This window comes from Elephas maximus, chromosome 15, assembly GCF_024166365.1.
Source record: "Elephas maximus indicus isolate mEleMax1 chromosome 15, mEleMax1 primary haplotype, whole genome shotgun sequence".
NCBI lineage: Eukaryota > Metazoa > Chordata > Mammalia > Proboscidea > Elephantidae > Elephas > Elephas maximus.
Window position 1 is genome coordinate 25,491,751 of NC_064833.1, and position 72,089 is coordinate 25,563,839.

The 72,089-nt window shown below is 39.9% G+C and overlaps 1 protein-coding gene across 2 annotated transcripts; it reads right to left on the reverse strand.

Moving 5' to 3' along the window:
- Positions 1-2,061: 2,061 nt before the first annotated feature.
- On the reverse strand, positions 2,062-55,652 carry AARD (alanine and arginine rich domain containing protein). 2 transcript variants are annotated; one of them, XM_049853857.1, is made up of 2 exons: positions 55,036-55,652; positions 2,062-8,603 (listed from the first exon to the last, which is right to left on the reverse strand). In XM_049853857.1, the coding sequence occupies exons 1-2, from the start codon at positions 55,243-55,245 to the stop codon at positions 8,406-8,408; spliced, it is 408 nt and encodes a 135-aa protein (XP_049709814.1). In that variant the 5' UTR covers positions 55,246-55,652; the 3' UTR covers positions 2,062-8,405. The 2 variants fall into 2 exon arrangements, with proteins under 2 accessions (XP_049709814.1, XP_049709815.1); XM_049853858.1 differs by lacking the exon at positions 2,062-8,603 and adding an exon at positions 49,034-49,981.
- Between the last annotated feature and the right edge of the window lie 16,437 nt (positions 55,653-72,089).

The following is a 72,089-nucleotide window of genomic DNA, read 5'->3' on the forward strand; positions in this document are numbered from 1 at the left end:
CAGAAACAATACATGTTTCTGGGAAGGAAGACTGAAGAGCTCAAAGACAGTCTTAACTTATCCCTGTAAAACCTTCAGTATTGTTCACATTGTTTGTACCAGGTACCCACACTGGTTTTTCAGAGAAATTTTCTAAAATTACTGTTTAGAAAAAAATAGAATGGCTTAAGGACATTTGGATACCATCATAGGCGTGTACTGGGCTGCAAACACTGCAGCCATTGCTCCAACCATTCCTTCCTAGCATTCTGCCTCAGGATGGCAGTCTAGTTCTTCCATTATTTCATTGGCCAGCCAAAATTTAATTGGGGTTTCCTCTGAGCATTCTCTAGCTTCACGTGCAACATCTGAGTCCACAGTGAATTCAATTATTAAGGAGCTACTTCCACAGAAAGACGGCTTTGGTTTTATTATATTTAATCCACCTGAGCTTTTTCTTTTCTAACCTTTTCCATCTCTTTTAAACTCTCACCAGCACAATCCTGCTTCCCCCACCACAGAACGCACATGCTAAATTGGGGTTTTTCCTTTCCCCACTTGATGGCTGGAGAGTTTCCAGGATCTTCCTACGGCTAAGGACTATCATTTAGACACCTTGGAAGTATTTTTGTTTTCTCATTGTTATAAGCGGTGTTCTTATTTTCTTCCCTTCTAACCCACATTCCTCTAGTTCCACATATTCTTCTGCACTCACTATGGGTTCCCCCCCTCAATAGAATATTTTCTTCCAACAAAATTTTGTGGAATATCCATCTGGTCAAAGTGGACCACCTGCTTAGCTTCTCTTGCCACTGCCTACCTGCCCCCTTGCTCTCCACTCCACCCCACCCCCCACCTGTGGACAGATTTTAAAACATCACCAAAAGATGCCTAGGGTTCCACAGTTGCTGTTTGTTGTTGGGTGCCATCAAGTCAATTCCGATTTATAGCGACCCTATGTGACAGAGTAGAACTGCCCTATAAGGTTTTCTAGACATAATCTTTATGGGAGCAGGTCACTAGGTCTTTCTCCCTTGGAGCAGCTGGGTGGGTTCAAACCACCAACCTTTTGGGTATCAGCCAAGTGCTTAGCCATTGCGCTGCCAGGGCTCCTTAGGGCTCCACGGTAAGCGTTTGAAAACCATTGCTCTGGAGCAAGGAAAGCCAGCAGTAAGGGAAGCGTAAACTCATGCCACTATTTTCAGAAAGAAGGAGCATTATTGGGGTGAAATGGGGGGACATGCAGCTCCAGGATTCAGGTCTGTTAGCCTGAGCTATAAAAAAAAAAAAAAATTTTTTTTTTTTTTTTAAAGAACACTAAATCCGCAAGCACAGTAGTCCCTAAAGGGCAGCTAAACAGATTTTTATCTGCCCAAAACCCTATTTAAAAATAAAGGTGCGATTTAAAAAAAAACAAAAGATTTTATTTTTTATGACTCTAAGAAACTAAAATTTATCAGAAAACCTAAAAAACATACTACAAAAGCCTATGTTCCTGACGTGAAAACAAAACGTTATTTTTTTTATTTATTTATTTTTAATTGGTATACCAGAAAGCTCTCATTATTCTCTACCTGCTCTCCCTCTCTGGTCCCAGGCATGGTTAAGACAGCAGTGAGATTCTGTACCCTCAGTGGGTGGCTTTCTTTTGAGACAGAGAGATTTAGCAGAAGTACGTCGGAGCCGGCCAGGCTTGAAGCCCAGCTTTGCCACGCAGGTGTGTCAACCCGAGCGTGCAGTCTCTTCCTTGTAAAATGAGGCTGTTTGTAAGCAGCGTGGTGGTGTAGTCGTCAAACACATGGAGTCTGAAGCTGCACTGTCTGGGTTCAAATCCCAGCTACTGCACCTTTTAGCTGTGTGATGCTGGGCAAGTCTTGACCTCTCTGTGCCTCAGTTTTTCCAGCTGCAAAATGAGATAAGCAATAGTACCTACCTCATAGGGTTGTTATGAAGATTTAATGAATTGTTTTTGTAAAGCACTTTAGTTCTGTGTATTTTTTAAATTATTTTAAATAAATTAACACATATTAGCATTATTTAGTAAAAAGTAAATTAAACCAGAAACATTGCAAAGAAGGGGAAATGGTGGGTGCTTCATGGCACATGACTGGGTGTGGGGAATGTTGGGGACTGATAGTTTTCAGCATAAGCCCTTCTCTCTTCCATGATGTGATTTATCATTATTATCATTACTCATGTGTGTACTTTACAAAATATTACCTTGATTTTTTTTAAGTACTTTAAAAAAAAAAAAATCCACAGGCCTGAATTTGGTATCTTGGTCAAGTTTCTTAACCCCACTGAATCTGGTCCCTCTCTCCCCAAATGGGGATAATAACCTTATTCATGGTTTGTTCCCTTTCTATCTCTCTTCTTATTTCTAGAAGGAAACACTGTTTCTGAAGTATATAGGGCAACTAGCTGTGTGACCTTGCAGAGTCATGCAATCTTTGTTTGGCTTGTTTTCATCAGGACTGCACTAGAAGACTTCAAAAGTCCTTCCCAGCAATGAGGCCAGAGCATGATCTTATGTTACGTTTAATTTTAATACCTATCCTCAGAGCCACCCTCCCTTCCTCTCCTGTGACACCCTTCTGGGCACACGGCCCAGGGCTGCAGGGTTTCCTCCACCACTAACTAGAGTAAGACACCCACCTAAAGAATGTTCTACATGTGCAAAGCTGCCAGAAGTTCCCAGCAGAGTGGCACAGCTTGTTAAAGAACTTTCGAACTTCAGAAACTTTGCTGAAACAGCTCTATGGCAGACATATGCCCAAACACTGCTAGGTGTTTTATAAATGGAAGGAAAGCATAGGTCAAGTAGGCTAACCGGCATTTAGAAGCAGAAAATTACAACAATTATAATTTCACAATCTTCATAAAACATTTCTTCATACCAAACCTTTCATTCATTTGGCAAAAATATATATTAAGGGTCTGCTCTGTGCCTCGCATTGTGTACTGATCATGTAACGTTGACGATACGACATGATTGTTGTCATCAGAAAACTCATGATCTAGCTAGGAAATCAGATGATAAATTATCACACTAGGACGTGGCAAGTGCTGCTAACGGGGTGTATACAAAGTGTTATGGGGGTACAGTAGGTGAAGGCATTCATCGTGCCTAAGAAGCTGGAAAAAAGCTCAACAAGGAAAGAGATTTTCAGCTAGATTGTAATTTCAGCTAATTGAGTAATTTCAGTTAATTCAGTAAATTCAGCTAGATACCTACTCATAGAAGTCTGTTAATCAGAGATGGGCTGAGGTATAGGGTGCTGTGATCAAAGGCTTGGGGGTACAAGATTGCAGGACATATTTAGGGAACCCTGAAATAATCAAGTATATGAAGTGCTGTTTTTAATAGCCTTATATGCATGAGAAAGCTGGACCATGAATAAGGAAGAATGAGAAGAATTGATGCCTTGGAATTATGGTGTTGGAGAAGAATATTGAATAGACTGTGGACTTCCCCGAAGAACAAACAATTCTGTCTTGGAAGAAGTACAGCCAGAACGCTCGTTAGAAGGGAGGATGGTGAGACAGTGTCTCACTTCCTCTGGACATGTTGCCAGGAAAGACCATTCCCTAGAGAAGGACATCGTGCTTGGTAAAGTAGAGGGTCAGCAAGAAAGAGGAAGACCCTCAACCAGATGGACTGACACAGCGGCTCCAACAATGGGCTCAAACATACCAATGATTGTGAGGATGGCACAGGACTGAAAAACATTCCGTTCTATTATACATCAGGTCACTATGAGTCGGAACCAACTGGACATCACATAACAATGATCTAAAAATAGTCGGTTGTGTGGAGGCGAGTGTGAAAGGTTGAAACTCGAAAGAAAATAATGTTTTCTAAAAATTTTCCAGAAACGAAGTGACCCCTGCCAGCATGTGGCCATCTCCTTGGAGGGCCGCCCACTCCCCAACAGTTGGGAGTCCTCTCTGTTATCTGTAGCCCACCCTGTCTTGGCCCTGGTATCAAGCACATGCAGGAATGTGTGACTTACATTTGGGGGCATTGAGTAGGAGATTTCAAGACCTCAAAAGAGCATTTTCTCTGAATTCCTAAATGCGTTTGTCAAAATCCCAGAAAGTGTTATGATATAGGGTAGTAAGCATGTAAGCTTTGGAACTGAACAGCCCTGGGTGATGACTTTTTCTCCTAAACAACAGTTGTTTTACCTGAAAAATGGGCCTAATTATAATGCCTACCTCACAGGGTTGTAAGAGAATTAAATGACCAAAATGGGCATGCATTTCTTAATATGGCACTAAGCAAATGGTAAGTATTTATAAACTTGACCTAACGTTATTCTTGACAAGCAGCTTTAAGGTTCTGATTTGGTGCCTCAAAAATCATGTACCTCAGCTTTCTCTTGTGAAATATTTGGGTCAAGAGATCAGTTATAACCTTGAAATGCTGTCACCAAGATCCTGAGAAAATTATTTCGTTGTTGTTGTTAAACTTGGGGGATAAATCTATTATATCTGGTTCTTTGTAGAGCTCAAAATATATTTCTTCTCTTGAGAATTTTCCAGGAAGTGATCTCAGCTGAGAAAGCACACATCACTGTAATAAAATATCCTTGGAAACTCTATGGGCCAGTTCTACTCTGTCCTATAGGGCCGCTATGAGTTGGAATCGACTCGACGGCACTGGGTTCTGGTACTTCCTGGGCATATACATGAAGGAAAGGTCGAGAGCCACTAGGAAAGAGAGAGCATGCTTTGAAGTAATAGTAGCCTCTTACTGGCCAACAGAATTTCGGGTACATTACATTAGTGTTTGCTATTCAAATCCTTGCAACTTCTCAAAGATTTACATTCCAGACCATTTAAATAACTCAGCTAAAGCTAAACCTGCCTTGACCGAGCTCTATCCTTCTTAGGTGATTTTGAATTTAAAAAAATGGAGATTATCCTGAGGCAGCTTAAAGATTTTTCTTCAAAATCTGTTACATTTAATAACCGTGGCCAGGCAGAAGTGTCTTCCTTAGAGTATGTCAAACAAGAAGACGGACCAAAGAGATCAAGTTCAGGCATTGAGCATACCTTGGCTTCACTCAAAAAAGAACTGGTAAGAACATTGGAAATATTATTAAATTTACACAAAGAGAAAGGTAGGAGGCAAAATAAATGAATTATGGGGACCATGATTGGAAAGTAGGAAACATATCTGATCAATAATTAACAATAATTTGGGGAAAGCAGTAAATACTGTATACATTTTTTATCTTTTACTATGAAAGTTTCTTACAAAACAAGAGATGCCCACCATAATGGCAACTTACAGCTCTGGTTCACAGAAAACCTGACAATGTACATAGCCAGTAGGCATTTACTGGTGTATAACTGTATTTCCTCTGATAAACCAATGAACAACTCAGGATCACTGCTTCATTCGCTCCACTGCTACTTCAAGGCTCTCCTTAGGACAGTAAACTGCAGGGAATTGTCTGTGACCTGAAAATGTATAAGATCTTCCCTTATTAAATGCTATGTTTTTATTAAACTTAAAAATAAATTACGTTTTTCAGTTTGAGAACACAGACACACATTGCAACCAGTTGGAACACTCAGGCTTTAAACCTTTCCACTGTATTTGGAAAATCATCTCTTTTGTCTTGTCTAATAATTGGTTTCCAAGTGACTGCTCCAAGAGTGAATTTTTCTTCAATGTCTAATGCCCTGTCACTGGTCTTGGTCATTTTGAATCTGCTCACAGTGTTAGATGACTCCAAACAAACAAGAAAATTTTGTAGAGAAGAAAAACTGTGTCTTAAAATCGGTTTTCCATTCAATTCCAATTGTTCGCTTGTTTATAATTTCTTTTCCATTACATTGGTTGTTTGTCTTTATGTGAGAGACACTGGGCTTCATTAGCCATGAGAATGAACAAAGGAAATGCAGAACTATTGATCCACTAGCAAAGCACCTGGGTGATATATGGGGGTGTTACGATTATGGGTTGATGCATTTAAAAGCTTACATTTTACTTTTCAAAGCAAATCAAAATTATTTAAACCAAGTAGTTTCTGTGATTGCCTTTTTTTTTTTTTTCCTGGGACAAGATTTGCTCTGATATTTTCACCTTGCAGGTTTAGCCCTGAAACTAAATTTCTGATCATATTATAATTCTCTTTAATAAAAATTTAAATGAAGAGTCTATGTACTCGAAGCACTAAACTCCCACAAGGGGAAGGTGAATCAATTACCTGAATAAAGTGTTAACTTTTCTATGACAATTGCAAGGGCTTGAGTATCAAGAGTAGGCAATATGGCCACCATGTAGCCAATAGAAAGGTTCACAATAATCAAGATAATTATATCCTTGGAATGGCACTACCTGTGAATGAATGGAGGAAGCCATGAGTAATCCTGCAAGGACAATGCAAAATACCTTAGAAAATGGATATATTCAGCACAAAGGACAAAGGACTCCAGCCCCATTTAGAAAATGTTGGAGATAACAGCTTTGCCCTTACTTGGCCTTGTTACATAGTGTCCCTTTAAATGAATGCATTTTTTCCACCACTGCTGATTTCAGTAAGGTTATATGAGATAAAATAAAGCAACACTGACATTATTTGCTCACTAGGAAGTACTATGTCACTCAGGCAAATGAAAACTTGTCCTGATTATCTTTCTGATAAATTGGGAACATCTCAAACTGTCCTTAACAACATCCTTTACTATTACTTTAGAAAATGGTGTCAGTAATTTGATACTTTTTTACATTAATTGTTTGTTGTGTATTATTTATAAATGCATATTTGTATTTTTCATATATGCATATATATGCACATTTATCATACGCATATCATAGGCAATCATTCCACCCGCTAAGGTAAGCTAAGAAAAACTTGTTCAGAGACTCAGAGATATTAGATTTTCATAGGTTGGATTTTGGAAGGGTTATTTATTCTCTTTCAACAAGAAGGTAATCTCTCCTTAAAGTAACCAGTTGCCATCAAGTTGATTTCAACTTGTGATAACCCCATATGTTTCAGAATAAAACTACGCTCCACAGGGTTTTCAGTGGTTGTTATCTTTTGAATGTAGATCATCAGGCCTTTCTTCCGAGGCACATCTGGATGGATTCAAACCACCAACTGAAATTCAATTAGTAGCCAAATACCGAATCATTTATGCCACCCAGGGACTCTTCTTAAAATAGTCTTCCAGCCCTAGACGTGCAATGGTTAAGTGCTCAGCTGCTGACCAAAAGCTTGGCAGTTTGAGCTCACCCAGCAGCTCCGTGGAAGAAAGACCTGGCAATCTGCTTCCATAAAGATTACAGCCTAGGAAGCCCTATGGGGCAGTTCTAATCTGTCGCATGGGGTTGTTATGGGTCTAAATTGGCTTGACAGCACTTAACAACAACAATTTAGTACTAGATATAAGAATAAGAAGCTGAATGTGCTGGGAAGATGCAGAGAAACATAAATGTCAGACAATCGAGGAAAGCATTGAAGTTGGTTTTAGTTTCTCATTCCACAGTTCCTAGACACTATCCAGCAACCCTTCAGGGTTTACAGACAGTCCCCAGTTCTTGGGGACAACAGTGCAGTGTTTGCACTTCTCTTTTTTTTTTTTTTTTTTTTAACTATTTCAGGAAATTTTTGTAGTAGTATTTCAGGGCAATGGTCAGAGTTGATCATTACATAAAAGATAAGAATTTTCTGATTTTTTTTTTTTTGTATAATTTTTTAAATTACCCAACTTAACACAAGGTCACTATGAGCCAGAATCAACTTGACAGCAATGGGTTTGGTTTTTTTTTTTTTTATGAACAGCCTAATGTTTATCAGTGATTTTGATATTAAAAAAGACAAAATCCTTGCTCTCAGAGAAATCACAATCTCATCTAAAATCAATTTTCTTCCTTTTCCTCTGACACCAACAAATCAAATGGCAGCCAACTAACAGTAGCATCCTTCTATACTCAACTTATTTCCAAGAGACCTGAATACTTCACTGTCGTCGTTAGGTGCTATCGAGTCTGTTCCGACTCATAGCAACCCTATGTACGACAGAAGGAAACACTGCCCGGTCCTATCCCATCCTCACAATTACTGTTATGCTTAAGCCCACTGTTGTAGCCACTGTGTCAATCCATCTTATTGACAGTCTTCCTCTTTTTCACTGACCCTCTCTGCTTTACCAAGCGTGATGTCCTTCTAGTTCATACATTCCAAGTTCCAATTATTAATGGATGTTTGCAGCTGTTTCTTCTTCTTTTGAGTCATGCCACATCACCAAATGAAGGTCCCGAAAGCTTGGCTCCATCCACACCATTAAGGTCGACTCTATTTTGAGGAGGCAGCTCTTCTCCAGTCATCTTTTGAGTGCCTTCCAACCTGAGGGGCTCATCTTCCAGCACTGTATCAAACAATGTTCCGCTGCTATTCATAAGGTTTTCACTGGCTAAATCTTTTCAGGAGTAGACTGCTGAGCCCTTCTTCCAAGTCTGTCTTAGTCTGGAAGCTCAGCTGAAACCTGTCCTCCACGGGCGACCCTGCTGGTATTTGAATACCAGTGGCATAGCTTCCAGCATCACAGCAACACACAAGCCCCACAGTACGACAAACTGGCAGACACTTGGCAGAGCTGAATATCTAGGGAAAAAGAAAACAAACAAAAAAAAATGGCCAGAGATACTGTTTTACATTCTTTACAAATATCTATCTAAGCTCAGGATAATCCCATGAAGTATTTTCTAGATGAAGAAGCTTAGGCTCAGAAAGCTTGAATGCCATACCCAAGGTCACACTGTAAATCATGGAGCTGGGACTTGACAGCAGAGCTGTGAAGCTCCGAAAACTGTACTATTTACCATTACTTACACCTTCTCCAAAGACAGTTGCGAGGGAGCAAGGAGGTTGAACATTAGAAAGGAAGGAGAAACTTATTCAGAAATGAGAATCGTATTACCTTATTTTTAAACTAGAAAAGATCATAGCAATCACGGTGAGAATGGACATTAACTTCTGTCTAGGGGCCCTGCCTTGGTTTCAGTGTTCTCTTCTTGATCAACGCATAAAAGATCTGAGTTCTCTTCTGGTTTTTCATATCATTATTTCAATTCCTCATCTTAATTTTAGTTTTATGCCTACCAATAGCCTAGCATTTATCAGTGATTTTGATACCTATCATTAATTTCTTCACTCAACTCCAATTATTGGGTACTGTGTAAGAGCCTAGCACTGTGTGAGTCATCAATTCAGTGCGGCGAACAAGAGTCTGTTCAGAAGAGGAAACAATTAACAAGCAAGCAAAAAATCAACAAAATAATTGCATTATCTGGGTTTCCTTGAGAGTTTGACATTTCAATTGAGACCTGAAAATGGAATGGGAACAGTTGTAGGAACAATTTTCTAGACAGAACAGCAAATGCAAAGCCCCTGAGGCAGGAAAGAGGTCAACTTTTTAGGAGAAACTGGAGAACAAGCCAATGTAGGCTTATGAGCAACAGAGGGTGATGGTAGAAGGTGTTGGAGAGGTGGGCAGGGGCTGAGAAAGCAGGGCCGTTAGGACAAGATGGGTGGTTGTTTCTCTCCCTGTATTCCACTTTTTTATATTGTGTCAACAGCCAAGCACAAGCCCTTTTTGCTTGTACGACGCTCCTAATCAGGAAATACACTTTGCTTGCATTCTTCGTACCTCCCACAAGACCAGGCCCTTGGTAACCTCTATGAGCTACTCAGCGATGTTGTTGTAGTGTGCTGTCAAGTCAATTCCAACTCATAGTAACCCAAGTGACAGAATAGAACTTTCCCATAAAAAAAAAATATATAATCTTTATGGGAGCAGATTGGAAGTCCTTCTCTCCTGTAGACCCCTGGTGGGTTTAAAACACTGAACTTTTGGTTAGCAACTGAATGCTTAATCACTGCACCACCAAGCTCCTTACTCAGTGAAAATGTTTCACATTTTTATGGGGACTTTCAATTTACAAGGGGTTTTCAAGCATCCTTTTTCTTCCCCACAATCAGAACTAGTGCAGGGCCCATGGAGTCAATTACACCTGGGCACACGTTAAAGTTCTACCACTTTACTAGCTGTGTGACCTCTGACACGTTACCTAACCTCTCTAGATCCCACTTTTAGAAGGAAACACCTATCTCTCTGCATTCCTTCTGAGAGGATTCAGCAAGTTAAGTATCTAAATTGCATAGCACAGGCCCTGGCATGCAGTAAGTACTCCACACATGCATGTGTTTTGACTGTTTTTTATCCCCATTTTACAAATAGGGAAGGAGTCTCTGGGTGGTGCGAGTGATTAATACACTTGGCTGCTAACTGAAAGTTTGGAAGCTCGAGTGAGCACACCCAAAGGTACCTCGGAAGAAAAGCCCGACAATCTACCTCCAAAAAATCAGCCACTGAAAGCCTATGGGGCACAGTTCTACTCTGACACACATGAGGTGCCATGAGTCAGGGTCACCATGAGTCAGATTGACTAACGGCAACTGGGAAAGCAAAATTCAAGAGTTAAAGTGACTTGTCTAAGGCCTCACCATTTGGAGGGGCTAGAACCTAAACTCTGGAGACTTCCTCTAAATGCTTTTTTTCTTTCTCCTGCAGTGTGTTACTGCAAAGTGAAAGGAGGTTAATAAACCTCTTTCCATCCTACAGGAGAGGGTATCGTGTACGGCGAGAAGAAGGTCAGTTCCTGGGAGCGTGGGATTAGTTTGAGCGTTGATCTAAAAAATCGTGCACAAGAATTTCTTAAGGGCACACTTGCTTTCCATTAAACATTTGTCTTTGCAGTTTCTGCTGAGCAAAAGAAGGAAAAAACCCTGCCCTACGCTTTCTTAAAAGGGAAGAAAAACAAATAGAAGCTTGGTGAAATTGTGTGGGCGCTCTTGACTTCTCTTTATCCATCACCCTAAAATGTGCCCATATGGAAGAAAAATACTGTTATTACATCCAATGCTTAGTACTACATTCCAGAAATGCTGACAGGTCACTAATTCCAATAAAATATATGGAACTTAATTATAAATGAAGCACAGGGAAGTCAGCCAGGAGATTGCAATCAACGAAATTCACGGAATGAACACTTTTAATTTTTGCTGCAAAGGAGACAGGCAGTTCTTTCTCCTTGTCCCCCTCCTAGGTCCCCCTTCTTCCTTGCCTTCATAACCAAAAGGGCAACTCCACGCTAAGAACGAATACACTGTAACCCTGAGAAGTAAATGCAATATTCTTCTTGGTTTATACTCAGAGGAAACCTTGAATGCCCGAGACTATAGAAGGCCTGGTACTATCTCTCTGACCTTAAGCCTGAGGCTGTTCACTGACATGTTTATCTCGCAAGAAGAACATCGACCAGGTGTTCATACAGGAGCATCTTTTCCTGAATTGTGATTAAGGACAGGAAGCCATTAGTTATGAGGCCACCAGAAGTTTAGGTACTGACTGTTATTAAACCCTTCTGAGGAAGCCTAGGGAAGAAATTCCAAGGGCTGTGGTTCTTGTGTAAAGACAACAAAGTTTACTGCTCTGAAGAAAAAGGTTCCATGAGCCCTGGATACAAGAAAAGTACGGCCATAGAGGGTGTGAATGGAACTGGGAAGTAGGTGCTTGAGGTTCTGCTACTTGTTCTCTTCGGCTGTCTGGAATAGGCAGGTCTTTGTCCCTAACTCCACCTTGATTGATTGATTCTTTCATTCATTCACTCAAAATATATTTTATTACAAACGTATGTGTGCAAGGGACATAATCCTTCCCAACCTGTATCCCAAAGAATATTAATCATTCAAAAATTCATTGATAAAACCGTTTTTGTCATATTTAAAGTAAATTTAGAAATGATAACTACTTTAGTCCCATTCAGAAGACTCACAGTGCATAACATTTCTGAGAAGGCCTATATTAAAAAAAAACAAACACTTATTTCATTTAACCCAGCATTTCTCAAACTTGTTTTTATGTAACATCGAATCAATTCTGACTCATAGCAACCCCATGTGACAGAGTACAACTGCCCTATAGGGTTTCCTAGACTATAATCTTTACAGGAGAGATGGCCAGGTCTTTTCACCCACAGAGCAGCTGGGTGGGTTCAAACCACCAACCTTTAGGTTAGGAGCCGAGGGCTTAACCATTGCACCACCATGACTCCTTTCCTCAAACTTACTGCCTTATGATCCTTCTCCTTGCCCCCATTTCAGCCAAATTTATTAACAACTCAATAAGCTAGTGTTTCACGAAGCACACTTTAGTAAAGGCCACAACTCTTCAACTAATGAACCCCAAGCTTTTCTCTGAAATACTCTAATTTCCTGCATGCCAAGGTACACTTTTAGATTTCTAACAAGGTGCTCTCCTACAAAGCTAAATACTAAATAGAATACCTCACTTCTTTGGATTTCAGTAGAAAAATAAAAATCTTAGGTTTCTCTGACTAAGTTTAAGAATAATGACAGACAGGGATTTATATGGGGAAAAAAGGACCACAGAGACTAAGGAGTCTTGCCCCTACCTTTATTTGTGTCCTTACTTATTCTCTGCCTCCTTGAACTAGAATGTCAGTTCCACAAGAGTAGGGACCTTTCCTGTCCTCTTCACTGTAGTTCTAAGTCAGTTTGACGCTGGCTTTTACCTTGCTTCCATTGGGTCTAAAACTATGCCAGGCACAAAGTAGGTGCTTAATGAATATTTCGATTGAAAGAAAGAATCAAAACCATGGAAAATACAGAAGTAAGGTGCTGTTGACAAGACTGAGATAAAAATGAAGTGAATGGGTGAGGAAATCTTGTATTACAGTATTATTTGGCAGCTTCAGAAACTGAAGCAAAGAACTTGCCATTAGTTAACTATTAAGACACAAGACAAACCCAACTCAACCCACTGGCCTTGTGACTATGTTCCTTTAATAACAATAATATTAAAAATAGTAAGACTTGAACCAGTTGAGTCTTGACGACTCCCTGAGACTATTTCCCTGAGATACTTTTTAAACCTTGAACCAAAACTGGCCCCTGAGGTCACCTTCTTCTAAATAACAGATTGGCTCACAAAATAAAGAATATCACCTGTGAGTACCGTGCTCCTTTTAAAAAATCATCTTTATGAGACCAAAAGGTCAACAACTGCTTTAAAACAAAGATAAGAAAGTGAAGGGGCAGGGAAACTAGATTAATCGAAATGAAAAAACCAGTACAGAAATAATGAGAATGTTCACACATTGTGAAGAATGTGTAGAAATTGTTAAATGAGAACCTAAACTGCTGGGTAGCCTTTCACCAAAGATACAATAAAATATTATTAAAACACAATAGCAAAAAAGTGGAAACAACCTAAGTACCCATTAACAGATGAATGGATAAACAAATTATGGTACATACACACGATGGAATTGTATGCAATTATAAAGGACAATGACAAATCCAAGAAACATCTCTCAACGTGGATCGATCTGGAGGGCATTATGTTAAATGAAATAAGTCAATCACAAAAGGGCAAATATTGTGTGAGACCACTATTATAAAAACCCAAGAAAAGGTTTACACACAGAAAAAAAAAAAAAAAAGCAATCTCTGATGGTTACGAGAGAGGGGAGGGCTGGAGGGGAAATCACTAACTCCAAAATAGACAAGTGTCAACTTCGGTGAAGGAAAATACAACACACAATATAGGGGAAGTCAGTACAATTCGACCAACTCAAAGTCATAGAAGCTTCCTAGACATATTCAAAACTCTGAGGGACGGAGTTACTGGGACTGAAGGCTGGAGGCCACATTCTTGGGGAACATCAAGGTCAATTGGCATAACAGTTCATAAAGAAAACGTTCTACATTCTGCTTTGGTAAGTAGCATCCGGGGTCTTAAAAGTTTGCGAGCAGCCATCTAAGATACATCTATTGGTCCCATCCCATCCAGAGCAAAGGAAAATGAAGAAAACCAAAGACACAAGAAACACATTAGTTCAAAGGATTAATGGACAACATGAACCACAGCCTCTACCAGCCTGAGCCTAGAAGATGGTGCCTGGCTCTGACAGGGATCACATCATAGGGCCCCAGACAGAGTGGGAGAAAAATGTAGAACAAAATTCAAATTCATGAAAAAAAAAAAAAAAGATCAGGCTTACTGATCTGACAGAGACTGGAGGAACCCCTGAGACTATGGCCTCCAGACACCCTGCTAACTCAGAACTGAAGCCACACCCATAGTCCACCTTTCAGCCAAAGATTAGACAAGCCTATAAAACAATATCACACGTGAGGAACGCGCTTCTTATTCAATCAAGTATACGAGACTAAATGGGCAACACCTGCCCAAAAGCAAAGACAGGAAGTCAGGAATGGACAGAAAAACTGGACGAATGGACCCAGAGAATCCAGGGTGGAAAGCGAAAGAAGAGTGCTGTAACATTGTGGGGATTGCAACCAATGTCAAAAACAATTTGTATATAAATTGTTGAATAGAAACTTATTTGTGCTGTAAAATATATATATATATGCCTTAAAAATATTATTAAAAATGATAGCAAAACTTAGTACTCTGTTAAGAAACCCTGGTGGCACAATGGTTAAGTGCTCGCTGCTAACTAAAAGGTTGGCGATTCACACCTACCTTGTGGCTTCACGAGAAAAAGACCTGTTGATCTGCTTTCGTAAAGACTACAGCCTAGAAAACCCTATGGGGCAGATCTACTGTGTCACATAGGGCCACTATGAGTCGAAAATCAACTCAAGGGCACCTGAGAACAACAAGAACTCTGTTGCGTTTACTTTGTGCCAGGCACCATTCTATTATTTACCTATATTAAGTGAATCCCTAAAACAATCCCATGACATAAAAAAAAAAAAATTTATAGATACTATTATATCACCCACATTATACAGACGAAATAACTGAGGCACAGTAAGTTAAATGACTTACCTACAGTCACACAGCTGGTAAACCCAGGCACTCTGGCTCTCCTAACCCCCTTGCTATACACTAAGCCTCACTCTTCTTCCCTGATTTTATTAGCTTTTTCCTATTGTGAACATGCTGGAAGAATATTGCACATCATAAATTAGAAGCACAGGTCTTCTGAAAGTCTATTTAAGAAAGTAGAGGGGAGTATTATTGAAACAATGGACTGTAAAACTTCAGTATAAATGACAAAAGAAGAATAACCGTTTTTTGTTTTTTTTTTTTAATATATATATACTGTCTTAAGCATCTGCCCTCATGACCAGGAGAGAATGAGGCAAATATTTTCTGCTCAACATTAAGCATGTTTGTAAATTTTAATCTCTCGCCTTGTATAATCACCAGAAACATCTGTCTGTGGGTTGTAAGCTTGCAAGGTAAATTTATGTGGAATTTGTGATATCTACAGACATTCTCCACTAAAATGATGACTGTGTATGTCGTCAGTGACAAAACAGGCAACTAAAGTGGGAACAGTGAACCTCAATTGGCAGCTGTTGGAACACAGTCCGGCAGGAGATGTGAGAGATTTAAGATCTGGAGGTACCTCCGCCTGGACGTTGGGTTGAAAGCTGCCTTGTACCTTGTTCCTCTACTCCCCCTCTCAGTTGAGGTAACCTGATTTTCCTCTTCCTGGAGAGCCTGGCCCACCTACAGTCTGATACTGTCTGATCCTCAGCACAAAAAATCTACAAAGCACCCTAACTCAAAAAGCCTTTGGTTAAACATCAAGTTCCATTCTACCTGTTAATGTCCATTCATTCAGTGACTATTCAGTTACCATGAGCTACGCACAAGACAAGATCCATTGCCTAGGTTCCAAGTCACGTGGAATACACAAAATCCTGGAGATACAGGTCTTGGGAAAAAAGAAACTTTTAGGCTAAACATCTACCATCTGTTACTTCAAGGTGAGCAAGATCCTTGGGAAAACAAAAAGTGGCATCCTTGAGGAATTTATGAGCTTGGTTTGCAGGGGTAAATTTAATGATAAGATGCCCAGAAGTTTCGGAGCATTGTCCAAGCTTCTGGGGAGTTGTTTAATATTAACAGCAATAAAACAAGAATAAACAGAGCACGATGTAAGTTTGTGTATCTGTGTAGAGGATAAAAAAAACTGTGAACTGATTGCTAAGTTTCATTTTAATGTAATTGGCCTCCCGTTTCCACTGAAATGATGATGCAAGGGTTTATGTTCTTAATCAGTACCCAGTCCAGAACATATAAAAAAGTTAGATGGAGGGGAACTTTATTAAGTTTTATAGTTGAGAGAGATGGTTGGTTCTCTTGCTTATGCAGCTGATTTGTTGTTGTTGTTGTTAGCTGTCATCAAGTCAGCCCCAACTCATGGAGACTCCATGAACAATAGGATGAGACCCTTGTGATCCACAGGGTTTTCATGGGCTGATTTTTAGAAGTAAGTCACCAGGCCTTTCTTCCTAGTCTGTTTTGGTCTGGAAACTCTGCTGAAATCTGTTCAGCATCATAGCAACACCCAAGTCTCCACTGACAGGCGTAGCTGTGTTTGAGGCACATTGGCTGGGAGTGGAACCTAACGGCAGGTGAGAATTCTACCATTGAATCGCCACTGTCCCCTATGCAGCTTATAGCTCTTCATTAACTTTCCTCACCTCTTTCTCTCCGACCCTTACCTTTAAGTCGATTCTGACTCATAGTAACCCTATAGGATAGAGTAGAACTGTCCCATAGAGTATCCAAGGCTGTAATCTTTACAGAAGCAGACTGCCACATCTTTCTCCCACAGAGCACCTGGTGAGTTCAAACCACAGGCCTTTCAGTAAGCAGCTGAGTGCTTAACCACTGCACCACCAAAGCTCCTCCTTCTCTTCTAGGAGAACACTAACAAATCAGGAACCAGTTGCCATGAAGTCAATTCCAATTCACGGCAATCCCATGTGTGTCAGCATAGAACTGTGCATCTTTGGGGCATCCAATGGCTGATTTCTCAGAAGTAGATCACCAAGCCTTTTTTTCTGAGGCTCCTCTGGGTGGACTCAAACCTCCAACCTGTCGGTTAGCAGCCAAGTATGTCAACTGTTTACACCACCTACCAAACCAAACCCATTGTCATCAAGTTGATTCCGACACACAGCGACCCCATAGGACAGAGTAAAACTTCTCTATAAGATTTCTTAGGCTGTAATCTTTACGGATGTGGCACAGTAGTTAAGAGCTCAGCTGCTAACCCAGGTCGGCGGTTCAAATCCACTAGCCACTCTTTGAAAATCCTAAGAGGCAATTCTACTGTGTCCTACAGGATCACTATGAGTCGAAATCGACTCGGTGGCAACGGGTTTGGTTTTTGGTTTCAACCTTTACAGGAGCAGGCCATGACACCTGTCTTCCACAAGAGGCTGGCTGGGTTCAAACTGCCGACCTTTCTATTAGCAGCAGAGTACTTAACCATTGCACCACCAGGGATGCCCTTTAATCTCTCCTAAGAATAAATTCCAGCTTCATCCAAAGTGGTTGTAATGTTGCTGTGTGCCATCGAGTTGATTCCAACTCAGAAACCAAAAAAACCAAACCCATTGCCATCAGGTCGACTGTAACTCATAGAGACCCTATGTGATAGAGTAGAACCACCCCATAGGGTTTCCTAGGCTGTAATCTTTACAAGAGCAGATCACCAGGTCTTTTCTCCCACAGAGTGACAGATGGGTTCAAACTGCCCACCTTTCAGTTAGCAGCCAAACACTTCACCATTGCACCACCAGGGCACCTTCATGGTTGTAATACCAAGTATTAATATTTGCAATCCAGACTCCATAGAGACTTGTTCCTCTTTAAATCTGAAAGGGACCTGAAAAAAATCATGGCTCCCCATACCCTTATTTTATAGGCCCAGCCTGACTATATGACTTGGTCCTGTTTAAACAGCTAAATCATGGCCACTAAGGTAGTGAACCAAGGTTTAGCAATTCCTAGTCATGGTACTCGTTAGCCTTCCTCCTCACTTGGCCAACCTAGTGAGAATTTCTTGATTTGTTCAAAGCAGAAAGGTTAATTCTATTTAAAGGCTTCATTGTTATACCCGTGTTACTCTCACCCACACTATGGACACTAAAAAGGACTGGACAGAAGCAAAAGGCTAATGCAGTAACATGTGCTCGCTTAAAAAAAGAAGAACCCTGCTGAGTTCAGTGTAGGTAGTTAATTTGCAACTCCAGGTCTGATCACCCCTTCAGAATCATCATTTGTTCCTGGGGGATCCACTCCCCTCACCCATGTACACCAGCTGTGCCAGAGTTCACCAGGAGATAAATGAAAACATATTGATTTTCTGTTTCATCCCTTAAAAAAAAAATAAAAATTCTAATTTTTCTTTTTTTTTTTTTTAGCTATTAAGGCCCAAGGCTTTCATTAATTTCAATGCAAACAATTTATGCTTCAATCTGCTATTACTTAAAAACGGCTGATAATGATGAGCTAACTCTCATAGGACCTACAAAGAGTTTGTTCTTTGAACATGTCTATCTAAAACCAACATCTTTAAAGACAGAAATGGAGATAGACTAGGAAAGGAAGTAAAAAAGAGGAATTAAAACCCACTTAAAAGAGATTACTCCTAGTCTCCCATTTCTGCATCTCCCCCCACCCCCCAGGAGAGCCTCAGATCCGTTTAATTTCAAAAAAGAATTTCCACTGCCTTTCCAAAGTCTAGGTCCAGCTGGAGGTATATATATATATAAAATATATATATATTTATATATAAGGTTGTAATTTTTAAACTGTACTGTGTAATATGCCTGGTGCATGGTGGGCAACAGATAGGTATTTATTTACTGAGTAAATGAATGAAAGGTATTGTTTTCCATCCTTATTTGTACATTTTCTTTAATTTATCCTAGAAGGACTCCTCAGAAAGGAGCCTAGTTTATTTCACAATGTTTTCTACTTAATGCTTCTCTCTCTGAGGTTTTTTTGTTCCCACTCTTTTGTTACTAAATAGATACACAGCTGCCATCTAGTCAACTCTGACTCACAGCGACCTTATATAAATAGAAGAAAACATTGCCCAGTCCTGCATCGTCCTCGCAATCACTGACATGTTTGAGTCCATCATTGTGGCTGTTGCACCAATCCATCTCACCGAGGGTCTCCCATGCCCTGGATGGCCCTCTGCATCACCAAATATAATGTCCTCCTCTAGCAGCTGATCCGTCCTGGTGGTGTACCCAAAGCAAGCAAGTCGGACAGTGTTCTGTTGTGATCTATAAGGTTTTCATTGGCTAATTGTCACAGGCAGATCACCAGGCCTTTCTTCCTAGTCTGTCTTAGATATATGAGAATAGGACTCAGGAAAAAGAGTTCAGCTAATAACTTGCATAAAGCACCACCTAACAACAATAATAATAAAATAGTAATAGCAATGTTCATTGAGCATTGGTTTTATGTCAGGCACTTTGCAAAAGAGTAAAACTCATTTAACCTTCAAAATCCTGTAAGATATTTAAATGACTTGTCTAAGTTCCCCCAGGTACTAAACCATGGAACCCCAGATTTTAACCCAGGTCAGTCACTCCTCTACTGGACACTGTGAGGCACCAGCCATTTAGGTCTCATAACAGCGTTCCTCTCCCGGAACTGCTCTCGACATAGGGTGGTACCTCACTCAAAGTTATGTCCCTTGCTAAGGGATACCAAAGTCCAACCACTTTGCTTCAATTTGGGAGAATATAAGAATTCCCCATGGGATCTCTGAGGCCTCTGTTGCAACCAAACTACAGTTAAACTTCTCCCGCTACCCAACTCTGTTTCTCTCACCACCTTATGTGTGTTGTTCCCAAGCGTACACCTCTGAAAAAAACTGTTGTTGCCTTGTGCCATTGAGTCAATTTTAAACCCATATGACAGAGCAGAAATACCCCAGAAGTTTTCTTGGCTGTAATCTTTATGGGAGCACATCTCCAGGTCTTTCTCCTACAGAGCTGCTGGGTGGGTTCGAATCACCCAAACATTTCAGTTGGCAGCTGAACACTTAACAGTTGTGCCACCAGGGCTTCTCCATTAATACAAGTTCATGCAAAACGCCATCTTGGAGTCTGTTTCCAGGAAACCAACCTAAGACACATTCAAAGCCAGTGCTATTGACCTTTAGCATCAACTACCTCTTCAACTCAAGTTTGTTGACTTTGCCTGCTTAACTCCAAAGAGAGATTGTGAAAATGAATCATGAAGTTTTGAAAATGAGCAATTTCCAAACAGTGGACAAAAAATGTTCCCATGACATACTCAGAAAGGTAGCATAATTTGCTGTGAATTGTGGACCCAGTCAACAATTTCTCAGGGTAAATATTTTATGTTCTCTATTACAAAGCTAGGCGAAAGACCTTCATCATATTGGTTTACTCTTTCTTGTCTTCCCAGCAAATTAAACAGTTTGATGAACAGCTTGCATTTTAGCTGCCTCTCCTTTGTAGAATTTTATAATACCTGACACCCCTGCACCTCAGAGACTGTTTAGGTATAAACTATTTTTGAGGGCTTCTGGTGGCGCAGTGGTGAAGCACTTGGCTGCTAATTGAAAGATTGGTGGTTCAAATCCACTCAGCACCTCCACAGGAGAAAAACCTGGTGATCTGCTCCTGTAAAGATTACAGCCAAGAAAACCCTATGGAGCAGTCCTACTCTGTCACATGGGATTGCTGAGTCGGAATCGACTCGACAGCACCCACACAACAGCAATACCCATGGAGTCCTATCAGCATGGAGTCTTAGGGCCCTGAGACTTTGTTAATATTCACTGAGCCTCCATGATATGCCAAGTGGTCTCAAAATTAGCAATCCCCAATCTTCTGCTGCCACAGAAATCATATAAGACAGACAGAAACAAAGGACAATAATTCAAGTTTCATCTACTCCTAGAATTTTCAGAAAATAGACAGGTGTTTTCCTTTTCTCCCAATATTTTCTGATAGGAAAGACTGGCCTCCACGTTATGATGTCTGAAATTCAGAAAGGCCCTCTTGCTGTTCCAGATATCTCCCTTTGTTGACTTGAAGTTACGTGCAATCTCACCATTAGCGATTCTTTCTCTAACGTCAGGCAGAGGTGCCCAAAGACCTAACAATCCTCTAAGCTTTTTTAGACCGTTGCAGTTCAACATGAGTATGACCGAATTTACCAGCAACTTTCTTATGGGGAATTTTGATTTCTAAGTGATGGGGTAGGGGGATGGGTTAGGAAACCACACTGGTAGAGAAGTTACTTATTCAGGATACTTTGCACACATCACCTTCTTTGATCCTGGGTTATACCACATTATTTCACCTTTACAGTTGAGGAAAGTGAGTACAGAGGAGTATGTAAATTGCCCAACATCGCACCATTAGAAAGTAGCAGAAATAAGGTCCATATATTTAAAAAATAACAACAACAACTAAACCCATTGCTGTGGGGTTGATTCTGACTCATGGTGACCCCACATTTCAGGGTAGAACTGCTCCATTGGGTTTCCAGTGACTGTAATCTTACAGAAGTTAGTAGCTGAGCACAAACCATTTGTACCACCCAGGGGCCTGCCTAAATTGATACCTCATCTTCTAAAAACTCTGGGGTTAATGAGAGAGAAAAACCATGTCATCAAGATAGAAAACTGAGCAGTAAATGGAAACTGAGGCACAAAACTCATCCTTGGCCTCAAGAAGTATCATTGGACTAGGCTGTGGGCTTGAAGGCAATATGAGGCTCAAATAGTATTATGATGTAGGGGACATATAGCATGAGATTAAGAACATGGGTTTTGGAATCAGACAGCCTTTGGTTCATGTCCCAGTTCTACTGTTTATTAGTGTGTGGCCTTGGACAAGTTACTTAATCTCTCTGTGCCTTTGTTTCCATAGGGCTAAATGGAAATCAACAGGTATCCAATAGGATTGTTGTCAGGGTGAAGTGAGATAAGATATGTAAAACAGTTTGTGTCATCTCCTTAATTCTCATATCATAGCTACGTGTTTGAAGGAAGGAATGGAAAGGGACTTAATATGAGATTTTGTTCATCTGCCAAGTGAGCACACGGCTATTCAGAAGGAAAATACATTCGTTTGGCTGAAGAAGTTCAAATATCACTTCGTTCGCCTGCCTTCAAGCAAAAATCCAGAATGTTAATCACTAAAGGGCAGTTTTCCAACTCTAAAATGTTAGTTTCCATCCTCCCAAAATAATTTACTTCAGAAAAACAAGGTGAGATAAAAAAGATTTTAATTTTTATGAAGCAAAAAAATACATAATTCCTCAAAAAAAAAAAGCCTCCAAAAGCTGCTTCATGATACATAAACAAAAATAATCTTAACACTTACTCTAAAAAATGAACGTTGTCTTTTTAGCTATCTAGTTCTCTCTGCTTAAAGCAGTATGTTAAGTAAGACAGTTACCCACTGTCTTAGTCATCTAGTGCTGCTATAACAGAAATACAACGAGTGGACAGCTTTAACCAAGAAAAATTTATCTCCTCACAGTAAAGTATTTGTTGATTGACTAGCCATATAGGCTGTAGTGGAAAAATTTAAGGACTATATTAACCACCGTGCTCTCTCAGAAGGCCTGGGACTTCCATGTACTATAGATAACACGGACCTTGAATTTTAAACTCGGAAGTGAAGAACAGCAGTAGAAAGTACTGAAGGCTATAAAATTCAACAAGATTAGGTACTTGCTAGTTCTCATTTTTCTTGATGAAGAGAAGGCCAGTCTTCATAGACACAGAACACTTTTAACTATCATTTATTGTGCGAGATCCAAGTTGGTTAATATGGGCATGGTAAAATACAACAAAATGAAATGTTGCCTGGTCCTGCATCATCTTCACCATCGTTGATATGCTGGAGCCCATTGTTGCTGCCACTGTGTATTTTGAGTTCCTTCCCACCTAGGGGGCTTATCTTCCAGCACCACATTGGCCAGTGTTCTGCTGTGATCCATCCAGTTTCTACTAACTAGTTTTCAGAAGCAGACCAACAGACCTTGCTTCCTAATCTGTCTTAGTCTGGAAGCTCCACTGAAACCTGTCCGCCATGGGTGGTCCTGCTGGTACTTGAAATATCAGGGGCAAAGCTTCTAGCAACACAGCAATATGCAAACCACGGCCATACAACAAACTGACAAAGAGCTTTAAAAGTATATAAATTGTAAACTTGAATCAACTATTTAAAAGGAGGTATTTTATCTCTCATCCCATGTGTTTATCTTTGTGCCTGGAACTAGATGATTATTGAATTGAAAAATTAAAATAATCCTAACATAATTTATTAGTCTAAATTCTTTGGCTGTATCTGCATGACACTCTAATGTTAAGATAAAAAATTAAAAGAGAATTTAAAAATCACCATATTTTGGAAAACAAAATAACCTACTGATTATTATTAAAAGCTAATATTGGGTATATGCTCTGTGCCAGGAACTATTTTAAGTGGTTGAAAAGTAAAAAGGGCTTTGGGGTCAGATGGCCTTCATCCAAATCTTGGCTTTACCACATGGTAGCTATGTGAACTTGGGTAAATTATTTAACCTATCTAAGATTATAGCCAAGAAAACCCTATGGACAGTTCTACTCTATCACATGGGGCTGCTATGTGTTCAAACCAACTTGATGGCCCCTAACAACAACAACAAGGCCTCATTTATGTCATATAATACGGCGGTGGCAATGGGCACATTGTGAGGATTATATATATAGTGTAGAGCATAAATAAGCACTCAATAAATCTTACCTAATATAGGTACATTTGTTGGTTGCTTCCCTAAAATCTGTTTTCCCCTTCATCCTTTCAATGGGCTCTTGAATTTCTCAGCTGTGTGGTTTGTGTGGGATCAACTCTGCCTTTTTCAGTGTCAGGGATGGGTTCTGACTGGTGTAAGCCAATAAATTCATTTTCCTGAATTCCTGGCCACACGTCACTTTAGGGATGGGCTGATGACTCAATTCAAACCAGTAAGTAGGGGAACACGTTTGCTGGAGCATTTTTATAAAGGAGCTTCTCCTTTCTAGGTGGCTGAGAAAGCATATAGCTTTGATGCCGCTGGTAGCCATATTGAGATTACAAGGGGTATCTTCTTTGTAAAGATGACATCAGGCAAGGCAAACTGTAGAAATGGAAAGAAACTGGATCATTGGTGAATTTGTTGCACAGTTGAATCAAGTATCAACTGAACTCTCTACTTTTCATTTACATGTGCTAATAGATATCCTTTATTGTTCATCCCTGTTTGTGTAGGGTTTTTCTCTTAATTGAAACTGAAGACATCCTGATACAAGTATTATTATTGCAAGGTGCCAAATAGTTGACTCTTTCTAAAATTAAGGTAATTATTATCATTGTGAAAAATATGCAAGTGAGTTAAGCTTAGAAATTGGGCTAAGGTCATATTTCTGAGATAATAAAATTGGACTTTAACCACATTGCTTGGGAGATGGAGAAGAAGTAAAATCAACTTATAAAGGTCAGATTCATCCAGACAACCTTCATTGCCATAGAAACAATAATAGGTTATCAGCTACTGTTTATCAGTCACCTACTGTATTTCAGGAACTGTGTTAGGTCCTTTGCTTACATTTTCTTTAATTTTTGCTTAAAATTATTTAACACGAGGAAATGGAAGCTTAGAGAGTGATTTCAGAGCCCAGCACAATAAATATTTGTTGCATGCTGACTGACTGCCCAAGCACATACAGCAGTCAGACCCCTGCCTGCTTTCCTCTAAAGTCTTTGCTCCTGTCACCAGGCCACATTTCAATGCATCAAAAATCCAATCCCGTAACTAGTAGAAGTTTGTCCACAGGTCTAGTTTACTGCATTGTTTTCTAAGGCAAGAAATTGTCAACTGAGAAAGTTTAGCCTCATTCGAATCAATTCCTAACTTGATCACATTTATCATTTCTTTAGAAACAAGACTTCTTAGCCATTGCCAACAGCAAGATAAGGTGTGTAAACTCCAGGTTGCTAAGCTCAAATAATTTCTAGCCCTCAATGGAATTCTTTCTGATACAAATTACACACCTTAAGTTGATATCCAAACCTTGCCCCCAGGACTTTAAAAAGAGCTGGAAACTTGTATTCTAGACCCAAGATAGTTATTCCAAATCAAGTTTAAGAATTTGTATCCAATCTTGAAATGACTATAAACCCTAATTCTTCTTTCAATTTATCTTTAAAAAAAAAAAAAACCTCATTTTATATAAAATAAAAATATGTGGTTTATAATTAGGTTTCAGTAAATGCTGCTATGATAGATGTTACTTTTTAATATTCATTAATTGTGAAATTACAATATTTTGAAGTATTTTACCAGGCCCATTTTTTTATCTAACTAACTTGGAGCTCATACAATAAATGATAGTTAAAATTGTTCATGTGTCTACGAAGATTGGCCTTATTTTCATCAAGAAAAAAAAAAAAGAGAGAGACAGAAACAGCAAGTACCTAATCTTGTTGAATTTATAGCCTTCGATACTTTCTACTGCTGCTCTTTTACTCTGGAGTTTAAAGTCTTCTTAGACACAGTTCCTCTGTAGCAACGACCAAATCATACCATCGTTTCCATATGCAGGTCTCACCTTCAGAACGTGAACGGTTTGAGGGCAGAGACCCTGTTTTTTTCATCTTTATATTCCCAATGTCTGCCACAGTATGTGGTTCTCAGAAGCCTCCTATTATATATCCATTGATAGAATGAATGAACAAGCAGAACAAATTCAGTAACTTCATGAGTCTTGGGTCTCACTTAATCATATTTCTGCCTCTTTCCTCATTCCAAGGAAATTCCGCTAATAAATATTTCTCATTTTTAGAATGCTGCCAGTGTTATCAAATTGTACATGTAGAAATTGATGAATAGGTGTCTGTTCTGCTGTGTATATTTTCACCAAAATTTATATATATATTCCTCATTTTCAAAACTCCATCTAGGGGTTTTATTACATACCCAAACTAAAATAAAGCTTCAAAGTCCTGTTTTTAGATCAGTTTCACTTAGCAATTAGGTTTTGGTAAATAAATTTCATTTCCCTATCCTGGACTTAATCCAACACAAAAACATCTCAGGAATAAGTTACATTTTTTTTAACTGTTTTAATTTTGTAGCAGCTAAACCCTTATAACTGTTCATCAACCGCCTTGTAAATAACCCAGGAGCTGGGACCATTCCATACATTTAGCAAAGAAAGATTTTTAACGGAGCACAGGGAAAATGTTGTAAATAATGGGTGTTGTTGTAAAAATTAATGTTCTTGCATTTTACGGTTCATCTGCAATGAATTATAGATTACATTTTAAAGCTTGCTCTGGGCTCCCATCTCAAAAAGACTCTCACCAGCACAGCAGGCTGTTGGTTCCACATTTTGTCACCCACTGACCTCTGGATGCGTCTGCTTCTTCAGGTGGACGGTGAGAGTGGGGTGGGATATCACGAAGCATGTTTCACACCCTTAGTCTCTTGCTCTGGTAGTTCTAATGAGCACACAGGTTTTCAGAAACTGCACCTCAAGTATCACTCTGGTTATCAGCTCTTTTTTTGAGACTCAGATGTTGCACATATTTTCTTTGCTAAACTGGACTCTGAAGAGTGAACTTAAGCTTAAGGGTTTCTCCACTAAAAGCAATCCAGGTTTCTATGCTTAAATTGGTTTCTATGCTTAAATTGGTTTCTATTTAGGAAACAGCACAAACAATGGATTTTGGAGTTTGGCTATGTTTCCACTTGTCTTTGCGTTTTTCTTCTGACGAAAATGTAGTGTATACCTTTCTACCTGCCTGGATACCACAAAGTAGGAGCCATAGATACATGGAAAACATCAAACTCTCAAGGTTTCAGAGCTAGCAAATAAATGGTCAGCTGCCAATATGTCTCACAAGCTTACATCACACCAAATGCCATACATGTGGTTTGTCTATGTACAAACGTGTACATTTGTGGCTGGCCTAAGACCTGCATAGGATAAGGGTAAGATTGCTATACCGGTCTAAGATCACCCTCCCTGATGGGAGGAGAAGAGATATAGAGATGAATAAACCACAAAACCAAACTCGTTGCCATCAAGTCAATTTCGACTCATAGTGGCACTATAGAACAGAGTAGAACTGCCCCATGGAGTTTCCAAGGAGCGCCTGGTGGATTTGAACTGCTGACCTTTTGGTTAGCAGCCATAGCTCTGAACCACTATACCACTAGGGTTTCCTAGAGTTGGGTAGATGTCTTAATTATCTAGTGTGGCTGTAACAGAAATGCCACAAGTGGATGGCTTTAGCAAAGAGCAATTTATTCTCTCACACTCTAGTAGACTACAAGTCCAAATTCAGGGTGTCAGCTCCAAAGGAAGGTTTTCTATCTCTGTCAGCTCTGGGGGAAGGTCCTTGTCATCAATCTTCCCTGATCGAGGAGCTTCTTGGCACAGGGACCTGGGATCCGCAAGAGGTGCTATTCTCCTGGCTCTTTTTTCTTGATGGTATGAGGTCCCCAGAAACCCTGGTGGTGTAGTGGTTAAGTGCTACGGCTGCTAACCAAAGGGTTGGCAGTTTGAATCTGCCCGGCACTCCTTGGAAACTCTATGGGGCAATTCTACTCTGTCCTATAGGGTCGCTATGAGTCAAAATTGACTCGACAGCACTGGGTGTTTTCTTCGTTTGTTTGTTTTGTTTTGTTTTGTTTTTTTGATGAGGTCCCCATGTCTCTCTGCTCACTTCTCTCTTATATCTCAAAAGAGATTGGCTTAAGACACAATCTAATCTTGTAGATTAAGTCCAGCCTCATTAACATAACTGCCACTAATCCCATCTCATTAACATCACAGGGATAGGATTTACAACACGTAGGAAAATCACATCAGATGACAAAGTGGTGAACAATCACACAATATTGGGAATCATGGCCTGGCCAAATTGATACACATATTTTGGGGGGACAAAATTCAATCCATGGCAATAGGGAAAGAGAGAGAGGGAATTGGGGAGGTAGGCAGAAAGAACATAGGAAGGTTGTTGGAACCCAAGTAAAAACAAGTTAAAAACAACAAGCATTTTTTAAGTGTCTCAGACTGAAAGGCTGAAGCACTGAATTCCCATCCCAGCTCAGTCTCGGGGACTCAGTTTCCTTATGTAAAATGAGAGATTTGGACAAGAAAATTTCTAAGATCCCTTTCAGAACTCACAGTTTATAAGTCTAAACGCAAAAATGCCTACATCCCATTTTAGAAAGTCTTATATTTTGAAGATGTGTAGTCTTGGACACAGGGGCTCGTTAAATGCCCCAGCTTTGCCTCTGATACATCCAACACCCACTCAATCACCCTCCCCTTCAAGCTCTAATCACATGGCGGGTCTTAAGTGGCACATCAGAACCACCAAAGAAGCATTCTAAAAAGATACATCTCCATAGTTTGCATCTCCAGATTCAAATCCTGTAAGTCCAGAAGGACTCAGGGCTGACATTGTTTTATAAATATAATTCTCTGTGTATTGCCAGTTGAGAATCACATTTAGTAGAAAAGAGTCTTTGAAACATTGAGGTGTGGTGTGAGTTGACTAAAGTACGATTAGAAACTTGGCCCTAAGTGACCTGTTTGGATGGTGTCTCTTACCGACCATGACTCTCTGCCTAGGCTCTGTTTTCCTGTCCTGCAAGTTGAAAATGCCATCAGGAACATAGGCATGACCTCTATTCTTCCCGTCTCTCACAGACTGGAGCTCTGCGTTGGTTGTTATCCAATGACTACAAACAGTCATTTTACATATTTTGCTCAGCTCTTAGATTTATTCAACAGGGTAAATCTAACTCCAGAAGTCTCCTCTCCTTGAGTTTTAGCTTCTAAGCTTCCTCTCTCTGTTTGATTGCTGAGCTCCTTGACCTACACAGGCGGCCCTTTCTAATTGGGAGATACCTCGTGGGGGAAACTGCATGTAGACTCTTGGGTTGACTTTTTTGTGACAAACTTAGGGCTCACTACGTACACTCTTTCTCTATTGGATCTTCACGCCTCTGCCTCAGGCCACCTTGGCTGCTTTCTAATCTGTTTTTTTGCTTTGTTTTGCTTTTTAATTCAACTTTGATAGCTGTTTTTGGTAGAAAGGTTAGTCTGATACAAGGTACTTTGTCATAGCAAAAAGCAGGAGTCCCTCCTTCGCATTTCCACTTGAACTTTCTACCAGAACCATTTTTTGGTTCTTCCCTGAAAGTTAAAATCAGCAAAAATGAACTAAAGGGAAGAGATGGCATGACTGGTTCTTCTAAGCTTTATCACCTTGTTATTTTTGAATTCCCTCCTACATAATTTATACCAAGCTCACCTATAATATAGTTCATTGATGCAAGTAATTTTGATGCATTTTAGTCAAATAAATCTCCCCAGTAAAATATTCTTAGTTAATAACTAAGACATAAAAAGCCAGCAATATTTGCCAGAATCATAAATTTTGAGTTAATTTTATAGCTGTTGAAGAGCAGGATGTTTTTCCAGGCTGCAGACCCTGCACTGCCAGTCTTCAGGGCCACAAGATACTTATTGTGAAATTAAATGGACCTCGAAAAGCATCATTAAACATGGCTCTTGTGTTCTCCTTTTTCTACACTAGCAGCAGGACTTTGCGTGATTCCTCAGGCTATAATTCAGAGAGAAAATATTTTTCTAGTCAGGGAAACTAATTTAAGCTCCAGTATTATGAATAAATAAATAAAAGGGCTGAATTTACATGTCTGTTGTCGAGTCAAATATTTTTCTTTGGTTAAAGATTAAGATTCATAACTGACACCATGCATGATTAAAGTGTGTCTGAGGTTTTTGTTTTGTTTTATAATTTTATTCTGTTGTTGCTAAGAATATACACAGTAGAACATACACTAATTCAACAGTTTCTACATGTACCATTTAGTGACATTGATTTTATTCTTCGAGTTCTATAACCATTCTCACCCTCCTTTTCTGATAGTTCCTCCCCCGTTAACATAAATTCACTGCACCCCAAGGCTCCTATCTAATCTTTCAAGTTGCTGTTGTCAATTTGGTCCCATATACCTAGTTTTTAAAACAGCATAATGCTCAAGGCAGGCATTTTTTACCAGTTAAACTAAGCTATTATTTGGTTTTAAGACTTCAGGAGATATTTTTGGTTTAAGGCTTAAAGATTATCTCAGGGCAATAGTTTCAGGGATTCATCCAACCTGCATGGCTCCAGGAAATCTGGAGTCTGTAAAAATTTTAAATTCTGTTCTTTATTTTCCCTCTTTTGATCAGGATACTGCAACAGAATCTTTGATCAAAATGTGCAGCAATGGTAGCCAGGCACTGTTCAGTTATCCTGGTCTCATGGCAAAGGAGGCAGTTGTTCATGGAGCCAATTACCAATACATTCCATGTCTTACTCCTATTCCTGACTCTCCTTCTTCCTTTTTGTTGCCCCAGGTGAGTAAAGACGAATTGTTTTGCCTTGGGTGGCTGCTTGCAAGCTTTTAGGACCCCAGGGGCTATACAGAAGTAGAACAGAAGCACTAAACATGTTATTAGGCCAATTACCTGGGATGACCCATGAAACCATGACCCTAAACCTCCAAACCAAGAAACTAAATCCCATGAGGTTTTCAATTGTACATAAGCACCCTCAGCAGCTAGTCTTTTTCCTTTCTTTTTTTTTTTTTTTTATCATTGTAGTAAATATATCTATGGTATGACTTTTGCCAATTCAACTTTTTATAGGTGCACAATTTATTGATAGTGATTATAATAACTGGCTGTGCAACCCCACTCTTAATCTTAATGAGGTGTTTCCATCAGCATTAACCCCCTCCCTCTCACCCCTGGTAAAAACTAATAAACTTCGTTCTCTATATATTTGCCTCTTCTTGTCTTTTCATCTAAGTGAAGTCATACAATATTTGTCCTTTTACGATTGACTTCTTTCATTCAGCATAATGTCTTCCAGCACCATCCATATTGTAGCAAATATCAAGACTTCATTTCTCCTACTGGCTGAGTAGTATTACATTGTATGTATATACCACATTTGGCTTATCCATTCCTCCGTTGATGGGCATTTAGGTTGTTTCTACCTTTTGGCTATTGTGGATAGTGCTACAGTGAAAACCCGTTGCATAAGTCTCTATTTGAGTTTCTACTTTTAAGTCTTTGGGGTATATACCTCTGAGTGGAATTGCTGAGTCATATGGTAGTTCTATTTTTAGCTTTTTGAGGAAATGCTACATTGTTTTCCACAATGGCTGTATCATTTTACATTCCCACCAGCAATGGGTAAGGGTTTCAATTTCCCCACATCCTTGTCAATATTTGTTATTTTCAGATTTTTTTTAACCTTAGCCATCCTAGTGGGACTGAAAGGGTATCCCATTGTGGTTTTCATTCGCACCTCTCTGATGGCTAATGACGCTGAGCATCTTTTCATGTGTTTGGTGGCCATTTGAACATCCTCTTTGGCGAAATGTCTATTTAAGTCCTTTGCTCATTTTGATTGGGTTGTCTTTTTGTTGTTAAGTTGTCAAAATTTTATGTATATTTTAGTTGTTAAAAGCTTGTCGGATATATGGTTTATGAAGATATTTCTCCGTCAGTAGCTCGTCTTTTTACTTTTTTGGTAAAGTCTTTCGATGAACAAAAGTTTTGAATTTTGTGAGGGTCCATTTATTTATTTTGTTTTTTGCTGTTTGTGCTTTTATTATATTAGATAATCCACTGTTAAAAGCTAGGCCTGACAGCATTGCTCCTGCTTTTTCTCCTAGGAAGTTTACAGTATTAGTTGCACTTTCAGGTCCTAAAATCTGTTTTGAATTTGTTTTTGTGTATGGTGTGAGGCATGGATCCTGTTCCATTTTGCTGCATGTGGAAATCCAATTTTCCCAGCACCATTTATTGAAGAGACTATTCTTTCCCCAATGAATGGACTTAGCACCCTTGTCAAAAAACAGTTGAACATAGACGTATGGGTTTATTGCTGGACTCTCATTTCTATTCCATTGGTTTATGTGTCTATTGTTATATCAGAACCAGGCTATTTTGATTACTGTAGCTGTATGTTGTTGTTCTCAGGTACCCTCGAGTCAGTTCCAACTCATAGCGACCCATGGTACAACAAAAGGAAACACTGCCAGGTCCTGTGCCATCCTCACAATCGTTGCTATGCTTGAGCCCATTGTTGCAGCCACTGTGTCAGTACATTGTATTGAGGGGCTTCCTCTTCTTTGCTGATCCTCTACTTTACCAGGCATGATATCCTTCTCCAGGGACTGGTCCATTCTGATAACATATCCAAAGTACATGACACGAAGTCTTATCATCCTCTCTTCTAAGGAGCATTCTGGCTGTACTTCTTCCAAAACAGATTTGTTCGTTCTTCTGCCAGTCGATATTCTTCACTGACACCATAATTCAAAGGCATCAATTCTTCTTTAGTCTTCCTTATTCATTGTCCAGCTTTCACGTGCATATAAGGCAAATGAAAATACCCTGGCTTGGGTCAGGCAAACCTTAGTCCTTGAAGTGACATCTTTTCTTTTTAACAATTTAAAGAGGCCTTTGCAGCAGATTTGCCCAGTGCAATATGTCTTTTGAATTCTTGACTGCTACTTCCATGGGTGTTGATTGTGGATCCAAGTTAAATGAAACCTTGACAATTCCAATCTTTTTTCTGTTTATCATGATGTTGCTTATTGGTCCAGTTGTGAGAATTTTTGTTCTCTTTATGTTGATGTGTAACCCACCCTGAAGGCTGTAGTCTTTGATCTTCATCAATAAGTGCTTCAAGCCCTGTTCACTTTCAGCAAGCAACGTTTCATCATCTGCATATCAAAGGTTGTTAACGAGCCTTACTCCAATTCCAATGTCATGTTCTTCTTCACATAGTCCAGGTTCTAGGATTATTTGCTTAACATACCGACTGAATAAGTATGGTGAGAAGATACAACCTTGACACACACCTTTCTTGACTTTAAACCATGCAGTATCCTCTTTCTCTGGCTGAATGACTGCTTCTTGGTCTATGTACAGGTTCCTCATGAGCACAGTCAAGTGTTCTGGAATTCCCATTCTTCACAATATTATCCATGATTTGTAAAGGTCCACACAGTTGAAAGCCTTTGCATAGTCAATAAAACACAAGTAAACTTCTTTCTGGTATTCTCTGCTTTCAGCCAAGATCCATCTGACATCAGCAATGATATCCCTTATTCAATGTCCTCTTCTGAATCCAGCTTGAACTTCTGGCAGTTCCCTGTTGATGTACTGCTGCAACCATTTTTGAACTATCTTCAGCAAAATTTTACTTGCTTGTGATATTAATGATATTGTTTGATAATTTCCACATTCCATTGGATCACCTTTCTTCAGAATGGGCACAAACATGAATCTCTTCCAGTCATTTGGCCTGGTAGCTGTCTTACAAATTTCTTGGCATAGATGAGTGAGTGTTTCTAGTGTTGCATTCATCTGTCGAAATGTCTCATTGGTATTCCATCAATTCCTGGAACCTTGTTTTTTACCAATATCCTCAGTGCAGCTTGGACTTCTTCCTTCAATACATCAATTCTTGATAATATGCTACCTCTTGAAACGGTTGAAGAGTGTAACTGCTGTCCTGCCTAAAAGCTAAAGAGAAAACTTTAGACTACCTTATGGTTCCCTTCAAACCTGGGATTCCAGAGGAGTAAAGAAAGCCCAGTTTAAGTAATTTCCCCCAATTTCATGAAGAGAGCCTTCCCTTGCTGCACCTGAAGTTCCCCTAAGTTCTCAGATGAACCCTTTCTGGCGTCGCCCACTCCTATTCCAATTTACGTGCTTCTATAAATCTCCATTCCTGTTTTTTTTTCATATATCTCCATTCCACCACTTGTCTGTCAGTTTGCTGTACTGTTGTGGCTTGGGTGTTGCTCTGATGCTAGAAGCTCTACCACCAGTATTTCAAATACCAGCAGGGTCACCCATGGTAGACAGATTTCAGTGGAACTTCCAGACTAAGTCCGGGTAGGAAGAAAAGCCTGGTGGTCTACTTCCAAAAATTAGCCAATGAAAACCTTAGGGATCACAACAGAGTATTGTCCCAATATAGTGCTGGAAGATAAGCCCCCTAGGTTAGAAGACATTCAGAACACACAGTCAACCCAACAATGGACTTGAGCATACCAATGATCATGAAGATGGTGCAGGACTAGGCAACATTTAATACTGTTGTACAAATGAAACTGTTTTGTTCTGTTGTACAAAATAGAGCCAACTTGGTGGCAACTAACAATAACAACATATCTCTATTTAACACCGTCATGTTAGATTATAAGTATTTGCTAACTTGTCTGCCTTTTCCACCAAACTCTGAGTTCCTCTTTTTTATTTTTGGCTTTAACAAGCAGAAATTTATTATCTCACAGTCTAGGAGGCTAGAAGTCCAAATTCAGGGCACCAGCTTTAGGGGAAGGCTTTCTCTCTCTATTGGTCCTGGGGGAAGGTTCTTGTCATCAATCTTCCCCTGGCCTAGGAGCTTCTCAGAGCAGGGACTAGGGTTCAAAGGACCAGGTCTGCTCCTGCTACTTCTTTCTTGGTGGTATGAGGTCCCTCTGAGTTCTTTGATGCCTTCAACTTTTTCTATGATCCTTGCGCCTGCCTTGGCACATGGGAGTCAGAAATTATTCTACCTCATGTATTAAAATGACAACCATATACTGGCCGCAAACTATTGACCTATTCACGTACTAAATAATTCTTCTAAATAAAGGGCATGTCAGTTTCCTTTTCATTAAACTAGGCCTTCAAATGGCAGCGTCATACCTGAAAAGCAGGTAGTCTTTAGACATGACTATAGTTATACTATTTATTACCTGGTGAATAACTGTGTTAGGATTTTTGTGACTTTTGTTGATTTTTGATTCTGTGAGCATGAATCAACTATAGGCTAAAATGAATAAACTTCAATTACTCCCAGGCTACTGATGCTCATAAAATGCCGTGACCTTAATACCATGACTAGAGCGAGCATCAATAAGAACAGCTTTGTGTTGGAATCAGGAGAACGAAAACTATAATGGTGAAAAGTCCGTGTTAATGTCTTGATATCAATGTGAAATGAGAAGGTTAAAATGGGGCAGAGGAAAGGGAGAGATTACTTAGAGAACTGAGAGAACCATATTTTGATGTGTAGGTGTCATGGTTTTTATTGGCATAACCAAGGATTAGCCTACACAGAAAATTGGCCCTTATTTTTAGTTACTGCTCTATACGGCCTAATGCTTGACTATCCTAAAGCCAAAAGACATCATTTTTGGCAGCCATCACTGGACTTAATTACCTTACAGTTAATGAGCCAAAAAAGTGAGTTAACTTTGTTTCAGCTTCTAGGCACATGTATTGCAAGTAATTTATCTTTTTTTTTTTTTAGCACACCAGAAAAAGATTCAATGATTTTTGTGTTTGTTGTTGTTGTTAGCTGCTAGAAAGCTTGAGGCTCAATATCCAACCCATTGCTTGCAAATATCCAGAACTTGGTATTCCAAGTACTGATCTTATCCTGGCATCGGTTATTCTGCCCTGTCTTTACTTCTCTTCATTCCACTTTCTCATTCCTGTCTTTTATTTTTGTAGGTTGTCATAACAAGGTATTACAACAAAGTATTGTATTAATGTATAAATAGAGAGGACTCAAACATCTTTAATGAGTAAGTGAATAAGCAAATAGCTGTACTTGGATTTTCTTTTCCGTTTTTTTTCTTTCTTTCTCTCTCTTTCTCACTTTCTCTCCCTCTTCCCTTCCATCCTGTTCTTCCATCTTTCTTCCTTTAGCCCTAAGGATATTCATTATTTAAAGACAGGCAAGCCATAAAAAAAGTGGAAACAAAACAAGTCATAACAGTATACAGGCCTTAATATCTTGCATATTCTTTAAGGCAAAAAATATTTAAAGGGAATGTCATGGATTGAATTGTGTACCCCTAAAATATATGCTGTAAATCCTTACACCTATACCTCTGGATCTAACCCTATTTGGAAATACGGCTTTCTTTGTTGTATTTAATGAGGCTATTTTTTTTTTTTTATGGCAGTGTAGAGTGTGTTTTAAGCCCATTGCTTTTGAGATGTAAAACAAATTAAGCAAGCAAGGAAGGAAGCACAGATGGTGGAAGATAGTTGTCAAGCCACGTGAAGATTACCAAGGAGTCAAGGAACAGAAGCTGAAGAGAGACAAGGATTTTTTCCCTCAGAGCAGACAGAGGAAGGCTTCTCCTGGAGGTAGTGCCCTGGATTCAGGTTTATAGCCTGCTAATCTTGAGAAGGAAACCCTGGTGGTGTAGTGGTTAAGTACTATGCCTCCTAACCAAAGGGTCAGCAGTTCGAAACCACCAGGCACTCCTTGGAAACTCTATGCTGCAGTTCTACTCTGTCCTATAGGGTCACAGTATGAGTCCGAATCGACTTGACGGCACTGGGTTTGGTTTTTTGGTTTTAATCTTGAGAAAATAAATTTCTGTTCGTTAAAGCCACCCACTTGTGGCATTTCTGTTAAAGCAGCACTAGATAGCTAAGACAGGGAGATTTTCCTAACACTAAAGATGTCGAGACCTGCATTTCCCTCAGTTCCTCATATTCATTTGCTTCAATGTTTGTATAATTCATCTAGATTCTACCTATTTGAGTTTCCTAAACAAGTAGACACAAATCGTGAACAAACACAAATACACATACATATCCCAAATATATCTAGCCAAGTGTTTAAATGAGTTTATAGAGTGTGCCTCAGTAATTATCTCCTTTCCAGAGATTATTCTGAAAATAGTCCTAGATTAATATCAATTTAAACAAACAAGATCTGTTAAACTTTCTTTCTCCTCCTATCAATAATAAAAGCACCGTTTCAAAAAAGGTGAAGATTAGGATACAACTATTGGTCTCTTCCTGTCTAGAACAAAGGAGAGTGAAGGAAACCAAAGACTCAAGGAAGCAATTAGCCCACAGGGCTAAATGTCCCACACAAACCACAGCCTCTTCTACCCTAAGACCAGAAGAACTAGAAGATGCCCAGCTACCACTACTAACTACTCTGACTAGGGACACAATAGAAGTTCCTGGTTAGAATGGGGGGAAAATGTAGAACAAAATTCAAATTCATAAAAAAAGACCAGACTTATTGGACTGATAGAGACTGGAGGAACCCCTGAGACTGTTGCCCTAAGACACCCTTTTAACCTGGAACTAAAGCTACTCCTGGAGGTCACCTTTGAGCCAAATAATATATTGGCCTGTAAAATAAACAATAATACCCGTAAGGATTATGCTCTGAAACAATCAACTATAAGACAACAAACAGGCAACATTTGCCCAAAAGCAAAGATGAGAAGACAAGGAAGGGCAGGGAAACTGGAGAGATGGAAACAGGGGAGGCAGGGTAGTAACACGGAGAGTGCTGACACTTTGTGGAGACTGCAACCAATGTCACAAAACAATTTGTGTACGAATTGTTGAATACGAAACTAATTTGCTACATAAATTTTCACCTAAAATATAATAAAATGTTCAAAAAAAAGGTGAAGATCAAATTTGCTCCTCTCTTTTTGGTCCCAGAAGGCCTGAGGGAAGCTTCTATGTTGCTGGTAATATGATATATATTATCTCCTAATTTATCATATATGTTAATATTATGATTAATGTTGTTGATTACAAGGATTTGTCCACATTGTGAAAATTCATGGAGCTATATGCTTATTATACGTGCATATTGCTTTATGTAATGTATTCTTTACTTCAAATATTTATTTAAACAAAAAGAAAGCAAAAGAAATTGTGTGTAGTAGTTAAAAAAAAAATTGCCCTGCTCTTCTAACAAGTGAGGTCACAAGCCAACAATCTCTAAAAGATGATGAGATAGGCATCTTCAGCTAGGATCAATTGATTTTCCTTCCCAAAACAACAACCACCAAAAAAGGAAAAATATATGAAACAATGGTTTTCAAGGCCCTACTTATTAGGCAACAAAGGATGGTGATCTTTGAATGATGTAAAACAAACATGGGGATCACTATAATTGACTCAGATTACTGCTTTGGAAAGTGTCCAGGCTATAGTCCAGGAGGTGAGAAAAGTATGAATCTCAGGACAGGATACCAGAAAGGTGAGGGAAGTGTACAGAAAGAGACCCCTGAAATCTTCACAGGATCACCCTTGAGTATTCACCAAAATACTTACCAATGTATACATGTAGGAGAATTGGCCAAGGCCAGAGGGAGAACCATCTGAAAGGGTAAAAGGGAACAGTCATCAGTGTTTACACAGTACTGGCAATAGTGCCTGTTCTTGCTAGCAAGGCTAGAAAACTTCACAAGTTGCAGAATATTGGGCCTTGCCTCAAAAGTGGGGAATAATTAGCCCTTGACTAAATGTTGTTCTAGCCTGCCCAACAAATCTTAAAATCAAGAACTGAAAGAATCAAATGTTATTCAAGTAATGTAACTGCATCCTAGAAAAAAAAAAAAAATGCAAGAATATTTACAGGCACACAAAAATATCCAGCACTCAACAAATAAAAGCATGATGTCTGCCAGCTAATCAAAGATTACTAGACATACAAAGAGGCAGGAAAATATGAGCCATAATGAGGAGAAAAAGTAATTAATTGAAATCAACTTAGAACTGATATAGATATTTAAAAAATTAGTTATCAAATACATACTTTGAAACAGTTATTATAAAAGTATTCTGTATGTTCAAAAAGTCAAGTAAAAACATGGAAGATAAAGAATACTTCTCCACATGACACTACAATGTGTGATATGAAAAGCGCAATGGATAGTTTTATCACAGATTAGATATTTCAGAAAAGTGATTAATGAACTCGAAACCATGGCAATAGAAGCCATTTGAAACACGGAAAAAAGAAGAAAAAATTAATAAAAAGAGCATCAATGAGTTTGATTGATGAAGTTGCAGCAGACAATGGTCCATCCCTCATCTGGCATGGCTTAAAAGCTACTTAGGAAAGCACACTGTCACTACATCAATTGAAGAAGGTAAGAAATGATATTGATAAGGGCACATTAGAGTTGTGGAGCAAAAGCCCTTGAAAACAATAAAACAAATAGACACAGTCAAATCTGGACAACTCTCCAATACAGGGCATGGAGCTTGCAGAGGAGAAGAGGTGACTCCCCTGGGTGCTGGAGAAATAGGGGACACAGGGTAAAGTCTGCCACTTCCATTGCAAGATCCCCTTGGTTGCTATAGATTGGTGGTACAGTATGGTCAGAACAAGATCATGGAACGGCAAGAGCTAATGCATGGGCACACACAATATGGCTCAATGTCCAAGCACTGGTGTTGGATTTTTCGTAGCCCTGAGCCTTTCGTGTGTCTGATAGGAATGAGAATAACCCAAAGTCAGTGTGTCAGCACCTTTCTGGTTGCCCAATCTCACACAAAGAAATACCCTACCATTCAGCAAAATTGATCCCCTCACCAAGGTCCCAGGACAACCTCAAAGGCATGAGTTCTGGAGTTCCTGGACTCATCATGTCAAACCACTCCAAGGTGGGGGAGAGGTGCTTGACCGACTATAAGGATGGTGTCCATGATAGCTCTTTAATTATGTGAAAATAGTTATCCTCTAATCCTTAAGTTTTCTCTCCTCCAAACTGTTCCACTTAATTTCTTTAACTATTCCTATAAGTTGCTGAATGACTTTAGGAGTACAATATAATAGATGCCACTCTTTTATGTGTAGGACCATCTGTGCACTGGCAGAATCTTTTCTAATTATGTTGTACATTCTATCATCTTTGGTGTAGGTAGGTTTGCCATTCATATAATGAGTGATAGAAACTGTTCAAAATCAATAAAATCACCCCCTTATCACTCATCAAAAGAAAATGTGACCACACTGCCAATCATGGTCATTTTTGATACATGTCTTAAGGCCCATGCATATGACCCTGGTCATTTTGTAACTGGTACCAGACATTTGTAATTTTGCAAAGAAGATGAAAATGGACTAGACTTGAATTTTTTTCATTTGCTGCTTTAAAGATAAATTTAATTTTGGAACATTTCACGGTGACTTAATTCAAGTTTCAAAATAGAACTAAATCTCTGCTGCTTATTAAAATCAATTCAATTTGAAAAGAAATCAATTTCATTGATTTAAAATGTTAAATCAATTTTCTTTAATTCTTCATGGGATAAAAAAGAAAGAAACTAATACGTTGTTATTTTTATTCTGCTTTTAAACCCAATGAATTTTTTGTGGTGGTTAGTTAGCATCATTCTAAGGAGCCCTTGTGACACAACTGTTGAGTGCTCAGATGCTAGCTGAAAGGTTGGAAGTTCAAACCTACTCTGCTGCTTCATGGGAGAAAAACCTGGCAATCTGCTCCAGTAAAGATCACAGCCTAGAAAACTCTATGCGGCAGTTCTACTTTGTCACGAGGGGTTGCTATGAGTAAAAAATTGACTCAATGCTACCTAACAACAACCCGTCAACATCTCTGTCCTAAACTTTTCATTTCCAATGACTTTCTGCACCCCACTTTAGTCACATCCTAGAACTTGTCATGACCTAGAACTGCTCCAGCTATGGAATCACAAATCCAGGACTCTAATACTCTCACCTTAACTTCTTGTTATTTTGACTTGACTCTTACTCAGTTTTTCTTAGTATAACTATTTTTCAACATGTCCCTTAGGTACCTCTACTGTCCCTCTTTCTATCAGCGATCTTCCATCTTTAATCCCTACTCTAACCACATTTGTATTCCACGATTTACCATCTTTACATTCACACTGTTGAAAAGTTCTCATTTTCATTGCCATCTTGTCCATCCTCTGCATCTGTGTGACAGAATCTAAAACCTGCTTTAATCTAACACTTTCTCCACAGTTAAACCTGGGCTGCTGTATAGTTATTGCCAACATAAACTCAAGAACATATCTAGCTCCCAGAAAAACAACTTCAGACATTGGAAGAAATCTTAAAGGTTATTTTGAGCTCCGTTCTCACTTTGCAAATGAGGTTATTGAAGCCCAAAAATATCAGTGACTCATCAGATATTACACAGAAAGTTCTGCCCAGAGATGAGGCCTGCAACTGGATTTTCTGACTCCCTACTCTGTACTACTGTGTGGAGACAGTACCACCTACTCAGGGTGAGTGACGCGTTGGGAAGCAGGATGAGGAGGATGCTTCCAAAGTCAGACAGACAAGCATTAGCCATGCTCCTCAAATTTCAATAGCATCAAGCGCCACCTACCTCAGTGGTTTATTTTGAGTTTAATGAGCTATGTTGGCTATAACCCTACCTGGTAACCTATAAACTGGAAAGCAATTGGTAAAGTGTAAAGTATCTGGTAAACTTTAAACCATAAACTAGTACAAAAGTTGGCAGAGGTCAGGGGACATTGGCCCTGGTGTCAGCAACCTGGCAATCCCACCTGGAAATCTTGGATATTTCTTTGCATGAAACTCCTAACCAAATTCTCCAGAAGTGTAAAGAGGCTAGCACCCTCAATACCAATTTAGAAACAATTTTTATAGAAACTCAGTTTCAGGCTTTTATTTATTTATTTGACAGTTTGCTAAACTTCCCTGATATAAAGATTTAAGATCTAATAAACAATTTACCATGTTTTGATGCCAGTTTGCCCCTGAGACATTTTAGGAAGTTATTTTATCCCAACTTTTCCTAGGTGCTGAAAAATAAAATGGTATCCCTAATGAAATCGGGTAGGTAGTAGGTTCCATAGTATTTGGACATCCTTAATGGGATACAAGCACGGTGAAATGTTTTCAACAGAACATTTATGGTAGGATTCCCGATTCTTCATGGGGTTTGAGAGACAGTCTCTCCCAGACAAGCCTCCCTTCAATATGCTTTAGTTGGTCTCCTATTGCGTAGGATGGGTCCTCAGTAAAGCGGTGTGTGAAACATTTAAGCCACCAAATGAAGTCTCTGATGACATTCAGTTACAATCAGACAACAGACCACGATGAACCTTCATCCCAGGAGGTTACTGGGGTTTAAGTGTACCAGTTGGGATTTTTTTTGGCTGCAAACTAAATACCCAAATTAAAGTGGCTTAAACTGTTGAGTTTTATTTTTATTGTCATTGTCCCACATAATGAGACTGGCCATAGGTACACAGTCTCAGGCTTGGTTTCAGCAACTCAATGATGTCATAAAGACACTGCTTCTTTTCATCTTTCTATCCACCCACTTTCAGAATGTCCTTATGTCTCCCATCTTGGTCACAGAATAGTTGCCTCGAGTCTAAGCTTTACAATGTGTGACAAGGTTTGTAAGCAGAAAAGGAAGACATAGAAAGGAAGAGAGCTCATCTCCTATCTCTCCATTTGTAATGAAGAAAAATGTTTCCCAGAGCCCCTACTAGACTTCTCCTTATGTCTTATTGGACAGAACTGGGTCATATGGCCACCTTGAGCTGCAAGGGAAGCTGGGAAAAATGAGTAACGTCGTTCTCACTCTCCATCTTGGAATCAGGCACTTCCAATAGGAAAGTGGAAATAGGCAATAAGATGAAGAAAATGTTGGGTAGGCTGTTACAACAATAAGCACCATTTGATTGCTTACCACGTATTGCTCTAAACACTTCACACATACTAACCATTAGATCTTCACAACCAACTCATGAGGTAGGTATGATTATTATCATTTTATTGATAAGTAAATGGAAGTGCATAGATGTTAAGTAACACAGTGAGGAAGTGAAGGTGCCAAGATTCAAACTCAATCATCTGATTCCAGAGGCTACTCTCTTGACTGTCATGCTGCACTGCCTCTCAACCAGCAGTATCTGCCACGGCAGGCAATTCACTGGACTGCTTCTAAAACCGTAACACAGAGCAGGTCCAAGTGATGCTCTTCTCCCTCTGAAGTGCAAATGTGACATTTTCCCCTGGGCTGCAGTCAAGATGTGGGTGAGAAGAGCCAAGGGGATCCAAGAGTGACAAGAATTGCCCTCTGTTATCATCAAGGTAGCAAAGCTGGGGCTGTGATCAGGACAAGGCCTGGGACCAAGACAGTCCACTTCATGGCCAGCAGCCAGTGAGAATGGTCATCAGCCCACCATGCTACCACAGGTATCAGAAAGCCTGGACACATCGGGAATAAGTGATTAAAAATCAAGCAGACCAAACCAAACCCAGTGCCGACGAGTTGATTCCAACTCATAGAAACCCTATAGGACAGAGTAGAACTGCCCCCATAGGGTTCCCAAGGCTGTAAATCTTTACAGAAGCAGATGGTTGGTAGGTTTGAACTACCAACCTTTCAGTTAGCCATTAAGTGTTTTAACCACTGCACCATCAGCGCTCCTACAAGCTGACAGGATTGGAATTAGAGATTTCTAAATTAGATGAATGTTTTAGAGGTCATTTAAATTATCCATTTCATTTTCAGATGAGAAAAATGAGGCTGGAATAGGGTGTAGTGATTTATCCAAGATCACCCAAGGAATTTATGTAGGAAAAGAGACATAGAGTGCTTTTCTCTAGGCTGACATAAGAAATAACTTGAAAGCATGTCCTCAATGAAGCCTTCTTTGTCCATGCTTGAAAAAAGCATCCCTACAACTTCACATATGCTTCTGTTCTAATTTTCCTTGTGCATGGGCCTCTCCCATTAGACTGGGAGGGTCTCAATGGCAAGAATCATACACAGCCCTGCATGCAAATCTTGACAACTTCTCTTGCTAGCCGAGTGACCCATGGCAAGTTGCATCACCTCTCTGATAATCATTCTCCTCAGCTATAAAATGGAAGAAGTAATCATTCCAAACTCACAGTGTTGTTGGGAGATTCAAGTCTTAAAAGCACATAATACTATGTGCCAGGTAGATTCAATGGTTGGTGAGTGGTAGCTACTATTCATTTTATATCTCCCCCGTGTTTATTCCCACATTTAGTAAATAAATCAGTCAACCAACAAAGGCTATTCAGAGTCAACATCACAACAGAGAGCAGGCAACAGAACGTTAAATGTAAAAATGCTGTGAAGAAGAGACACAGGAAAGATCTCAGTTCAAAAGGCTAGTGTTGTACCTCCCAAAAAGATATATTGAAGTCCTAACCCCTGTGCCTGTGAATGTGGCCTTGCTTGGCAGAAATAATGATTTTCTGTTGTTATCAGTTAAGTTCAATAAGGTGATATAAGAGTAGGGTGGGTCCTATTCCTATTCCTTCCACATGGTGTTTTAAAAGAGGAAGACACACAGGAGGATGGAAGATGCCACATGAAGACAGAGGTGGATCCATCTATGAGCAACAAAGAAACACCAAGGATTACCAGCAGCCACCAGAAAGTGGAAGAGAGGCCCACAGAAGGAAATTGACACAGATGACGCCCTGATTGGGACTTCTAGCCTCCAGAACTGTGAAAAAATAAATTCTGTTCTTTAAAGCCGCCCACTCTGTGATATTTTGTTATGGCAGTTCTAGGAAACTAAGATAACTGGTAAGATCACAGAAGCCCTGAAGATATGTGAGGAAAAAACACTTGAGAAGTAGAAGAGTCTTGGCCACTCTATCTCCCAAACCTGCACTGAGATTCTTCAATAGCTCCTCAAATTTAAATACAATGAGTACCATTTCACTTGCTCCTATAAAACCAAACCAAACCTCTTGCTGTTGAGTCGATTCCAACTCACAATGACCCCATAAGAACAGAATAGAACTGCCCCATAGCTTTCCAAGGAGCAGCTGGTGGATTCGAACTCCAAACTTTTGGTTAGTACCCAAATGCTTAACCACCAGGGACCCTTTCGCAGACCTAAAAAAAATGTTAAAGCAAATTTGCCTTGGGTCATAGAGCTGGTAAGTGGCAGAGCCAGGACTGAATTCCAAGGTCAAACTACTCCAAAAACTTGTCCCAGACTCCTACAAATCATTGTGAGGATTCAATAAGCTAATACACGAGGAGTTCTCAGCACAATGCCTGGAGCAGGAATGGTGGTTGATATCATTACTAATTTCATTGTTATCTTTATATTCCACTTAGCCCCTCCTGCACTGGTCCCAGCAGAGAAAGACAGTGGCACTATTGCTCCTGGGGAAAAGGTTGAGTCTCCTAAGCCTCCACATTCATCAGAGGCAGGACCAAGAGGGAGTGAGGGGTACATGGCCTCCTGATAAGCAGCACCTGACTTAGGTTGCTGTAAGAGGTTATTACGGAATGTATTGTGTCCCTCCAAAATATGTGTTGAATTCTTAGTCATCTAGTGCTGCCATAACAGAAATACCACAAGTGGGTGGCTTTAACAAAGAAATTTATTTTCGCACATTAAAGTAGGCTGAAAGTCCAAATTCAAGGTGGCAGCTCCAGGGGAAGGCTTTCTCTCTCCATCAGCTCTGGAGGAAGATCCTTGTTCTCAATCTTCTCCTAGTCAAAGAGCTTCTCAGGCGCAGGGACCACATGTCCAAAGGATGTGCTCTGCTCCCGGTGCTGCATTCTTGGTGGTATGAGGTCCCCAATTCTCTGCTTGCTTCTCTTTCCTTTTATCACTTAAGAGATACAAGGTGGTGCAGGTCACACCCCAGGGAAACTCCCTTTACATTAGATCAGGGAGGTGACCTGAGTAAGGGTGGTGTTATAATCCCACCCTAATCCTCGTAACATAAAATTACAATCACAAAATGGAGGACAGCCACACAACACTGGGAATTATGGCTTAACCATGTTGATACACACATTTTCTGGGGGACATAATTCAACCCGTGACAGAATCCTAACCCCTATACCTGCAGATGTACTCCTGTTTGGAAATAAGCTTTTCTTCATTATGTTAAAGAGCTCCTATCAGAGCAAGGTGTGTCCTAAACCTAATCACTTGGAGGCAGAAACTGGGGAAGACAGATGTCAAGATCTCCAAGGAACTGAAAAAACACAAGGAGCCAAATGTATTCCCAGAGAAAACCTTTCCCTAGAGCCAGTGCCCTGAATTTGGGCTTCTAGTTTCCTAAACTGTGAGAAAATAAACGTGTTCTTTTAAAAGGCACCCATTTGTGGTATTCCTGTTATAGCAACACTAGGAAACGAAGACAGAGGTGGCCACTCACCTCCAAGTAATATTGTCCAGCACTTGGTTCAGGAAGAACAAGAGGCTACGAGACTCAGAAGTAGACAGGACAGCCTATTTTCAACGCTAACCCTAGCCCTACTTCTGATCCTACTGTAAATCTCACTAATACTATGGCCAGAGAGGTAGGAGAGGCAGTGGCATGGGAGCAGCAGCAGCAAAAAAAGCAACCAAGAGAGACAGCCCCTGGTAGGGCCTGGTACAGACCCAAGGCCGGGAGGGACTCTGGCAGTGATAACCGTGATAAACAAACAAGGCTGACGGCTGAGCTGAGCCCTGTACCCTGCCAGGGGAGATAGGGTTCTTGTAATTACTCTGATGCAGGCTCAGCCACGGTGGGGTTACCCACAGCGCCTCTGATCTGTCTCCGGCTGGCAGCTCCGACAGCACCTGTTACAGCAGCAGTTTGGCAAGCCCAATAAAATGTGGGTTCTTCCAGACCACCTGCCAAGGGACTTAATGCCCAGCAAACTGTGCGATGCTCCTAATTGTCATAATCAATTTGGCACCTACTCACTGGTAGGTGCTAAACAAGTACCATATACCGAAAGTCTGTTTCCTGCTAACAGGATTTCATTTCCCCACAACTAAAGCTATAAGAACTTGTGTATCTCAAAAAATCTGAACACCGTATTTTCCTCACTCAACTGTTTTTTGTTTCTCTTCTTCTGGCCCTCCCTATCCGCTTTTATTATGAACACCTAACTTTTTTCACCTTTTCCAGTTACCGCTTTCCTGATGCACAATTCAGGTGATAATTATTCTCTCATTTTCCCCTCCAGTTGGCAGTAGTTTGGTCCCTTCCAGCTCATATTTCTTTAAAATGTTACACTGTTGCTCTAGCTTATGTGAAATCCTCAGAAAGAGGGAAAATGTAATAATCGTGGGCACATTCTCACATCCCTTAGAAAGTTTCCCGCTGCCTTCCCATTTTCCACAGCTGACGAGATCACAGTCCAGCAAGCTAACAACAGCAGCTGAGTCCCATCTCAAAGAAAAAACATTTATGAAAACAATCATCTGGTTTCTGCTACTTTAAAAAGAAAAAAGGGAGGGATATCATATTTGAGCAGAATTCACTTTAGGATGGGAAAAGGAAATGAAAACATTTACTAATGATTATCGTGTTAGCTGCCATGGAGTCAGCGGTCAACTCATGGCAACTCCATGCACGACGGAATAAAACAAAACACTGCCCGGTTCTATAACATCCCCATGATGGGCTGCAGAACGGACCACTGTGATCCGTAGGGTTTTCACTCACTGATCACCAGGTCTTTCTTCCTAGACCACCATAGGCTAGAGGAAAAAAAAATCCACTGCTGACGAGTCCATCCCAACTCATAGTGACTTTACTGGGCATTGATAATGGCTGTAAATCTTTCCAGAAGCAGGTTGCCACATCTTTCTCCCATGGAGCGGCTGGTGGGTTTGAACTGCCGACCTTTCAGTTAGCAACTAAGTGATTTAACCACTGCACTACCAGGGCTCCTTTCTTAATCTGGAAGCTCTGCTAAAACCTGTTCAACCTCATAGCAACCCACAAGCCTCCACTGACAGACAGGTGGCGGCTGTGCATGAGGTACACTGGCCAGGAATTGAACCCAGGTCTCTGGCATGGAAGGCGGGAATTCTACCACAGAACATCAATGCCCCCTTACTAACAAATATATCTCGCTTATCAAGCTTCTATTGTATTTTCATGTTGGACAGGTCAACTCCACTGATTAGAACTTTCAAAAATAAGATACTTTTGAAAGAAAGAGTTTCTCTTTCTACAGCTATCACCCCTAAAAGATAGCATGATTCAAGGTTCATCACTGAACAACAGTGGGAAAAAAGTGATAACCAAAAACTTTGCAATAAAATGGTGGACACTTTTTGTCTGAAAAAGTAAAACACAATGCATCCATTTCAGAAGCTGTCTTTTCAATTTCCTTCCTTTTGATTCCCAATATATTATCAGTATAACCAACTATTCACATGAATATTAGCCAATGTCAGCAGCTCTGTATTCTGTAAGGAATTGGGCTTCTAAAATGAACCACTTTGAGTATTTTCTGAAGACAACGTCACAATGATTTTTAAATATTAACTTGAAAAATGTACTTGAAAATGGCTGCACCAACAATTACCTAAGTAGAATCTTTTTCAAAGAACAGACGACAAAGGACTCCGCCAACTCTTTCCTCAGAAGTGCTATAATTTTAAGGGGAAGAGACACACAGGATATCTGTTTTATGAGTAAAATTTAAGATATCAGTCTGTATACTTAAAGACCAAAAGCTCACATGCAGAATGTCTCAAGAAATTCAGCGGGCAGGTGTCAGAATGCTGCCTAAAGCTCACCTGACAAGTTCTTATAAGTTGAACGTGGTAATAACTCAGTTTTACAGAGAGGAGAAATTAAGAACTCGAGGCTGGAATAATTTGCTTACTGCAGCAAAAAAAAAAAAAAAATTTACGAACTAATCTTGGTCCAGATAATTCTCAAATCCTCACACACATAAAACAATTTGTATTTATTTTCAAAAGAGAAAGACCATATCCATTCTGTTCTCCTTTGTCTTCAGGAACTATTTTTATTAACTGTTAAGATTACGTACATACTTATAAATTAATTTTTTACAGATAAAAACTTTTTAAATATCATTTAGATCTCTGGCTGTTTTATTCACTATATTTTTTGCATTAAAAAGGCAGCATTTTTAAGGTGTGGTTAGATACACTTCAAGAATAAGAACCATTTTAACGACTAAAAATTTAACAAAGGAGTTTTGGATACAAGTTATAAAACTTCAACTCCAATTTACTTAGAAAAAGGAACTTTATCAGGAGGAATCTAGAGTATTTCATATAACCAGATAACCGCAAGGCCTGAGTTTTTATACGGCTTGACCCCAGGGACAAGAGAGAGCAGCTCTCTCTCTCCCCTTCTGTGCTCTGGGTGGTTCAGTTTCAACCTCCTTCATGAGAGCTTGCACTTTCTCCCGTGGTGGCTACCTGGAGCTTCCAATCCCCACCCACCCAGCCCTCCCCCACACACAGCTTCTACCATTAGGGAATACTATCTCTTCCCTTAGCTCCAGCTCAAAAGATCCTAAGGAAAAACTGACTAGCCTGCCTTGATTTGCATGACTATATCCAGGGAGGTGGGGCAACCTGAATGGCAGACTTGATCTAAAGGGAATGGTCTGAATCACCCCCCCCACACACAAAAAAGACAAACCCCTTGCCACCCACTTTATTTGGCAACCATGGGGGCACCGTGTGTTACGGAGTAGAACTGAGCTCAGGTCCAAAGGATTTTCTTGGCTGTAAACTTTACGGAAGCCGATTGCCAGGCTTTTCTTCCTTGGCACTGTTGGGTGGGTTCGAACCATCAACCTTTTGGTCAGTAGTCCAGGGCAAACCACTTGGGTCACCTGGAGACCTGGTTGGAATTCAGGTAGACATAATTTAAAAAAAAAAAAATGAGGAATACTGGATGGACACTGGACAAACCAAAAAAAATCACATTAAACGAGCACAGATTCTGAAAGTTCAGGTAATGGCAGAAAGTTAAGCTGACACACACGGAATGCTGGGGATTGGTATTAAGGCACTCTTCGATACATTATTTTTATATCTATTTCCCAGCCAAAACAATGAATAAATTTAAAACTTGATTACACACCATGTTCCACTTTGCCTTCTCTTAGATGCTTTCTGTCACTTCCCTGTGGCGTCTGAGTTTTCAGTCTCCAGATTGCCCTTAAAAGCTTATACAAAGCATCCATAATGTTACCATCAGAATGGAGTTGTCTCTGTTTTTTTTAGGGTTCAGATCATCAAATGTGCATTTTGTTATTTCTGGTTCCCAGCATTATCTTCCGGGCCTTGAGATTCCCATGCCATTTCCAGTTCATACTCCTTTTTCAATTGCTGCATTTTCATGTTTAAATCCAGTAAAGTTCTGGCCAGCCGACGGTTTTGGAAACGCATTTCCAGCTAAAAGTTAAGAAAAAAAAAAAAGGGGGCGAGGGTGTTTTATTAGCCTGAGATAAAGATTAAATGAACCACTATCTGACTGCACAGGAAAAATAAGGCATTTTGTAAGAAAGGAAAATAAGATATCAAGGAAGATCTATTTCTCATTTTATTCTCCAGTCCTGCCTGTTTGGCCTGGCTATAAAACTCACTTTCCAGATGACAAGGGCAAGGTACAACCCGGATATACAGATAGCTTTTGAAATGGCCTGGAAATGAAAACAAAAGTAGCTGATGCACGAAGCTGTTCATGTGAAAAATACCTCTGCATAGAAGGCTGTTTTCAAGCAATGGCATGTGATCTGCAAGGAAATAATTTATCTTTATGAACTCTATGACCTACAGGATAGCCCCCCGGGGCCACCTGAGCGTCCAGGACCCAGGCCCATTTACTTGATTTCTTGCCATTTTAAGTTTTCAGAATTTTAAATGGTCTCCCTGCCGAGCAAAAACATTTGACAACACCTCAGAGGCACACGTACAGTTATGTGTACTTATATAATCTAACACTTTTCACTCTAGAATGAAATTTATTATATAGTAAGGCTGATTTATACCCTCCTCCAATTTTTTTTTTTTTTCCAATTGGGGTTTATGAAGGGCCTCCCTGTATTCAAACATAGATGCCTAGGGCGGTTTATCTAAGAAGCAGTCCAACAAAGGTTAGTCCAAAACAATCTTTGTATTACAGCTAAAAACTTCTGATCAACCATTTGCAAATTTCTTAAATTAAGGCTTTGTTTAACGCAGTTCCTGAGGATCTTGCTCTTTCTGCTTAAAACACATCATCAACTTGCCGACAGAAACGACTCCAGGATACACCCAGGAGTTCTCCTGGTAAAAGTCAAACACTGGGGGCCCCCTCCCAATTCACAGCGTAAAATCATGGGATAAAATTATCTTAAGCTTTCCTCTAGGACATTTTTCTCCGTTCTTCAGCACCTGGTACCACTTCCCTGACAGTAACTATTAGCAAAGAATAAAGTAAATGAATATCCAGCAAACAAACAGTAACAGCGGCAGCACCACCACAAAAAACCCTGCACCTGCACCGTGCTTACAGGACGCTTCAGTTCTCTCCGGGGGCACAAGATGCTCTATAATCCTGCCCTACTTTTTCAGCTTCATTTCCTGGCCCTCTCACCACATGAGCCTGCACTGCAGCTGGTTAGAAACTTTGCTGGTCCCTAAATGAACATCATGCTGAATGATATCTCCTTCTGCCTCCTCTGCTTAGGACACTCTTTGCCTTCTCTCTTCCTGCTGAACTCCTATCTACCCTTCAAGACCCCAGCCAAATGCCACCTCTTCCCAGAAGCCCTCCCTGATTGCCCAGACTGCCCCTTATTTGTGTTTCCACAGTGTTCTGTACACATGCTTCTCATAACACACAAACTAGACTGAACTGATGATTTTGAGGGCAGAGTTTGTTTCTTATTCATCATTGTAACCCCAACTGTGAGTGCACTTCCTGGGCACACAACATGGTAAATTCTCTATGTGTTTGTCGAAAGACTGAGTGAATGAATGACTAAATGATGGAACTGTTGAATATTCATCCTGCACTTTCATGCCAAGAATCACTGGGTGAAATTATCGGTACTTGTTCACCAGCTAAATGAGGTAAAATATATCACACCTATTTAGGAAATTCAAACACCCATGGCTTTTTAATTTTTCTTTGATTGTGGATCCCTTTAAGAATCTGATGAAAGCTATGAACTTCTCTGGAAAAAAATGCACCTTATGCACATACAAAATTATGCACACAATTTTAGGTATACAGAATCCCTGAAATTTACTCATAGACCTTTGAATCAATGCATCCCACTAAGATCAATTAAAATAACAATTAAACCTAATATAAATAACAATATAACTGTAAATTAATAGAACTTATTCATCATTGTTCCTTGCACAAATATCACCCCAATATCATACATGTAGATACATGTATGGACATATACCGATTCCTATAGAAATCCAGTTAATGGACCATTACCAGAAACTACTCTCATAGTTTCCTCATATGCATGCAGAATGAAGAATTGATGCCTTCGAATCATGGTTTTGGTGAAGAATATTGAATATATCATGGACTGCCAGAAGAATGGACAAATCTGTCTTGGAAGAAGTACAGCCAGAATGTTCCTTAGAAGGTAGGATGGCGAGACTTCATCTCACATACTTTGGGTATGTTATCAGGAGGGATCAGTCCCGAGAGAAGGACATCATGCTTGGTAAAGTAGAGGGTCAGTGACACAGTGGCTGCAACAATGGGCTCAAGCATAGCAACGATTGTGAGCACAGCAAAGGACCAGGCAGTGTTTCACTCTGTTGTACATAGGCTCACTCTGAGTTGGAACAGACTCAACAGAACCTAACAACCACAACAACTTCTAGTAGAGATGATGTTAAGCTAAAGCATCCACACTCTTTTGCCTCTTCCTCATGACCAGCCACACACACTGATGAAACAGTTGACCAAGATATTGACCATGGTCTGTAGCCCAGGAACGCAGTATGTGTAAAATTCTCTGGTACTTTCTGGGGTAAATCTTTGTCCTTAAGTGCAAAGACTGAAACAAAATTTTGATACATATGTGTTGTCTTTATTTTGTACAGTCTGTCTCCAGGTTCTATTATAATAATTAAGCACTCAGTTGCTAACCGAAAGGTTGGCAGTTCGAACCCACCAATCTCTCTGCAGGAGAAAAGACTTGGCAATCTGCTCCCATTTAGATTGGGCAACCCTCTGTAATTCAGGGTTGCTATGAGTTGGAGTTGATTCAACAGCACACAACAACAACATCACAGTTATAAGAGCTGCTATATAAATAGCATCTTTCTTATAAAAACCGAACCTGTTGCAGTCCAGTCGATTCTGACTCATAACAACCCTATAGGACAGAGTAGAACTGCCCCATTGGGTTTCCAAGGAACACCTGGTGGATTCAAACTGCCGACCTTTTGGTTAGCAACCTTAGTTTTTAACCACCATACCACCAGGGTTTCCCTCTATGTTATAGGCACTGTATATAACATTATGTAATCCTAAGAGATTCTATCTTCATTTTACATATGAAAAAGCTAAAACTCACACTTGCTGATTGGCATTCTCAAAGCCACCAGTAAACGTTAACATTGGGATTTGAACCCTCATCTGTTTAGAGTTTTACTCCCCACCCCTGCCCCCAATACAAAACTTGACTAAAATCCTGCTGATGGAGCAACTTGTTAGAATGTCAAGGTTGGAAGGTGCCTCAAAGTTCATTCAATAAAATTTCATTTGATTTAAATATGAATCAACTGAGGGGGAGAGGGGGTAGTGAAATATCCTGGTCAGCCACACAGAGATGGTGGCTGAGCGGGGTCTCAGCCTTGCGGTTTGGCTTCCTGGCTCACGGCACACACTCATGTAACTCTGCTATCAGGTGTCTCCACTAGCCAGCCGCTCAGTGAGAAAACCAGGTGTTTCTTCAATATGATTGGACAGCAGATAACACAACCCTGTCAGATAAAGATCGTTAACAAGGGTAAAATTAGATTTACTATCCTACTATCCTTCCTAAACTCAGAAACGAGAGATATTCTGTTAAGATTTTTAAGTGAGACGATTTACTGATGATTGACTCTGTTCTAAACTAATGGTTAATATTTTACTAGTATTAAGTGCAAACTAGAAGAACGTTCCAAGTCAGGTTTCCACTACACGGATTCACAGGCAACACCGTCTTAAAGTCTAAATTGTTCCACTCATTTTATCATTTTCAATTTTTTCTAATTTAGAGTTTTTTCTTAATTAAAAACAGTAATCTAAAATATTTACCGACACACCTATTTATCATAGGGTCGCTATGATGGCGGTGGGTTTTTTTTTTTTTTCTTAAACACCTGTTTAATATTCAGGCCTATCGTGAATAGGACATGCTGGTGGTGTAGTGGTCAAGAGTTATGGGTATCAACCAAAAGGTTGGTAGTTCGAATCCACCAGGCACTCCTTGGAAACCCTATGGGGCAGTTCTACTCTGTCCTCTAGGGTCACTATGAGTTAGAATCAACTCGACCACAAGGGTTTATCTTGTATAACGTCCAAAAGCTACACTTTTACGAAACAAACTATAATTCCCAGCAGGGGCGGATTATCCAACAGGCAAGGTAAGCATGGTGCTTACTTTGCTTACCAGATCATCTGTAGTGAACAATTTCACATTTTTCACCACATCAAGGATTTTGCCTCTAGCTGTGGCTGGCATCTCTCTCTCAACCCCACAGCACCTTTCTGCAGAATCAAAGATTCTTTTCAAATTTATAACCCGTGGCAGCAGCAGATGACCCAATAAGCACAGGTAAGCACGGGCTTACTTGTGCTTACTTACTAATTGATAGTGAACAATTTCATATGGGTTTCACCACAATCTTTGTGAAATTGTTCACTACAAATGATCTGGTGAGCAAGGTAAGTACCCGTATTTACCTTGCATATTGGCTAATCCGCCCCTGATTCCCAGTTTTCTGAATTCTAACCAAAGGGAAAGATATAACTTGCGTGATATAAAGAGCGAACTGAGGATAGAATACACGTTCCATCAATCCTGCGTTAATTTACTTCATTCAAATTTCTTCCTTCAAGGGCCATACATACACATACGAAAAGTTCTCTGTAGCGTAGAAAAGCACAGAAACGGGTTGGAGAGGTGTTACTAGGGTCTTGGTGTCACTTGCAGACTCTCAGGCCCCACGAGTGCCAGCACCCTGCCGTGGGTCCTGCAGGGCCCCTTCCCTCCCAGATGCTGCTGGGGAGGTGAGGGCGACCAACACCTTATCTGGGTGCGACCTGGCGTCCCAGGAAGATCAAGGCCAGTGCGCAGCTCTCCCTCGCTACATGCCCTCCCTCCCTTCTTGAGAACGACCTCCCCGAAGCCTCCCCAAATCCTCAAGGAAGGCCCCAGATCCGCGAGGACAGGACCCCGCAGGAGCAGCCCAGGAGCGGGCCGCCCAGCCCGCGCGCTCACCAGCTCCGCGCGTAGCCCGGCCAGGGCGCCCTCGACGCGCGCCCAGCCACGCTCCTCGCTCGCGGCCTCAGCCGCCGCCTCCGCCGCCTCCCGGGCCCGTCTCGAGCCCGCGCGTGGCACCGCCCGTTGGAAGGCGCGCAGCAGCCGCCGCCTGATGTCTTCCAGCAGTCGGCTGGTGGTGGGCACGTCGTCCTGGGCGTCCGTGTCCATGCCGTTCCCGGGGAAGCCTCTCGCGTGACTATTATCTATTGGGTCCCTGATCAAAGGGACCTATTGTTCCTCTCCGCGACGGCTGGAGTCCCCCGTCACGTATCGGAGATGTCCCGTCGGTCCTCCAGCGCGCTCGTTCGCGATTTGTTTCCAAGTTTGGGGCCGGAGTAACCAAGGGAGCACGCCAGCCCCCTGCCCCCTGGGACGCTATCTTGCTCTGCTGCTCAGAGATGCTCCACTTCTCCCAGCCCCATCTCCATACTCTGCGCCTCTTTAGCAGCAAAGAAGGTTCCCAGAACTCGGAGTAGAGGTTTCAACTAAGTAACTTTTTTCTCTCTCCTTGGAGTGAAAGGGTGGAGCTGGCCAAGGAGAAGGTTTGAGGACTGAGCGGTTCGTTGAGGCACGAATGAAAGGTTCAGGACTAAAGGTAGAATTTTTTGTCACAGAGGCTTCCCCAGTTTCCTTGATTATTTATTTACTTTCACGTGCCAGGCATTATGCCAGGTATTGGGAATACGAAACCAAAAAAAAGAAAAACCCCGTTGCCGTCCAGTGGGACTCATAGTGACTCTATAGACCAGAGTTGAACTCCCCCACAGGGTTTCCAAGGACTACCTGGTGGATTTGAACTGCCAGCCTTTCAGTGAGTCGCCATAGCTCTTAACCACTACACCACCAGAGTTTTCTGTCCCCAGCTATTGTGCACAGTCAAGTGGGAGAAGTTTGGCCCTATTTGCACGTTAGAAAGCATGGTCTTTCCACAAGTCTAACAATGGCAGAATGCACCCAGGATTCTGAACCTTAGTGCTCCTTTCGATGCTTGACTCCTTTCTGACACTTTCACGTTTTAGAAAGAGATTGAAATGAAAAATAGAAATCAGGCTTACCCTAAAATGTGTCATTTTTTAATATCCAATTCATTGTTTTCACGTGCCAATGTTACTTACATAACCATTGTCAAGTAACATAATCAACTGCCTCTTTGATCTAATGAAGAATTACTAAAAAGGAATAAACAACCAAAAATTTTGTGTGATCATAAAATGCAAAAAAAAAAAAAAAAGTGACAGAACAATTGGTCTCTACTCTCTTGGAGCAACAGAAGAAGAAGATGACCCAGGAATCAGAGACGGAAATGGCCTGCGGGTCTAACTGCCTCCATGAACTGTTACTTTCCTGTCATGGGTCCAAAAGAAATGCATGGTGTCCAGCTACCACTATTATATATTCAGCTATTACTGAACCTTTTGATTAGGGACCCAATGGATGGATCTTGAACAAAAGGAGGAAAATTGTGGAACAGAACTTCAAATTATTGTCGTCAACCAGACTTATGGATACATTGAAACTAGAGGGACACCCCAAATCTATTGCCTGGAAACCAGAACTACTCCATGAAGTCATCTTTAAGGTAAATAACAGCTCAGTTCAATAAATGTTTGCCTTGCGCATTGCACCCTTTTAAAGAATTACCTATACGACATCAAAATGAAAACAGTAACTCTAAAGCATGAACACGAATTGTAAGGGGCAGCGAGTCTAAGTTAAAGGTGGTGAAATAACATGGGCAGAGAGAGTGAGAATTGTGACACAAAGTGAAGTATGAAACCACCACCAATGAACTGTACATGGAAAAATTGTTGAACGGATGTACGTTTTGTTGTGTATATTTTCACCAAAAAAAAAAAAAAATGACAGAGACGTTCACACAGTACTCTCATCTTGAAGTTATTCATCCATTCAATAAAGATGAACAGGTCACCCTCAATGTTCCAGGGACCATGGTAGATATTGATGACGGTAAGAGCTAGTTTTTTTTTGGAATGTTCACTATGTGCCAGGCATTCTTCATCTGTTAGCCCATTTACTATTCACTAGAAAACTGTAAGGTAAGTACTGTCAGTTTCTACACTTTACAGATGAATACACTGACGCAGCAAGTAGGTAAGCAGTATGCCAGGGTTCACAGAGCTGGTAGCGGTGGCTCGGAGATTTGCACCTAGGCAGTCTGGTTGTGTTCCGAACCGCTAGGACACACCCTGGATACTCCTGCCTCCCAAAGAGGAAGAGGAGTTGCTCAGCTGACATGCTGAGTGAGTGAGGGAGCGGGTGACTGTTCGGAATCCTACACTCAGAAACTGTCAGCTCTACTGAAATGGCTAAAGGCTTGAATGAATACGGAGGAATACAGATTACAAGGCCTCGGCAGCTAATCTGCCAAATTCAACACTTTATTATAGTTTACAGTCTAGGCACGGTAAAACACCTATCTTTGAATACTGTTTCATAACGGTACTGTAGAAACACATGCATATTTGTTCTATTGGTAGAAATTATGGTCCATCAGGCACCAACAGAGTATAAATTTAGGGTTGTTTTTTGTTTGTTTGTTTTTTGGTGAAAAGTTGATGGGGCTTAAGAGCCCGTACAAGTCAACATACAGTATAAAAACCAAAAACCAAACCCATTGCCTTTGAGTTGATTCTGACTCACAGTGACCCTACAGGCAGAGTGGAACTGCCACACAGGGTTTCCAAGAAGCAGCTGGTGGATTCGAACTGCTGAGCTTTTTTTGGTTAGCAGCTGAGCTCTTAACCATACAGTATAAATGTTTAAAATTCATTTCCTGCCATGATTTTTTCATTTCTATTCCCAGACCACTTACTTCAACAAGAATTTCAGTTAAGTTCGTTTGAATTCAATAAACATTATATGGACATATTTTCAGTATTAAGCACTGTATCATGTGAAGCAGATAAAAAGATGAATAAGGTATAGCTTTTGCCCTCTAAAAGCTTCCAGCCTAGAGGAAAAAAGTCACTTATTCAACATAATCTATTTAATGTCTTATTATATACCAAGCACTGTGCAAGGTGCTTAGGCTAAGTGGTAAACCAGAAAGACAAAACAATCTTTTAAAATAGACTGGTTTTACCATAAATTATTTTCTTCTATAGATCGATTTTTTGAATGTGGCGCATCTTGACTTTTTAAATAACTTTTCTTTTACACAGGTGAAGTAGATTGAAGAACTGGAAAGTTACAGTAACTCTAAGAGACATTTGAATTAGGACATGTATTTTAAAATTACCACAAAACTTAGTGGCTTAAAACAATAAACATTTACTATAGCTGTCACTTTCTGTGGGCAGGAACTTGGGAATAGCTTCAGTAATAACCCAGGTCTTTCATGACATTGCAGTCAAATGTTGGCCAGTACTGCAGTCATCTGAAGCTGGATGTCATTGAGACTCGAGGATCTGCTTGCCAGATGGAAGCTGTATCCTTTTAATAACCTGACCTTGGAAGTCAAATAGCATCACCACATCCTGTTCATTAGAAGTAACTTTTGAATGAAAGAGTTTCATAAAACTTGCAGACGTATTTTTAGAGTACCACAGAAAGATAAATGATGCATCACATATATGTAAACAATGAATGACACTAAATTCTTTCCAGAAACAATGAAGAACAGAAGGCATTTGGGACAACATGTTTTCAAGCGTTGAAAGAAAAAATAATTAACACTGATTTCTATATCCAGCCAAAATATCCTTTAGAGCTGAAAACAAACTAAAGGGATTTTCAAATACAAGAAAATCAGGAGAATTTGATGATCTGCACCCGTAAAGATCACAGCCAAGAAAACTCTATGGGACAGTTCTACTCTGTCACATGGCGTCGCTATGAGTTGAAAATTGACAGCACCCAACAACAACAGTAGATTTTTAATAATTCTGCAACTATACTTTGTCTAAGGTGGTGAAGAGGAATGAGTATGACCCTTGGGGCCATACAGATCTGGAATCAAGTCCTATCTCTGCCGTTTTCTTGTCTGCTGTAAGACCTTGGGCGACCTGTACCAGCAGACCTGCACCATAAGAAATACTGAAGGAAACTCCACAAGCTGAAGTAAAATGATGCCATAGAGAAATTTAGACATGTAGGGAGGAAATCATACATATTGAGGTACGTATAAATAGCTTAAATTCCTCTTAATGTTTTAAAAATACATTCGACTTTTTAAAGAAAAATTATAACATCGTCTTGTGTGACATATAATGAATTTAGTTATAATATATGTGACAACTATAGTATAAAAAATCTTGGGAATAAATAGAATTCTCTTCTCCAGGATATGCACATGGCTGATTCCTTTATTGCATTCTAATCTCTGCTCAAATGTCACTTCATTAGAGAAGTCTTCCTTCGTCTAAACTAGCACTAGCATACACACCCCTTCATCCCTGTCACTCTCTGACACTTTATTCTGCTTTTTATTTCTTAACACTTATTACCAACTGCTGTTATTATATATTTGTTTGTTTGCTAGTCTATTGTCTATTTTCCCCTAGCAGAATTATGATCTCCCTGATAACAGATGCTTTCTTTTGTTAACTGCTACACCACCGATGCCTAGAACGGTGCCTGACACATACTAGGCACTACATAAAATTGTGTTGAATGAATGTAAAAGGAGAGAAGGAGAGAGAGAGATCAGGGCAGGGCAAGGGGAAGAAAGAAGGGGAGGCAGATAGGAAGGAAGGAGCTGAGTAAACCACCTAGGTTGCTGTAGCAAATATGGAATATCATGTAACTTAACAGTTTTCCAGAGTGGCTCCTTACAGAACAGGCAAAATGGTAAATTGGGCCAGCTTGGAAAGAACACAGTGTCCTCTAATGAAAAGAAAAATAACCCTTGTCCTTGTAGCATATTTCTTCAACACACTTGTGCAAGGTGGATTGCATGCTTCAATGAAAGGTCATAACCATCAATTCCAAATCCAACAAGCTGAAAATGCCTGAACCCAGAAGTCTCAGCTGACTTCCTGAAACCATGTCATGCCTGGTATCACGTGGTCTGCATATCTGTTTCTCCCTTTAACGTATTCAGGAGAGCATCTGGGTCTTAATCACCTTTTTATATCTCCAGAAACTAACACAGTGCTGACATGAAGTAGACACTTAACAAATATTGGTTAACTAATAGATTGATTAATACAAGCAGGGGAGAAGGTAACTAAGATTCATAGAGAACATCTTAGGCACCAAATATAGATACAGATATGGAAGTGGATAAGGGGCGCTGCTGGCACAAACAGTTAAGCACTTGGCTGTTAACCAAAAGGTTAGTGGCTCAAACTCATCTAGAGGCTCTGTGGGAGAAAGACCTGATGATCTGCTTTTGTAAACATTACAACCAAGAATATCTTAGGGGCAGTTCTACCTTGTAATACATGGGGTTGCCATGAGTTGAAATTGACTCGACAATACCTAACAACAACGTAGACATCGATATAGACAGATATTGATAGGTATACTCATTGCCATCAAGTCGATTCCAACTCGTAGCGGCCCTATAGGACAGAGTAGAACTGCCTCATAGGGTTTCCATGGAAGCCTTGTGGGTTCAAACTACCCACCTTTTGTTTAACAGCCAAACACTTAACCACTGCATATAAAAAAAATACAACTTATTAAATTCTCACAAAAATCCTGTGAGGAAAATAATTTTTGAAATGGGTAATGAGGTTCAAAAAAAGTGAGAGATTCGCCCAAGGTCTTACAGCAGACAAGAAAACGGCAGAGATAGGACTTGATTCCAGATCTGTATGGCCCCAAGGGTCATACTCATTCCTCTTCACCACCTTAGACAAAGTATAGTTGCAGAATTATTAAAAATCTACTGTTGTTGTTGGGTGCTGTCAATTTTCAACTCATAGCGACGCCATGTGACAGAGTAGAACTGTCCCATAGAGTTTTCTTGGCTGTGATCTTTACGGGTGCAGATCACCAGGTCTTTACCCAATGGAGCTGCCTCCAGGGCTCCTTCAAAAATCTACTAATGGTGGTTAAAGCTTAGATTCCCTTTATTCTAGTTACCTGGGCCAGTCTTTCCCTGGCCCAAGTGCCATCTTGCTTCTGCCCTTACACTTAGAAAGGCAATCTTCTGTCATTCCTTTGAACACCAGAAGGAGGTCCTATACACGGATCATACCCCGAATTGAAAGAGAACAACAGCCAAACACAAGTCTGAAATTCCTTACGCAAAAGCCGAATCTCATCTCAAAGTCTTCCTACATAAATTCATTGGTTAATATCCAACTTTTGTTACATCTCATTTCTACCTTTTTTTTCTGTCTGCTCACCTTTCCCTGGAAAACCTAGATCCAAATCCTTTCACGTGTTCTTTAGTTGGGCCCCACAGGTCTTACATCTATTTCTACTTCTTTGCTTCCTGTTCAGCCATCCATTCTGAGCAATTACTCTTTCAGGCAATGAGCTCTGTATGCTTCTGTTGCAAACAGAATGGCCCCAAGTGCTCTCTCTGTGCAAATGGAAACAAACATTTCTCTGGGTTTCAGAGAAAAGAGATTTTCCTTATAAGCCTTAAAATAAATATTTGTAATTTTTGCAGTAAACAGCGTAGTGGATTAGGCCATTCAAGAGCCTTTTGAAGTCTGGTCGTTTTGTTGTTTTGGTTAGCTGATAAATAGTTGGCAAACACCCTTTTTTGGTTGTGGAATGTCCAAAACATAGTCATCATCTTTCTAACTTTCCAGAACTTTGGGGTCCAAAGGCTGGTTTCAAATCCCAGCTTCCACTCTTCCTGGCCATGAACTGTGCAAGTTCTCTGGGTCAGTTTGTTCATGTGTGAAATGAATCTTTTCCTCCCACATGGTTGATGGGTAGATTAAATTACCTAGGACTGGACTGGCACTAAGTAGACCCTTCATAAGTGCTATTCCTGCTTCTCAGACAAGTGAGGTGACTGAAGCTTTTGCCACTAGAACGTATTTCTGAACATTGCATCAAGGAAAATTACGATGTTATATCTAAATGATACCGGAAAATTTGTATTAGGATTGCAAGGGAAATTGAGTCAGGGTTGAACTAAAACAATGGTACCAGGACAGCCCATGCCCATTCCAATAGGTTGGATGACAATTTTAAGGTATCAGTGACCATATGGAATGCATGTAATCATCTCTATCTCATCTTCTAAGTAAGTATTTGTGGTGGTTTGTATTATTGTTCAAAATATTATCTTCCTGTCTCTATGGAAAGGTTGTATTTCTCCACTCCACAAACTTCAGGCTTGGCCATGGGCCTTAGGCCAAAGAACTGTGAGCTGAAGGGACTTGTACCCCTTCCCAGCAAAAGCTTTAGGATTTAGGAGCCATTACACAGTCCGCCCTCTTCTCTTTTCCTTCTCCCATGAGCCTAGCAGTATCGTGGGATCTTCACCCTGGGCCCTGGAATAAAGATATCATGCAGCAGAGGGGAAGCTGTCATACAGTACAAGTGTAGTTTGAGTGAGAAATAAACGTATGCAGTAATCCACAGAGAATTCCTTGGTGGTGCAAACAGTTAACATGATCAGCTGCTAACAAAAACGTTGGAAGTTTGAGTCCACCCAGGGGTGCCTCAGAAGAAAATCCTGGTGATCTAGTGCTGAAAAATTAGCCATAGAAATGCCAATGGATTGACAACAGCAACTCGAGAGATTAGATAGGAACCTTAGCGGGCAGTGAATTTATGTTAATGTGAGAGGAACAACTCAGAAAAGGAGAGTGAGAATGGTAACAACTCAAAGAATGTAATCAATGTCACTAAATGGTACATGTAGAAACTGTTAAATTGGTGTATGTTTTGCTGTGTGTGTTCTTAACAACAACATAATAAATAAAATTATTTTTAAAAAGAGAGAGAGAAGGAAACCAAAGACTCAGAGAAGAAACTAGTTTACAGGACAAATAGTCTACACGACCCACGACCTCATCTATCCTGAGACCAGAAGAACTATATAGGGTGCCCAGTTACCATTACCAACTGTTCTAATCAGGGCCACAACAGATGGACCCTGATAGAAGGAGAGAAAAATGTGAAACAGAAATTCAAATTCCTAAAAACAAAACAACAAACAACAACAACAAAAAGCAAACCTACTGGACTGGTTGAGACTGGAGTACTGGAGACTATTCTCCAGGGATATTCTTCAAACCCTGAGGTCACCTTTTAGCTAAATAACAGATTGGCTTACAAAATAATATCGCCTGTAAGTGCTGTGCTCCTTTAAAAATCACTTATATGAGACCAAATGGTCAACAATTACTTTAAAACAGAGATGAGAATGTAAGGGGCAGGGAGACCAGATTAATGGAAATGGAACAACCAGAATGGAAATAATGAGAATGTTCACACATTGTGACGAACATAACCAATGTCACTGAACAATTTGTGTAGAAATTCTTGAATGGGAACCTAAACTCGTGGGTAAACCTTCACCAAAAACACAATATTATTTAAAAAAGAAAACCCTAAAGAACACAGTTGTTATCTGACACAAGGGGTTACTACGAGTTGGAGTTGACTCAATGGCAGCTGGTTTTTTTGTTTGCTTTTGGTAATCCACAGAGATGAGTGTGTTGGCTTTTTTTTTAAGGTCTGACATCTGTTCCTCCTTCTGATTTGTTTTCTTTTCCTAGATGTAGAATGCAGAGGTAAGCCTTCAAGTGACTGAGAGTTCTGATAAAATGAAGTTTTACTGGATCATTTCTGTGAAGAAATATACAGAAGCTTACTGGCCTCAGACCGAAAAAAAAAAAAAAAAATCTGGTCATTGGAATGTACAAGGAAATTCTATTAACTGTCCAAATATATCTATTCTTTTATTAGGTAAATTATGAACATTGTGTATGAAATACAGATAGCAGCAACTGGTTTTTATTGACAGAATATATAAAAGCTCAGAGGATACTGTATAATTTTAGGCTGTCAGTTTATAGTCTGACTATCACAGCTTTGTTTCCACACCACAAATAAAAAGGGCTCTGTTTTTGTTTTCAGAATTTTTGACTCTTTATCTTGTCTTCATACTCCATATCTTAAAGACATTTCAATTACAACCTTCCTCTAAGATTCAGCTAAACATGACACCAGAAAGTGTAGAAACTACAAAACTTAGGGCACTTTTCTGCAGGGCCTTTTGTGTACTGTGATATTCAAGATCTGGGGAAAGAAAATTGACATCAAATTTGTCTAAACAGTAATTCTGATACTCACTCTAGTAAATATGTTTATAATTTAACACAAGCTACACAAGTAGCTATTTTCTTTGGCAATTTCAATTCTTAGAAAAGTTCTAAATGCTCAAAAGACGGTATCTGCTGGAGAACATTATTACCTTATTTTAAGATTGAACTTTCTTTTCAGTAAAATTGAAAGGTTATCCACAGTCAATCAGCATATGTTTGCTGGACTGTACTTAGTGCAATGCACTCTTCAAAGTACACCCAAGCAGAGAAATGTGTCAAGAAATGCATTTCTTTTGTGATTGATTACACAGATTTAAATGGAAAAGGTAGCAATTGCCAAAAGCATTTTTAGTGCTTGTGGTAGGGAGCCTCTGGGATGTCCCCAGCGATCCCTGCCTGGACCTGGAGACTCACTTCTAACATAGAAAGCAGCAAAAGTGATATATGTCACTTCTGAAATTAGGTTACAAAAAAATTGCTCATCTTTTTGACTCTCTCTCGCTTTCTCACTCTCCTGTCCTGAAGGAAGCCAGTGTCTAAGGGCCATATGGGAAGGAACAGAGGGACACCCCTGGCAGCAGCAAGTGAGAACTAAGGTCCTCAGTCCAACAACCTGCGAGGAGCTGAATCCTGCCAACAACCATGCAGGGGAGCTTGGAAGCAGATTCTTCCCCATTCTAGCCTTCAGATGATACTGTAGCCCCACTCAGCCCCTTCGTTGCAGCCTCGTGAGAGAGGACCCAGCTAAGCTACACCCAGATTCCAGACCCATAGAAATTTTTAGATAATAAATGTTTGTTTTTCTAAGCTTAAGGAGCCCTGGTGACACAATGGTTAAGCACTCGGCTGCTAACCACAAGGTTGGCAGTTCAAACCCACCCAGCAGCTCTGCAGGAGAAAGGATAATCTGCTTCCATAAAGATTACAACCTAGGAAACCCTATAGGGCAGTTATACTGTCACATGGGGTCACTATGAGTCAAAATAGATTTGATACCTAATAACAACAACAATATTCTAAGCTTTAAACTTTGGGGTAATTTGTTACATAGTAATAGATCACTAATATATTTAGTATGAGAAATATTTCTCTCATTTTTTTTTTCCACAGTAAATCAATAAACACTTCTTTGGGTCCTACATGCCAAGACTAGAAAGATGATAATAAGAATATATGGACCTAGTCCCTGCCCTCAAGAATTTCAGTCTATTGAGGGAAGTAGACACGTAGGCAACTCAGAATATCACATTCAGTGTTCTACGACCTTTGTTTGACACCAAAGATATCCTCTTATACCATCTTCTTTGTCACTGTCATGCACAGGCTTCCAGGCCATTCCTTCACATCCACTGTAGACTTTGACTCTTGGCCCATTGGTCTCCTTCTGTCTATCTCCAGTGCATTCCTGAATGATTGCAAATTCTACTTCATAATTCATCCAACAGTGTATCTTCCCAGTCCACCAAATGGTAAGCAAATTGAGGTTAAGGAAGGCGTTTATCCTGTTCACAAACAACGTAAAACACATTCTGTGGCCCATATTTAAAAAAAAAAAAAAATCACTGCTGTCAAATTGATTCCAACTGATAATGACCCTATAGGGCAGAGCAGAACTGCTCCATAGGGCTTCCAAGGAGCAGCTGGCAGATTCAAACTGCTGACCTTTTGGTTAGCAGCCAAACATTTAACCATTGCACCACCAGGGCTCCATACTAGGTGTCATTAATTGCCTATTTAATTAAATCGAATTTAACTTCAGGCTTTCTCTATTTCTCTGACCTTCATCTCTGGCATTTTCTTATTTCAGCAACCCACTTACCTGAACCACACCTGGGAATTTACTATCATCCTGAAAAATACTATCTTTGGAAGACTGAATTCTGAAAACCTAGTCTCAGTCCTCATCCTTCTTTCTATTCGTTATTCATACCCATTCCTCAATTCAAGAAAAACTGCTTTATGATATCTTCTTCTGCCTTCATATTTCTCCATTTCCAGCCAGAGCCCCATGGTAAATTATTTCATCTAACTCATATCAACACCGTCTAATCCTCTATCCTCTCCGTCTTCTGCCAACCCCACCCAGTCAATCCCAACCTGAACTTAACCTATTTACCCATTGTCTTCGTTCCTATTCTTGAGCAGTCAAGCACTTCCATGTGCCCACGTTCATCAAAAATATGTGACTACCAACCTCAGCTGTCTTCTCAACATTGCTCAATAATCTTTTAATTCATTTCTCCTTGACTATCTAAAATCCCTCATAAAAGTTGTTCCAGACTCCGACCACCACCCACCCTCTCTTTATTCCCCCATTCCCATCAGCTTGCCTATAAACTATTTTCTTACTTCAATGAGACAACAGTTACAACTGTTAACACACACAGCATTTATTATGTGCTGACCATTGTTCCAAGTGCTCTATATCCAATCCTCACACCAACCCTATGAGGTAAATACCAAAATTAACAACATTTCACAAATGGGAAAATTAAGGCAAAGACAAATTAAGTAATTTTCCTAAGGTCAGAACCCTAGAAAATCATACAGTATGAATTTTTATCCATTGCTGTGTATATTCTCAACAAAAAATAAGTAATTTTTTTAAATAATTTTTATCCATGCAATGTATGTCTCAGCCCAGTACCCAGTCTGTAATCTCGGCTGCTGGACTACATTGCCTTTTAATAGACAATAAAGGCAACCAAGTGGGAACACTTTCAATTTACCTTTCTTTTACTTCCAAACATCAATATATTAGCCTGTTCTGTTTTCAGAAGAGAAGGGGAAGAAGTGGGGTCAGACTTAGAAGAGAGTAGTGTACTTCCTCCTCTGAGCCAAGAACAGAGGAAACGTGGATGAAATTATAAATAATGAAAGGATGGAAGATAATGAATGGAATCAACCAAAGTAAAAAACAGGAATTACAGGGAAAAAAAATAAACACCTGCATAAAAGGAACATGTTCATGGATTTTCTTTGCAGCATTACTTGTTACAGTGAAAATTTGTAGACAAGATAATTACCTATCAATAAATAATTATTTAAAGTTCTCCCCTTCTTCTGGAAACCCTGGCGGCATAGTGATTAAGAGCTACGGCTACTAACCAAAAGGTCAGCACTTCAAATCCACCAGGCGCTCCTTGAAAACCCTATGGGGCAGTTCTACTCTGTCCTATAAGGTCTCTATGAGTTGGCAGTGGCTTTGTTTTTTGTTTTTGTTGTCGTTCCCCTTCTTCTGACAGAACCCTGATTGTTGGAGGTGTCAATATGCCCCACTAAAGTAATACATTTCCTTTATTTCCTCACAGATAGGAGTGACTACGTGTTAAGTTCTGACCAATGAGACGTAAGCAGAAATTGTTAGGTGGAGCTTCTGTAAAAGTTCTTTGAAAAAAGGAACTGACTTAGCTTGCACACAATTTTTGTTCATTGTCATCCACTTCTCTCCGCCTGGAATGAAGATTTGATTGCAGGAGTTTCAACAGCCATTTTGGGACCATGAAGTTAGCTTGCAGATGCAAGCCACACTCAGTATTACAGCAGAACACTGAAAGCAGCCTAGATTCTTGAAGACATCATGGAGTCATCCCATGCACTCAGGACTGCTCAACTCTTGTTTTATGAAAAAGATAAAACTTATACTTTTTGTTTGTTTGTTTGTTTTTTAGACTCTAGCAACCAAAAGTAATTCCTTACTGATACAATGAGGGGACATGTTGTACCCCAACTACCTGGAATTTCTTTAGACAGAGTGTTGCTTCAGGGCCCCACTTACACAGTAGACAACTTGGAAAGGATGCTGTGCATGGTCGGAACACGTCCGTGCACAGAATTAAAATAGAGTCTGGAAAGTTTAGACTCATTTGTTTTGACTTCCTATTCATTTCATTTCTCTCAGGAGCTTAGTTAAATGTTATATACAGACATAAAATGTAAGTCTATAAGCTGTTCCTCAACCTGCCTTTTTGTTTGTTCTAGACTGAGTCCAAAATTTACGTTTTTTAAATAGGTATCAATATAGAAACTTGGCAGTTATGTGCTACAAGGCTGCCTTTCCATTGAATCGCTCCTCTTTGACATGGATGCCAATGTAAACAACAGAAGAGATTCACCTGACTTAGAAAACTCAGCCAAAATGCTGTGGGCTGGTAGAAAGTGCGCCTAAGTGCATCCTTTGTGAATTGTTGGCAAACACTGGATGACATTTGAAACTTTCAGTTACATTAATGCCAAGCATACAATGGCTTAATTGTTTGGCCAAGCCACAGACACTCATAATATTTGCATGAGTTAGTTTTTTAAAGGAAATTCCAAATACATTCTATATGTCCACACAGAAATTTTTCCAAGATTCTCCTTTACCATTTATTGAAAGGGGGTGGAGAATATTCAGAACTGAGGTTCTCAAAGTTCTGATTAGAGAAACATGCCTTTTTCTTTTTTTATTGTACCCTTTGTAGAATTTATCCTGATTGAGAAGTTAAATCAAATTGTACAGACACTTAAACATGAGGGTTTAACCAAAAAAATACTCATTTCTGTCACTGTACGAAAACATAACATTAAATTTCTAGTAAGGAAAAACAAGGTGACAATTAACCACAAATATTTAGAGAGAGCAACAGAAGTCAGTGGGTTTTACTGGAAACACGCAAGACTTTCTCAAGTGGACAAGAAGAGGCCCTTTATTTTGCCAGGAGACCACTTCTATCTAACCTGTATTAAGTTGATTAGAAGAGAATCAGAATTTCTGGAAAATTTTTATTACCTGTTCTTTTACCTTCTTGCTACTGAATGGAGAAATGAAAGGCATTACTTCTTCATACCTCGTTTATACACCAATATTATTTTTTATAGAATCCCTCTGTAAAAGAAAGTTAACAGAGTCATCACAACCCTGACATCCCTGACAGACGCAGAATAGAAAAACACTTCAGAAATGACAATGCATAGAACAGAGAAGACGTGCCAGATAGTTTAAATGGACATGAAGATAAGAAGAAACAAGTTGTATTTCAACTTATGACTTGTTGCGTTAGGAAAAACAGCAGGACTTTCAAGTAGAGGATTAGTTTCTGTATAATATTGAAACAGCCTAACATCTAAAATCGTGTGCACTGATTCATACTGTTTTTAATGTACCTGGGCTACAGGGCAGAGTATCAATATTCATTTATTCAACACTCATTAATTCAGTAAGGAATTATGGAGTACCTCTTATCTGCCAGGCAAGGTGCTAAATGCTGGTAAGAACATTGTTTTCATTACTGTTGTCTTTTTTCATTTCATTGTCCCAACTAATCTTTTATTTCCTTCCAACCTCTCAAATCCACACTCAGTAAAGAACAAATGAACTTCCCAGTCCTGAAAAATACTAATCCTGGAAATTGGCATGCACGTCTGAAACTAGTCCATTAATAAAACAAGACTTCTCTTGCTTTAAACTAATCTTATGATTAAATGCTACTCTGAAATTTGCTCAGAGACCTGGTTTGCTGGATGAATAATGAATTTCTTTGGCTATAGCCACACTCCCTCTCCTTAGACAGGACATGTATAAATGGTTATACGCGAACTGAGATGTTGAAAAGGGGAGTGGCTTCTAAGTGTTTGCTATCTTAGCGGAGAATAAGAGTATATAGATGTATGCCTTTCAAAGAAAAACTCTGTTTTTAAAATCACAGAACATTCCTCCATAAAAATAAGAAATCAAAGTTAGAAAGTGACTTTTGAGAAGTGACTCTTTAAAGAGGGAGGACAAGAACTAATCACTAAAAGATAAGCTGGCAGAAACACCATGCCTACAAACGGTAAAACCAGTAGCTTGGTGACCCATAGCTCTAGTAATGCTGTAGGGGAAAGCAGAATAGCACAATGAGGAGGACCAAAAACCAAAAAGGAAACCCACTGCCCTCGAGCGGATTCTGACTCACAGCGACCCTACAGGACAGAGCAGAACTGCCCCATAGAATTTCCAAGGAGCGCCTGGCGGATTCAAACTGTTGACCTCTTGGTTAGCAGCCGTAGCACTTAACAACTACGCCACCAGGGTTTCCAATGCAGAGAAAGGTACAGAAATCTGTAGACATGGCTTTTTTTTTTACTAACTTGGATTTTGACTCCAGCCAAGACACTTGTCTGTGGGCCTCTCTTTTTCTCATTTGTCGCTTCTATGCAAACTGCCCTTGCTGCTCCTGGAACATTTCCAGACACTTGCATTCCTCGACACCTCCGCACATGCGCTGTTCCTGGCCTTGGCGAGCTCTTCCTGCCTGCCCCAGCTCTTCTGGGGGTTCTTCCCCAAATTCCCAGGCATTAGAACCTCCCTCCACTGTGTGTTCCTACTGCTGTATCTATAACTCCAATGTCTTTCTCCTTTTTATGCTAGACTTTATTCTGCTGTGGTCCCCTTAAATTCTGTGAGTTCCTGATGCAGGCACCTAACCTTGTTCATGGGGGTCTAGCCCACTAGAGATGTTCCATAAATGCCATGGGAAGGGTAGATGGATGTTAAACTAAAGACCGAGATACACTCCAGCTCAATAAAGTTCAATGGATTTCAAGTACCCACTAGAGAAAGTTGTACATTTATGATTCTAGGAATAGTTACACAACTTCTCTTTTAACCACGTGGCCAGATGAGGCCAGCTTCACTTTTGTGAGCAACAGGAAAGTTAACTGAGAAAGGCACAGAGAAACAGGAAGGGAGAGACCCTAGCTTGCTGCTTTCCAGAACCTGGGAGCCTCCTGCTGTTTAGAAAATAAAAGACACTGTAACCTTTCCCCAAACAAGAGAGCAGTTAGCCAGTGACATCAAAGGAACGGAACACACAGTCCAGAAACAGATTAATGTGACGAAAAGAATGGTAAAATAAACACAGTCACACAATACTGATGGTAGCATAATGGTGTAAATTGGTACAATCCTTGGAAAGCGAGTCATCTATATCAAGCCAATAAAATATTCATACCTACTAATTCAACTTCCGGGAATGCATACACTTGTCAGAATACTGTGAAGTCCTTAAGAATTATCCTGATGAAGTGTGTGTTATAACAGGCAGACATGCTTATGTTATATTGATAAGGGAATAAAAATGTAAGACACAAAAATGTATATTCAATATGAATCTAACTATATTAAAAACAATGTTAAAATTTTAGAAGGGTTTGCAACAACTGCTTTTCTTTAAGTCTCTTAAATGGTAAACATTTCATAGGCTATTTCTTTGCTTTTTATTTCTCTTTATTTTTGAGTTTGTTCAAGAATGAGCACCAATCACATTATTGGGGGAAAATTTGCAAAAAAAATATGAGAAGTAAATTAGAATTTTAAAATTGAGCAAAAAGTTTAAATAGAAATAACCCAGGTTTTTTATTTGTGTTTTTTGAGGGAGGCCTTCGTTAACGTTTCTCTTATTGACAACTTACTCTTACCACCATGAATTTCCTGGAAAGACACCTGTTTCCTATTGGGAAAAACCTACACTTAACTGGTTACTCCCCCAGCATCTACCGAAAATTAAAGTAGCACATGACAAAGGGTTTACTTTGCCTCATTTTGAGTCAGTGTTTTGGGGATGCTGGTGAAATACATTAATTTTAATCATACTGGTGATATACTTAATTTGGTCCTAATTTGTCTTCTTTCTTTTCACACAGATGCCATTCTGTTCTACGAGGAGCTTCATGCTGGTTCAACTCACCCTTCCTTGTCATTCTCAACAGTATTTGTCACAAAATGGAGACACACTAGCTGCAGCTAATAAACAAGAAAGAATCTAAATTGAGATTTCTTGGTTT

What these genes read in the sequence shown, in the direction of transcription:
- AARD (XM_049853857.1), bottom strand. Translation starts at nt 55,245, where the DNA reads ATGGACACGGACGCCCAGGACGACGTGCCCACCACCAGCCGACTGCTG. An exon ending in CCGGGCTACGCGCGGAGCTG is followed by an intron (nt 8,604 to 55,035) that starts GTGAGCGCGCGG and finishes CTTTTTCCCTAG; the next exon opens with ATATTCAGCTCTGCCAAGTG.